The sequence below is a fragment of the Callorhinchus milii genome, unplaced genomic scaffold (genome assembly GCF_018977255.1).
Source record: "Callorhinchus milii isolate IMCB2004 unplaced genomic scaffold, IMCB_Cmil_1.0 Scaffold1, whole genome shotgun sequence".
In the NCBI taxonomy this organism is placed as follows: Eukaryota; Metazoa; Chordata; class Chondrichthyes; order Chimaeriformes; family Callorhinchidae; genus Callorhinchus; species Callorhinchus milii.
In genome coordinates this window covers 126,419,942-126,492,030 of record NW_024704742.1, presented here as the reverse complement: position 1 = coordinate 126,492,030, position 72,089 = coordinate 126,419,942, and the positions used below count along the sequence as shown (strand labels likewise).

At 40.8% G+C, this 72,089-nt stretch overlaps 1 protein-coding gene across 1 annotated transcript; it reads right to left on the bottom strand.

Annotated features, from left to right (window-relative positions):
- Window positions 1–13,938: 13,938 nt before the first annotated feature.
- On the bottom strand, window positions 13,939–63,291 carry LOC103177849 (fibroblast growth factor 10). Its single transcript, XM_007892212.2, has 3 exons — window positions 62,853–63,291; window positions 17,199–17,302; window positions 13,939–15,453 (listed from the first exon to the last, which is right to left on the bottom strand). Exons 1-3 carry the CDS (start codon window positions 63,139–63,141, stop codon window positions 15,235–15,237), a joined length of 612 nt encoding a protein of 203 aa, XP_007890403.1. The 5' UTR covers window positions 63,142–63,291; the 3' UTR covers window positions 13,939–15,234.
- Window positions 63,292–72,089: the final 8,798 nt, after the last annotated feature.

Sequence of the window (72,089 nt, the reverse complement as noted above, 5' to 3'; positions counted from 1 at the left end):
TGTCACTTGGTGCAGAACTGCTAATGCAATCCTTCAAGGGCTAATCTATTAACCACATTGTCCTCTTTGCCCCACAGAGGCCAGGGACAGACCACGCTGAGTGCTGGCAACAAAGGATTCCCGCCAATTCCCGACTGCTTCCTTAATTCTGCAGAGCAATGTTCTGTTCCGAAAGAACGTCCACTGAGTGTGACTGAAACATACTTTTCTTTAGCACGTGGAGCTGGAGATGCAATCATACCAACAGCACAACAGAATTTATGAGACTGCACTTCCCATTATTTTTAATGAGAAGCAGAGCCAATTTAAAGTTATGTTTGTGGGCGTTTGTGACCACTGGAATTGCTCTGGAGTCTACGCAGAGAGAACCATGTCAAACCATTTAGAACCAAATAAAACCACATTTAAAATCTGCACTTTCCGGTTCAAATTCATGAGTTGGAAACATTGTCTTGTTTAAAATAAAAAAGAGAGAGGAGAAAGGAACAATACTGATGTCTCTCTCACATCAGCAACAGAGAGAAACCATTTCGTGCAGTGGGAATCAATGAACAATCCCTCCTCTAATTGGACCAATTCTGCTAGACCGAGGATCCGGGGAAATTTCACACACGCAACCTATTAATTTATCATTCTGTACTCATTTTAATTGATTTTCTGGTTTGTTGGCCACTGGCGAAGGTGCCTCTTTACTGACAGGATGCAAATGTCTGGCCGTAAAAGGTCCCATATAGTGGGGCTGAGGGCAGGGCGAGTGATTTCAGTTAGAAAGAAATCGCCAAATGTCAGAGGGGCACAAGTGTTTCTAGTCAGGAATTCCCAGGAGTTCAATTTAGGTCCTTTGTGGTTCTCTGATGGACACTGTAAAAGTGCCTCTTTGAACATTAGTGCATTACCTTTCATTCTATATGGAGTGTAGAGGATCCCTTTGACTGTCTTAGAAGTGCAATATGCAATACTGTTGCTTTGGCGGAACGGTGCTGATCCTATTGCAGAAGTTGATGTTTTAATAATAATAAAAATAATAATCCTTGCATTTGATAAAGCGCCTTATCAAGTCTTCGAGATATCTCAAAGCGTTTCACAGAATATACCGTAATGTGAATTGACTGTATATTTTGTGGGCGAAATGCCTGCCTGCAGCTGGCAAATTCATTAAATAGTCTTTTAATTCTGAAGCCGTCTTACTGTATGTTTCTGTAAATTTACACAGGTGAAATTTCTCCTCAATTGTGTGTTTGCTTGAGGGAAGATCAGAGATGACTTTGCTCCTGAGCAGTCAATATTTCAATGTACATAGAGCTAATCTTGCCTCTTTATGCTATCTTTCCTTTGTTAAAGTAATGGAAAAGGCCAATTGCATTAGCAGCACCTGAGAGAGAGAGCTCTCGTTCGTAGAAATAAACAGCAGTAATGTTGGGGTGTGGGGATTAGTGAAAAAGCCCTAACTCTTCTCCAGGAAGACTGTTCCCTCAGTTTTGATATATCTTTAAGAGAATTGCCAATGTTTGGCTCCTTATCTTTAACTCTGCATCTGACAAACACCTGCTCCATTGATACAACTCCAAGGAAATTCACTCTTGTGTGGCTAATAGATAGGGTGAAAAGTGCAATGTTTCTTAACTGCCTGGCACAGTTGATAGTCTTGGAAGTCAAAAGGTTGTGGGTTCCAGCCCCATGTCGGCACCTTGAGTTCACAGCCTAGGCTGATATTCCAGTCGAGTCGAGTCGAGTGCTGTTTTTCGGATGAGAATTAAAAATCTAGGTCTGTCTGACTGTTCAGTGGACATTAAAGATCCTAAGGCATTATTCAAAAAGAAAAGGAAATTTCTCAAGGTCCTGATTAGCAGATATGCCCCAGATAAAATTGATCATTCACCTCGTGTCTCCATGTGGGACAACACTGTGCACAAATTAGCTGCCAAGTTTGCCTACAAATACACAATCACAACGCTTCACAATAAGTGTCTTGGTTTTGCAGTATTTGCTCTGCATATTGTTTCTGACCCTGGAGTACAGTGTTTCAGTGCTGCTTCAGATTTAAATTCAGCGTGATTCTGATTAACTCAGTTGGATATCACAGTCATCAACAAGAATTAGGGTTAGGGCCAAAATGTGCGCGTGTGTGTGTGTATGGGGGGGGCGGGGGTGGGGGTGGGGGGGGTGTTATTGGGAGAATAGTAGGATGTTGCTTGACACATTCAACAACACAGTGTGTGTCCCAAATTCCACGTTGTCCTGGTTTGTAAGACCATTTTCTCTTAATAATTTAAGATTGCGCAGCATTGTGAACAATTCTTAATTCATTCCTATTCTGGAAAACAATTGCCTCCAGTCTTAAAAAGAACCGGCTCCCAAGTTAGTCTGAATGTAAGAGTTTTCCAGAATTCTGTGCAATATAATATAATAATAATAATAATAATCCTTGCATTTGATATAGCGCTTTTCACGTCGGGAGGACGTCCCAACGCGCTTCACAGAATATACTGTAAAGTGAATTGACTGTATATTTGTGGGCGAACGCGGCAGCCAATTGCGCACAGCATTGTCCCACAAACAGTCGTAGATTGAAAATGACCAATTTATTATTGTTTTGGTTTTTTGGAGGGATTATTATTAGGCGTGTGGAGTAAGGAAACTTGCCCAAGGTTTCGCCCTGCCTGGAATTGAACTCAGGTCTCTCTCTTGCAAAGCGAGTGCTCTAACCACTGAGCTACAGGACTCCACAATTACATTTTATTACATTTTAATATGAAACAGTTTTACAAGCTAAGACTAGCTGGAATTTCAGGACTCACATCGAATGCAAAACATTATCTGATTACCCATATATATTAAAGAGCTAGTATATATTTGCCAATAACTACAGTCACTACGTATTATGGTGTATAATAATAATTATTATTATGGTATATCCTGTGAAGCGCTTTAAGATATCCTCCTGACATGACATGAAAGGTGACATCGAGTCCTGGATGAGAGACAACTTTCTTCAGCTCAACGTGCGAAAAACCGAGGCCCTTCTGATTGGCTCACGTCAGCGCCTCCGCACCTCAGGCGCCGACACCATCAGCATCCAAGGCTGCACTCTCCACCTCTCAAAGCCAGTCAGGAACCTCGGCGTTTTGTTCGACCCTGAGCTGTCCTTTCTCCCTCACATCCGCACCACAACTGGCACCGCCTTCCATCACCTCCGGAACATCGCCAGACTACGGCACTACCTCACCCCTCACGCTGCTGAAACCCTGGTTCACGCCTTTGTCACCTCAAGGCTGGACAATGGGAACTCTCTCCTCGCCGGCCTTCCCGCCACCTCCCTCCACAAGCTGCAGGTCATTCAGAACTCTGCAGCTCGTGTACTGTCCCGCACCAGGCTTCGCGACCACATCACTCCCACCCTCGCTCGCCTCCACTGGCTCCCCATCCCCCAGAGGATTGATTTCAAGATCCTCATCCTCACCTACAAGGCCATTCATGGCCTTGCTCCCTCCTACCTCTCCAACCTACTATCCCCCTACCTACCTGCCCGTACCCTCCGTTCCTCTGGCTCCGGTCTGCTCCACGTCCCCCGCCCCAACTGCCCTACCATCGGTGGTCGGGCCTTCAGCCTCTCAGCCCCCAGGCTCTGGAACTCCATCCCCCAGTGCCTTCGCCTTGCTTCCTCCCTCTCCTCCTTCAAGGCCGGTCTCAAAACCTTTCTCTTTGACCGAGCCTTCAGCTCCCCTCTCGACTCTCTTCCCCCTCCTCGGTCCCTCCCTTCCCTCCCCTCACCCTGACCATTTCCCCCTCCTCACTCCCTCCCTTCCCTCCCCTCACCCTGACCATTTCCCCCTGCTCGGGTCATGACCCAAATGTGCAGCGCATTGGGACGTCCTCCTGACGTGAAAGGCGCTTTATAAATGGAATCTTGTTGTTGTTGTTATACCAAATGTAAGGTTTATTATTATATGGATGTGAAAATAATCAATTCACAAGATCATAAGATTGAGTTGGACGAGGAAGGACCTGTGACACATTTGATCTCATCATACCCACCCTACTGTCTTCCCATCACAGCATCAATCTGTTTTTTAAATAAGCCCAGTGTCCTGGTCCCAAACATCCTTACTGGTAACCTGTTCCAGTCATACTCTCTGTGTAAAAGAAAACCTATGTCATCTTGTTCTACTGCCTTGCTGCATCTTAAAGTATTGTCTAGTTTTTCAATCTAGTTGACCATTTATCTCATCAATATGCTCATCTGTACAATGGCTTGGGCCTATGTATGCTTTGTTGACCTAAATGCAACACTTTGCATTAATTATGAGCATGAGCAGGGAGAGGGTGTGAGATATGGCTTTCACTTATAGGAGAGAGGAAATCATAGCAAACATGCTAGCTAGAGTAAATAGTTTACAGAATGAGTTTTTATGTATTCTAAGAAATGTACTGCTTAGCGTGCACCCTACAGTACACAGTATGATAGTCTTACATAAGCCACAAGTTATAAATATAAGATTATTGTAAATATTTACCAGAGGATTAACTGTGTTTACCAGAATGTAAAAACGGAAGCTGAGATTTAGGCTGAAAGACTGGAACACTGATATAACACTTTCAATATTGACTATAGGTATTGTGACAAGGTTTATAAATAAATCTACAGATTTGAAATACAAAAGAGATTTTCTCTTTCGTTTTATTCTCAGTCTTCCACTCCTCAGTAAAACAAGTTTGTTTTGTGCTCACTGGCTCTTAATCTAACTTACAAAAGCAAACTGGGCTGGGACATATGGAGAATCTGAGGCATTTGGATGTTATTACACCACAGATAGTCTATTCAGACATGCGAAAAATTACAGAAAGCATACAAAGTTTTCCTGGAATGCCAGACGATTGAGGTGAATTGAAATTGCAAAGACACACGCTTTCTCCCAAACATTGCCAGAGGGCTCCTGCAGTCAGCTGTTTAGAGAACCTGTTAATATTATCATCAGAAAATATTCTGTGTGTGAGCTCGCACAGTTAAGTTTCGAGACAATGGCAAAGCTATTATTAGCAAAAGAAAATATAAATTCTGGTGTATTGAATAATAATATAATAATAATCCTTGCATTTGATATAACGCCTTATCACGTCTTCGAGACACCTCAAAGCGCTTCACAGAATATACTGTTAAGTGAATTGACTGTATATTTTGTTGGCGAAATGTGGAGGCCATACGATACAGGACTCCTTAGAGTTGCTGACCACTAAGGTAATTCATCAGTTTGTGAAGCACAATACGATACAATTCAAATTTACATTTATATAACACCTTTCACGTGAGCACAGATTGAAATTCTACTGAGATGTCAACGATTTTCAGCTTGAGACTCTGCCTTATGACAACAGCCAATGGAGGAAATTTTGCATCTTAAAAATACAGGCTAAACAAATACTATGTTCACAATAAAACTTTATTAAAAACTATAAAACCTGACTCTAATTAAAAGCTAGAGCACAGCGCCTGATTTATGTCATGTTTCTAAGATCTGTTCCTATCTCTGTTCCCCTGTTTAGAGTGTAATGGAACACAGTGCTCCTCACTATAAGTCAGATAATGTAAGTGGTTGAATTCCTTGAGATTGGACAATCCAATTGCCCTGGTGCACTCCTGGTGCAAGTGAACTGAACTATCAGATTGATAGGAAAATTTCCATCTGAAAGAACATAAATAGTGTTTCTAGCAATGTGAGGTTTTGCTTCATCGTGCACCAAGTTGAAGTACATCTGCCACAGCAAAATCCTTTCCTGTGGCAATAATGAGTGACACAATCATACTGCAGAGTGCATTGGGTAACAGGAGTATTTGGGATATAGGAGAAAGGTGGGGTAATAAGCAGAGATCTGCTTTAATCTAATTAAATAGTAGAACAGGGTTAATGATCTACCTCTTCCTATGTTACTCAGCTTTTGCTCATTTTATTTTTGGTTGGTCTGGTGTCTGACACATGCAGAAACCATTCAGTATCCAAACCAAACAGAGTTCAACGCATCCCACTTACACATAGAAATTCCAGAGATATTTATTGAAATGATATGCAGACTCTCTTGCTGTGGGGCTGGGGGGAGACACATTTTGCTTACCTAATTCTGGAAAGTATTAGGCACAGGTTGGTCAGAGCCAAGATTTGGGGACCCCAGAGTGTGCGTTTGGGTACTGCTGGAGTCTAACCAGCTAAAACCTCACAGCTTGCCATTGAGAGCACATGCCTGGCAAGCTTTCCCGCTGCTTGTCCAGCTGCGACCACCCTACCTATAAAGGCTTTGGTTTGCAAGGTTAATGAGAGTTGAGTGTGAAGAGGCACCACCCCCAGTTACTGGTCTGCCCTTCCAAGTCTTGCCAATGAGCCAAGCCAGCCTGCCTGGAGCACTGCGGAACCACTTGACTCAGGAACTGGACTACTGAGACCGCTACATAGAAGGTTGGATCTATTCTGACAGTCCATCACCAAACATGCCACCTTGGAGTCAATTCAGCTCCAAGGAAACCCCACTTACCTCCACTCCCAAGAAGGATAAGTTGGTAGCACTCTGGTCTTAGGGTCAGAAGATTGTGGTTTAAAGATCCCATGATTCTATATGAAAAAAGAATCATCTTGGGCGACTTCAACCTCCACTTTACCCCTTCTTGCTCTATCTCCACTGACTTCTCCTTTACTCTCCTCTCACAACCTCTCCCTCCACATCAAATCTGCCACCCACGTCTATAATCAACCGCTGAATCTGGGAACTACCCGGGCTCTCATCATCTCAGACATCACCATCACCGACAAAGGCATCTCAGACCAAGATCTCTTCTCCCGTAACTCCTCCATTCCCCTCCCCAACACCTAACCCAACTGTATCGCCTACTATGCCTGGAAAAAAGTCTCCCCTCACTCTCTCTCTGCTGCCCTAGAGTTCACTGAATTCCTGCTTTCTGTTAAATATATTTTAAAAATAAATGGCTGTTGAAACTGGGCCATCAATGGGATTTAAAAGGAAATCAAATAAATATCTCAGGAAAAGTAGTATTACAGCTTACGGGGGAAAGAGAAAGGGTTTGGGTTCAGAAAGGAAGGAAAGAAGGAAAGGAGGAAATTAATTTACATTTTTATACTGCCAGAATTTCTTGTAGTGACCAGAATGTAGTGCTTACAGCCACTATCACCCCCACCTTGAAAATACCATCCCTCGACCCATCACAGCTATCCAGCTACCGGCTCATCTCAAATCTCATCTTTCCTATCCAACGTCCTTGAGAGAGCTGTTGCCTCCCAGCTTTGCTCATTCCTCTCCTCCCATTCCCTCCATGAACCCCTCCAATCGGGTTTCCGTGCTGCCCACAGCACAGAAACAGCTTTGGTTAAGGTCATAAATGACATCCTGACCATGTGTGACCAGGGCTCCTTCTACCTCCTCGACCTCTCCACCGCCTTTGACACCGTGGACCACTCAATCCTCCTCCACCGCCTCTCCTCCCACCTCAACCTTCAAGGTTCTGTCCTTGACTGGTTCAGGTCCTACCTTTCACACTGCCTCCACTTCGTCGCGGCAAACGGTTTCTCCTCCAGCCCCCGCACCGTCTCGTGCGGTGTTCCTCAAGGCTCCGTCCTCGGTCCCCTCCTCTTCACCCTCTACATGCTCCCCCTTGGCGACGTCAAGTATGTGGATGACACCCAACGCTACCTTTCTGCCTCCACCCTGATCTCCAGGCCTACTGAGGTCCTGACCGACTGCCTGTTCGACATCAAGTCCTGGACGAGGGACAACTTTCTCCAACTCAACGTTAGCAAGACCGAGGTCTTTCTGATTGGCTCGCGCCAGCGCCTCCGCACCTCAGGCCCTGGCAGCATCAGCCTCCTTGGCTGCACACTCAACCTCACTAAGCCAGTCAGGAACTTGGGTGTCTTGTTTGACCCTGAACTGTCCTTTCTCCCCGGCATCCGTGCCATGACCAGCACTGCCTACCACCACCTCCGCAACATTGCCAGACTCCGCCACTGCCTCACCCCTCAGGCTGCCAAAACCCTCACCCATGAATTCGTCCCTCAAGACTTGATTACGTGAACTCCCTCCTCATCGGCCTTTCCAAACGCTTCCCTTCACAAACTGCAGATCATCCCAAAGTCTGCAGCTCATGTACTCTCACGCATCAGGCTCTGTGACCCCATCACTCCCAACCTCGCCCGACTCCACTGGCTCCCCATCCCCAAGAGGATCAAGTTCAAGATCCTCATCCTCATCTTTAAGGCCAACCATGGCCTTGCCCCCTCCTACATCTCTGACCTGCTGACTCCTTAAACAACCTGCCTGCTCCCTCCGTTCATCAGGCTCCGGGCTACTCCATGTCTCCAGCTCGACCCGCCCTACTATCCGTGGCCGGGCTTTCAGCCTCTCTGCCCCCACACGCTGGAACTCCATCCCATGGTCCCTTCGCCTCGCTTCCTCCCTTGCCTCCTTCAAGGCCGGTCTCAAGACCCTTCTCTTCGATCATGCCTTTGGTCTCCCTCCCACCTCTATGCCTTCCCTCACCCCTACACCACCCCTCCCCCATGCTTGAGCCCCGACAGCTGACTGTTCAGTGCTTTGGGATGTCCTCCCGACGTGAAAGGCGCTCTATAAATACAATTTTTTGTTGTTGTTGTTGTTCATGGTATTTACTCTCAAGTGTAGTGATGTTCTTTTGTAAGCAAAAACATCAGTTATTTGTGCCAGCACGGACAGTCCCAGAAACAGAATTAACTTAGGCTCGACTACGCCAACTCTCTGCTTGTCGGCCTTTCCCAACTCTTCCCTCCACAAGCTGCAGATCATCCAGAGCTCTACAGCTCATGTCCTTTCCCCCACCAGGCTCTGTGACTGCTTCACCCTCTCTCGGCTCCACTGGCTCCCCAATCCCCAGTGGATAGTGTTCAAAATCCTCATCCTCGCCTTCAAGGCTCTCCACGGCCTTGCCCCTTTCTATCTCTGTAACCTGTTAACCCCATATCAACCTCTCCATTCCCTCTGCTCAGCAGGCTCTGGCCTGCTCCAAATCCCCAGCCCGGCCCGCCCCACCATTGGCAGTCAGGCCTTCAGCCTTTCTGCTCCCACCCTTTGGAACTCCATTCCACATTCCCTTCACCTCGCTCCCTCCCTTGCCTCCTTCAAGGTACATCTCAAGACCCTCCTATTCGACCTCGCTTTTGACCACCCTCCTACCCTCGCTGCCCTCCACCCTCCCTGTTCCCCCCACCCCACCGCTCGGGTCCCAATTCCTGACTGTGGAGATCTTGGGAAGTCATCCCGATGTGAAAGTCGCTTTACAAATGTAATTTTGTATTGTATTGTAATTTTAAGAATTGTTAGCTTGTATTAGAGCAGAAAACTCCTGTAAGGGAGCTAGACCCAGCATAGAAACATGGGCTGAATGGCTCCATTCTGTACCGTGAACATTCTATGTGATTCTACTGTACTTCCTTTGTATAAAATTTACCAATGCAGCAAATGAGCAGCTTGCAATGTCGTACCTAAAAGTTGTGCCATAAAGCAAAAGCCTTAATCCAAATGGATTAAAGCAGTGTTAATGATACAAAACAAAGAGGGTATTGCAACAAAACAGGGGAAAAGAGGTGTTAATAATGCAAAACAAAGGGGGGAATTGCAATAAAACAGGCAGACCAGCGAGAGACCCATCTTTAACCCATCATCCCCTGTCCTCTACCCCATTTTTTCCTTTGTCTTCCTTGTCCTGCTTCCCCCCTTCTCTGTTAGTCCTTAAAAGCCTCTCCCTCCCAATATGCCCCAGTTCTGATGAAGGGTCGTGGACCTGAAACGTTGACTCACTTTCCTTTCTCCATAGATGTTGCCTGACCTGCTGAGTGTTCCCAGCGACTTCTGTTTTTATTGCTTAGTTTCTGCGTTACTTAATGTTCTAGTAAAATCCTAACTGACCTAACAGTTGAGATAAGACTAAGCTTTGATAAGATAAAAGGTCACAGACAAGATAATTTCCATAATGCTAAGTAAAATACCACAAGTTAAGTTTGTAGTCAGGTAAAACCCACTTAACATCAGTTTTCTGCACTATAATATTAAAGAGTATTCATTTATGACGACAATTGCTATCCACCAAATCAATGACATTTTGTGTAGAGGACACGTAAATCATGGATAAAATTTCTAACAGCAAAGAAACCTAACTCCAGAGTCCTTAATTTTTTCTAGAAGGGAGATAGGTAGATAGATTTTCCAACAAGATAATTACTAAAAGCTTTGGGTAGGGAGCAGGCAAATGGGATTATGTTTGATGGCTCACATGGAGCGAAACACAAGCACAGGCTTATTGGGTCAAATGGCCCATTTCTGTCCTGTAACATTCTATGAATCTATTGTATTCCAGGTAAAAATAATAGTAAAGAATTTGCCCAAAATATGCCTTCACTACAATATACCTGCCAGTGCCTGCTATATCCCCTTAACTTTAGGCTGAAAAGTTCTTTGCATTGTTCGCTTCTGCAGTTGTTGTGATGATGTTTCCATGTCTTCCCCTTTGATAAACCTACTGGTTCCATTTCTGATCTGGAGTAAATATTCACCCTGTGAAATACAGTTTCCCTTCTCAGCTGGGCGGTGCCTAAAGATTTCTTCATTAATGTCTCTAACAAAGCTTTTGCAAGCTTTTTTTCTGAATAATTTAACTCTGGTTTCTGAGGGTATAAGTGGTAAAAACATTACAATGCAATATAATTGATGCTTATATAACCCCTTCACCTCAGGAGGAAATCTCAAAGCTTGACAATGCTGGCTGGGCACCCAAATTAGCAGTGGGAGCCAGAGGGAGGGGAGGGGAGGGGAAAGATGACCGAAAGGGCAGTCAAAGGGTTAGATTTTTTGTTTAGGTAGCAGTCTTAAATATGCATGAATTGTCCAGTGACACAATCTCCCAACATTCTGTTTAGCGTTTAGTGTTTAATCGCTCTGCCACGCTATTATGTGTGAGGGGCGCTATAAAGATAAAAGTTGTTGTTGATGTTTACATTTTTCATAAAAATAATAAACAAAGACTCAGCGTCCTGTTCTTTTAAATCCATTGTTATGCTGAATAAAATTCACTTAAGATTGACATTTGTTTTCTGGTTAATATAAATGATTAATTTATCTTATTGGTACTGGACTGTTTATTTCCATGTTATATATGCTATTGTCTTAAAGAATCCTATTGGCCTGATGGGTAGGGATTACGACAATTAAAATGATGGTGGGGTGGGGGGGAAGAAAGATAGAAGTGAACTTTAATAACATAAATAACAGTGTTGTGGTCTGGTAGTGTAGTGGTTAAGATACTTTCTTCCTTCTGCTGCAGCTGTTTGGCTCAGAGCCTAGTTGTGGCTGACACTCAAATCTGCCAGCCACATGTCCAATGTGTTCTGTCAATTCTTAGAAAGGCCTCGAAAAAGGACGCCTCATGTTTATCAGTGAGTTCACTTTTTTTGTTCAGCTGCAGAAAATCTTTGTATCTTCGGTGCTACTTGATGCATTATCAATATGGCCCAAGACAGCCTGATTACCATATTAGAGGAGGGAAGCACTGTATATCATACTTCAATCGTTAACAAACACATGAACTGACATGAATGTGTTATATCAAAGCTTTAGGCAGCAATTCTGTAAATCCCAGCATTGTATATATATATCATAGCTTATATAGCAGTTTGAAAATGTGAATATAGAAGTGTTTGAAGATTGACTTGATGAATCCAGACTAGTGTTTTACTGCCTATAGGCCAAACTGATTTAACTTCAACGATGGTATTCTCCAAATCATTTTGTTGAAGAGACAAGATCAGAAAATTTCCAGACTTACCAGACCAATCTACATACTGTGTAGCATAAGTGATGGTTAACAATGGTTTTCCTGAAACATATTCAATGTAGGGTGTGAAGCTGAGAATCAGGGATAATAAAGTCTAACCTGTAGTATTCCTTGGGATTCCTTGCAGTTTAGAATTCCTGCTGGAAGTAGGCTGTGTTGGAGTAAAATTTGCACGGATCGTTGTTGTGTACTTCTGATCTCCATTCGTGTAACATAGATTCTTTATTAAGGAATCCCAATAGTGTTGCTATGTGATACCAATGGGGGTGCCTTGTGGTTTGGCTAGGTTCATCTTATTCTCCATTATAACATTGCTAATTTTCTGCTATTTATTACATGTTCTATTATTCTATGTAGTAATTTGTTTCCCTTGTGAGAAATTGAACGCCACTAATATAGGCTGTAAACACAGCAAGTTGGCAAGTTGTGTTACGTAAGGAATCATAATGTGTGTCAGCCTGGCTCAGTGGTAGCACTCTTGCCTCTGAGTCAGAAGGTTGTAGGTTCAAACCTCAAGTCGGGACTTAACTCGCATAGTCTAAGATGATAATCCAATGCAGTGCTGGGAGGGTGTTTCTTTGTTGGAAGTGCCGTCCTTCAGATGAGACATTAAACATTAGTCCAGTCTGCCTATTTAAGTGGAAGTTAAAAATCGCATTGCACTATTCAAAAAGTGGAGAGATTTTCACCCTGTGTCCTGGTCGACAATTCTCCCAAAATAAAATAAAATGGTCATTCACTTCATCTGTGTTTATGGGACATTGCTGTGTGCAAATTGGCTGCAGTGTTTGCCCACAAATACACAGTTACTCCTCGTTTCAGTAAATCCTGTGAAGGGTCCTGTGAAGTGCTTTGGGACATCCTCCTGATGTGAAAGGTGGTATATCAAATGCAAGGATAATTATTTGTAATGCAAAAACAAGGATTATTTTCTTAGGGAATCACACATATGGAACATGAACTCCAGCAGATATAGTAAAAGAAAAACATTCTTTGCTTGGCTCAGCTTGTAACATGCGGAGGTACTATTCCATACATGTTAGGAAGATTGCTGGTCTGTGCTGAGTTAGCTAGATTTAGTAGCAGCCAAGGGTGCTATGGTTGACCTCAGAGGCTCCAGGCTACAGACGGAAAAATTTGGCCAGAGTTATCACTCTTGATCACAGTAGTAAGTGCACAAGTGTGTATTTCAGTGAAGCCATGTTTAGCCTCTGTTATGTGGCCCCACAATTGAATGGTCCCATCAATGGTTAATGTCCAGGCTCACACATGAAGATTGCCTACATGGTCGAGGTACAGAAGGACTAGTGCTGCCCCTGGGCCTATACCTCAGCATATAACAACACTGCCCGGGGGCCAAACCTGCACCCCGAAAGTCACCCAAGAAGTACAGGGGAAGATCATACAGTGCTTCCTGGAGTGCATTTCATGGGCTCTACTCAATCTCCGGCATGATGTCTCTGGACAGATGCCCTGTCACTCAGCCTTTCTGCACTCACCCATTGCACGGAGCAGGAACCCATGGGAAAATTCATCTTGCCCAAGTGCGACAGTCTATGGCAGGGTGGCCCAACCCTTTGGTTGCTGACGGCTGGATGCTGTATTTGATAAACGTTTGTGGTCTACAAAAGCAATATTCTTGTGTTTCCTTTTCAGAAACATAACCTAACATTTACAGGTTATGGAGGGAGCGGTGGGCCAGATGAAATGGAGGGAGGGGGGAGCCGGATGAAATTAGCCCATGGGCCAGATGTGACCCATGGGCCGACAGTTGGACCACCCTGGCCTATGTGAACCAAGTCTGCAGAGGAGGTCTTCAAGCAGCTGTCTAGTAAACCCTTCTCTGCTATTCTCTCGACGCTTCACTTCACCTTGGTTCTGCTCCACACCCAACACAACCCCTTTCAAAGTTGTGTGGGAACATTCCCATCAGTTCTTTCAGAAGAGGTGAAATAAAAAGGTAGAAAATTAGGGGCAGAAAGAAAAACATTTGTTTTTCCATCGAAAGGGTAAAGATGTGATGTGGCTGTTTGTTTATGTTCAATTATTTTCCAAATAAAATTGCAAAACCTGGTTTAGATATGTTGTCCTGAATGTAAGAGACAATCAACTTTATTAAAGAAACCATGACAGTGATCAGATGATTGTTTTCCACTATGCAACGTAGAAAGCATCGTTTGTACAGCTAAGTAGTGGTTAAACAGATAACAGATTAAACACCTGGAAGTGCTGGCTAGGTATTGCCTAGGATGGCACAAGTTAAATAATCACGGGACACCAGCAATAAAGAGGTTAAACTCTAGAACAAATCTACAGTCTGCCTTGTCAAAAACTCTTCTCTGTACCAAAAATACTATTCCCAACAACGAAAATAAACAGACCATTTTACAATAACAAAAGTACAAAGGGAATGCAGCATCAATATTAATCTTATAGAAATATCTTTAAAAGTATTTAGAACAAAATACAATTTGACTACTACTTGTATTTTCTACTCACACTGCAAGAGAGGCTTAATGCAACTTACAGAGTGTGTTACAATGAGAAAGGGATGTATACTGTTACTATTTTTTGACCTGCTCTATCAAAATGGATCTAATTTTTCAGCAAAATGGGCCGTTTCGTGAATTGTAGAAGATTAATACATTCTACATTTATATTATAGTGAGGAATGAAAGCACTCGGATTCTACGGTTTACTTTCATTCAAGGATCATCACAAAGCTAATTTGAGAACAACTGAGTTAATCTGAGGAATCCGCAGCCTCTGTAAATTAAGCACATATTAGGAGTTGAATTTGGAACTCAACTGGAGAGTAAAATTGTTTCCAACTGAAGACTCATTTTGCTAGAGCAGCTTTAAGTATCTGTGCTTATAGTTTCTTGGCGTCTGTCTATTGTATTGAAGTGTGGTTCACAGAAAACAGTTGTTCTCATGTCTGTCCCAAAGTGCTTCCAGATAAACGTATGCGTGTTTAACTGCTCATTGGATAATCAGGCTTGAATGAGCATAAAGTCTTTGATATGGGTTATTACTCCATAAATAACGTCTTCTCACAAAGATCATACAACATCGGACAACTGTATTGCTTCTCGTGCTTCAGGTTGTATCACAAGACATTTCTGCCTCGCCCAGCAGCGAAATAGCTTCCACCCCAGTTTACTGGCATGAGAACACCCTGTGCCAGTAACAGTTATCTGAATATCAAAGCCTTGTTCAAAGTTTTACAAGCAGATGTCTCTTGAGTTTACTGCCTGAGCTCTGATAATGTTCTTCATTAAGGCTTCAATGTTTCAACAGTATTGCCATGCTTGGGAAGAGTTGGAACAAGGACTTGTTATCTTCATAACTGCGATGCTATGCCTTCGTTGATTCTAGTCTGATATGATAGAGACGTCCTGTCTCACCACTATCGGTAAAAAGTGGGCTGAAGGGTGTTTCCGCCGTGTTTTGTGTCCTCTCCGTGGAGACCCTTTGCCATTCAAAGCCACAAACATTTGCCGTTCATTGTGCTTCCACTTCATGGAAGAGTAGGTATTGTAACCGTTCTCTTCTATTCTCTCTTTAAGTTTGCAGTCAATATTAAACTCTTTCTGTAAAAAGAATAATAAAAGATCATGTTAAAAAATCCTTAATCCCTTAAAAAAATAATAGTTTGGTCACTCTGTCCACGACTGTTTATGGGACACTGCTATGCACAATTGGCTGCCACATTTTGTCCACGAAATATACAATCAATTCATTTTACACTATATTCTGTGAAGCACTTTGAGATGTCGCTAAGACATGATAACTCGCTATATCAAATACAAGGATTATTATTAAAATAAGCTGGTAGATGAAGTATAAGGAGTGATCGACAGCTAGACAGATCATCCGGAGTTTAAGGTTGTTTGTCACTCTACTGTGCCATGTGGTTGATGGAGTATGGCTGATGGCTAGGTTTTTTGTGAAGTTTTAGAGTGGGAGAAAGGAGTCAAATGGATGAGATGACTAGTATGTTAGAGGAATGATTAGATAAACTAGGGCACTTTGGCCTTGACCTTATAGATGCTAAATGTGATTGGAATGTAAACTGAGAACAATATGTTCAGATTCACAAAGACAATGGAACAAGAGGGCACAGGTTTGCAAAGCCTCATGTCTTCTCCATCAATGAACATAATCTCCATTTAATAGGAGTCATAATTTTGAAAAACTCTATTAGATCTCATTTTAACCTTGTCTGTTCCAATGAAAACAGTCAACACNTTTTTTAGTCACTCCTCGTAATTGTAATCTCTCATTCCTTATACTCTATAGTGAATTTCTGCTGTTTCTTTTTCATGACTGGGATGAAGTTTCTATAAATCAATTCCCAAAAGTGGAAGTAACTACAATAATTTTACATTTATATAGGCCCTTTTATATTGTCAAGAATCCAGCCAACGATTGCACAAATCCTTGCTATTGTATTCAAAGTCCCGCAGATAAAACTTAGAATTTTTCAAAATAATCTTGTCTCTCATCTTTTTACAACCATATATCTGTACTCCTATGTCTGCTTGTTCCTCTGCTCCTTTAATAATGCCACCATTTAACATATAATGGATAATTTTATTCAATTAGGTCTATTTGTTTGTTCTCATGCTGCTCAGTCATTGTTGAAGCAACTCTTTGAAGCATGATTCCACAGGGAGGATTCTTATTCATGTGTAATAGAGTAAGACTGTTCTCAAGGATCTGAAACTGTCATTTGAGGAGGACAGGAACTACAAAACTTGTCATCTAAGGTCGCTTCAGGCATGTCAGCTTTGTGGTTCTGGAAAAGGGAAAGTTGCCCAGTGCAGAAAAAAAATCCATCCAAAACATTAGTGTGTCATTTTCAGATCTGCAAGTGCTTGCACTTCCATAGTCTGCAGCAGAACTGTGGAAAAGACTGAATTTGGGATGTTGTTACAATTCTGCTCAATCTTGAAATTTAAGACAAAATGATTTCACGGGCTAAGACTAGATGGAATGTCAGGTCTCTGGTTTTAACTTCAGATTTGTAATACAAGTTTATAAATATTGGTTCTCAGGTCCTGAGATACAACAAAAAGTTTCCTGGACCTTGAATCCACAAGAGGAAAACAGAAAAAAAGTCTGTAAATCCACAATACTTAGTTCAATTATGTTTAATCAATCCAATGAAAGCTAACAGTAATCTGACAGTTTGTATGTTCATGATTTAAAACATCATCTTATTAGTAACAAAGTCAATTGTTGGCTGTTCATAATCTGCAGATAATGAACCCGTTAATCATTATAATACCTCCTTAACTGTTTTACAATTGAAATGATTTTAACAAATACTTACTGAGCCATAGATTTTTCCTTTCTTGTTCATGGCCAAATAATAATTGCTGTTAATTGCCTTAATAGCCACAACCCCAACATCCACTGATGTGATTTTTAATATACCTGAAATGAGACACAAAAATCCAATTATCATCAATAACTACATTTGAGTGTTTTATTATAGTAATAATAATGTTTGCCTGTGATATAGCGCCTTGCATGTCAGGAGGACCTCTCAAAGTGCTTCACAGGGTTGAAGTGAAGTTACTGCGTATTTTGTAGGCGAACGCAGCAGCCAATCTAGCCACAACTTCTCACAAACAGCCATTAAACAAATTACCATTCTTTTTAATCGAAGGGATTGTGGGCCATGACACCTGAATAAACTCCCTTCTCTTTTCGAAATATTGCCATAGGATCTTTAACGTCATTTTAATCAGGCAGACTGGACCTCAGTTTAACTTCTCATGTGAATTATGGCACCTCCAATAATGCACTGCATCCCCAGCACTGCATTGGAGTGTCAATCTGATTATATGAGCTCAAAGTCCCGACTTGGGGTTTGAACCCACAACTTTTGACTCAGAGGTGAGAGACCTGAGGTGGAAATGCATTTACTAGGAGAGTGTGTAATCTTTCTGAATTGTGCTGCCACTGAATGTAAGGTAGTGTTAGAGAATCCAAAATAACAATTTGCTCTTCATGCAAGATAGCATCTTGGAGCGCTGATTCATAAAATTTTACAGCACAGAGGAGGCCATTCAGCCCATCACGTCTGCAACGGTCCTCAGAGCAAGGTGTTCATTCAATTCCACTGCCCTTTCTTGATATAAAGTGACACAGAGCCTATCCCTTCAGCAACAGGACAGAGAATTTGCAGGGTGGATATGAAGGACTGTTATTCCTGCTAAGGGATATGATGGTAGGATGTGGCTCTGGGATTTTGCACAACAAAATGAATTGATTGGTTGTGTCCTAACCGAGACAAGGACTGAAACAAACAATGATAAATGTGGCAACACTTTGATAGTCAAGCAAGCTCTACATTTGGTGTAAGCGAGCAATAGGAACTCCACATGTATCAGTCTAATGGAACCACATGTGCAGAAGAAATCACAGATGTGTTGCGTTTCCTGGACATGTGGAACATATGACACTGATCATCATTACTAACTGCAGTACATTCATGAATATAACCTCTTAAGAGCTTAAATTCCGGTCAACATTACGCTTAGCAGCTATGGTGATGTCAGCTGCTAATTGGATTTCCCCATTATAATCGCAATCATCAAAGTTACTATGCGTAACGCTGACTGGAATGTCAGCCCATTAGTGTCTTTAGCAAGTATTTTGAAACATTATTTTTTATATATTGGCTTTTCAAGTTAATACCAATAATAAATATATGGCAGCATTTTTATATCTTATTCAACTAGTGCATGCAACCATCATATCTATCACTCATTTGGGAGTGGATTGTACTTGCCTTTAATGAGAATAATGGGTTAGTTAGAATTAAGGTAAAATGAAGTGGACCAAAGCACCCAACCCCTCCAAAGACATTCGCAGTGGTAAAGTTTGGACTCACAGCAACGAGGCAGATTTAAAATACAGTACTTACCTTTGCCAACACAGTTTGAAAATATTTATGATTGAATTAGTGTCTTCCAGGCCATATTAGGAAACAAAAGGCCATTATCACTCACTAGTCGTCAATTTGGCAGGAACAGAACATGTATCCGAGTCTTTCTTGCCTCAAAGGGCATTTTATTTAGACTTACGCTCAAGTGAGGGTTATTGGATTCAAATCTTAACTCACACTGATGATTTGCTGACAATTGCTGGCTGTTACAATTAGCACAGTGTAGAGGAAATTGATGGCACAGGTTGATCTAATGGCTTAATATAATCCTGCATAATCACTGTGTTTTGTGACAATCTCAACCCAAAGTCAACACTGGAAATCAGTTCACTTGTTTAAAACCAGTCTCACTGAGATGAATAATGCTAATGGTGTTATCATTCTCCTTACATCACAAATCATTAACTGCAAATACACATTAGTAATGAGATGCACATGTTCACTGACCCAGTGATTCATGCACTTCACTGACACACTGCGACTTTGGCTTTGGAATTGAGAAGCAAATATAGTGTGGCAAGAGCAACATGGTTACAGCAAAATCCTGCCTGCGATTTACATGCTGACATACAATTGGTATTAACTGCATTTGATGTACTCCATGTTCAGCATCTATTGTCCCAGGTTTTGTGAACAGCTGTCATTTTAGAGAAAAAAATCCCTGGTAAAGGGAAATAATTCACTTTTGAGAAGTAGGGATCAAGATAACAAAATAATGGCAGATCTGAAACACAGCTGCAGATATATATTTATTCCTGGTAAAGAGAATATTGATTGAAACGTCATCCCCAGCACCACTGGTACTCGTGCAATGTGTGTCAGAAGACTGTGGGTTCAAGCCTCACTGTGGGGCTTTGAAGAGCAAGCCTTTTAGTCCCATTTCCCCGGCCTTTTCCCAAACCCATGTAATTGATTCATTTTAGATATCTATTTAGTTCCCTTTTGAAAGCTAATATAGATTCTGTCTCAACCACCACTTCCGGCAGGGCATTCCATATCCTAACAGCTTTGTGAGTGAAAAAAATCTTCAAACCTTCCTATTTGCTTATTTGATAGCTGCCTCAAATTGATGCCCTCTAGTCCATGATGTTAAAAGATGCCAATGTTCTATTTGAAAGAGAAGGGAGTTTCTACTGGTGTCCTGGCCAACATTTCCCAAATTAAACTAATCTTGCACTTCCTGGTTGTTGCCAGGACATTTCTGTATGCAAATTGACTGCCTCGTTCACCTAGAAATACACAGTCACTACACCTTACAATAAATCCTGTGAAGTTCTTTGAGACATCCTCCAGTCGTGAAAGGATCATCATATCATGATATGATCCAGGAGCTATCTGTGGCCAGTCCCCTTCACTCGTACTGACTAATGCTTTTAAGAACACTCAGAACATTATCTGAAAGCTGAACAATAGAAATGTTGGTGCTTATGCTTATGCTATAAATGCTTATAAAACACAGCAACCGTGGGGACAATACTGCATTTGTGAACTTTATGAGAACCCGTGTCACAGTGAGGGTGTGTTAGAATTAGGGGATATCTGTGGTACAGGTCTTGCAATAATTGGAAATGGACAAGAAAATATTCAATCCTGTCATAATGTAACCATGATAATGTAAGACTTTGTATCTTGCCCTTCATGCCTGAGAATGGGAATGATTTATTGCCAAAATATTTTGCATTTACAATATTATTTTTAATTCTATTTTGATAGAACACGTGATGTGTAAATAAAAATGATGGGTAAAAACAATTGCAATCCAGATGATATTTATTGATCAATTCCTTTCCTCGTATGCTGTTTTGAATGGTGAAGTCAGAGGATGGGGCCCTTGGTTTGATGTCCAGCTCGGTGATTAGCGCTTTTCCAACTTTACCATTGAGAATGGCTATGATGGTGTTCGTGGTGGTAGTGGTGGTGGGGGGAGGGTGATGGGGGTGTGGTTTGGGCAGTGTTTGGGCTGATTCTGGCCAGCTTGATCTGATAAATATCACGTGGGCAGAAAATTTCAATCGGCGTACATGCTACAAACATTGTAAATGGGATGCAACATTGTAATATAACCATCAGCAGTGACGCTTTTCGCTTGCAAGTTCCGAGGTCAGTCTAACTTGTGGAGACGATGAACAGATCATATGGTGGCTGTGATATATCTTCTGGATACATGCCAGCCAAGAGAATTGCAACCAACTGGGAGTAAATGATAATCTTCAGTCTTAAGTCATGGGAAAAGACATGGAGTAGGTTATAATAGTTTTAGATAATAGTCACTCAAATTATCTTGGGACTCTTGGGACTTACACTTTCACAAGGAAAAGTGCAATGTGCGTTCCATTTGCTTTTCTACAAGCACTGTGCTGAGTTTATTGGGAGTTGTTTTGTTTTATTGCTGACATTTCCATTTCATTGTGCTTGACCACTGATATAACAACTGCCAAGACACTTTTCAATGGGGGTAAAATATTTCTCTTCAATTATTATAATTAAAACAATCCATGAATCTTTGAATCTATGTGTGTATGTCTGTGGAAATTTCAATCGGAATACATACTACAAACATTGTAAATAGGATGCAACATTGTAATATGATTTACATTTTTTGCGTAGAATATGTGTGTATGTATGTATGTATGTATGTATGGATGTATGGATGGATGGATGGATGGATATATGTAGGTATGTGTATTCGGAAGGGGAAGACTATTGACATGAAATCATTTCCTAATTATATGAGAACACTGACCTGAGTTTTCCTCCTTTCAAAAACTTATTGACTGTAATTGAATTCTAAGCAACAAGTCAGTGATGGAGAGTATGCCTATGGGCTTAGAATCTTCTTGAGTAAGTGCAAATCAATAGACCGTTTCTCACCTCCAATCCAATGATGTTTGGAATACAACTACTGTACAGTATATCAATTTAAACTGATTTTATTTTAAATACCATAAAAGTACTCTTAAACCTATGACAGGCACCGGGCAGAGACAGAATCCCTCCCACTTGCAGCTCCACTTTATTAGGAGAAGGCGCCGTCATTTGTTGGATAATTTCTATAACACAATTGTTTTAGCGCAAGGCCATTTTTAGGTAGGATGTGGTGCACGTCGGCACACACTGCGTTCCGAGACGCTATCCTACGTGAAGGGCGCTATATAAATTCAAGTTGTTACTATTGTTGACTGACTTACTTCCTGCACAGCCGGACAGACAGTGCTTAAAGAAATGATTTTATCAGCGACCCGGTGACATGGAAGTGAAATCAGCAGCCATTTTCATTTCACAACCCCTATCATAATATTGGGTCTAATTTTACTGGATCTCATCCTCACATTTGGTAGAGTGCCTTTCACATTGAGTGGACATCTCAAATTGATTGACAGGATTTACCATGAAGTGGAGTGATATACGTTTACTCGATATGGCCTTGGAGCCTGTCTTTAACTTGTTAGAGACTAACAAGTCAATAGACGGCTATGGGCGGACTTCAGGCCCATTCGTTGCTGTTGTGATGAGCTTGTGTGTGGGGGGGCGGGGGGGGAATCGGCTCAAAGGTGTGACCCCTGTGGCCAGCTACTGAAACAGAGTGGAATTATGGTGATAATTCCAGGGTTAACCTGATTTATTCACACATTTCGCCTTCGAAGTTTAGCCACACGCCATGTTCACAGTCTAACCTTGAGACTGAATCCCTGAAAATATAATATCCAGTTCCTGCCCAATTTTCCTTCACCCGTGGAGACAAGCCTTTGATCAATGATCAGTGGGTTGAAAGCTCTGTGTTAGCCCACATTTTCAGTTCTCCCGTATTCTATTTCTGTACAATCATACTCCTTCTGGGCCGGCTGCTTTATTTGGCCATTGAACTTTGTGACAAGGTGTTTTACAAGTTCTTTTATAACCCACGCAGGGGAACCAGTCACAGCCGAGGCAGCTGCTTCCTGCCATAACATGTGTATTGTGTTACTTCTCGCAAGTCATCTGCCTTAAACCTAAACTGGAAATGTTGGGTGGAGGGGGGGGGGGGGGGGGGGGGGGGGGGGGGGAGAGGAGGGGGCTTTTGGGTACTGCATTATAATTAAACTCAACTTTCTGCTTTCTCAATTCAGACAGCAAGACAGTTGCTGTTAGTGTGCAGAATAAATCGTCACCTGAGCTGAGCAAATCAAAGACACTACACTGCTAAAACGAGGGACAAAAATGAGTAAGACACTAGGATAATAATAATAATAATCCTTACATTTGAAATAGCACTTTTCATGTCTTCTAGACATCTCCAAGCGCTTCACAGAATACACTGTAAAGTGAATTGACTGCATATTTGTGGGCGAAACATGGCAACCAATTGCGCACAGCAGTGTCCCACAAACAGTCGTGGATTGAGTGACCAAATTATTTATTTATTCTTCTTGAGGGATTATTATAATGTTGACAATGGTAACATTTGATGCATTTAAGAAGATAGGAGCACACAGAACTGGAAAAAGACTGTTGTGGTCCACCTGACAGATCCCAAAAAGTGTAATGGAAGAAAAGTCATGAAGTAGACTACGCTCTTAATTACCTTCATATATTAAGAGCTCAGTTACATTTATATCCTTCCTTTATACCCTTGCACCAAGAAATGAGGCAATAAAACTTAACCATCCAGATGGTTAGGTCAAGAATGACAATATTTCATTAGGTGCACATGAAATATTCAGGATGAGCGTGCTACTACTTTACTTCCTATTTTGTGCTTCATATCCTCCAAGACAGCACACAGTAATTTGTGGTTCCTCTGGAACCATCTCATTTAAAACACTTTGTTCTTTGACCCACTCTCTCTCTCTCTACGTTGTCTCTTTTTCGCCTTGTCAATGACTATTTCTTCACTCTGACAGCTCCCGCTGGGGCCCCAGCTTCTGGGGCAGGAACCCTTTCTACAATGTTTCTCATTAAAACCACTACCAATGTGAAATATGATTTATAGCAATTTAAAGAAACAAGACTGTGTCAAATCATCACTGGTTTGGTGGCAGAGTGTATAATTTGACTGTTTCAGGTGGTGAGTGAGACTGCGTTGTTGTGTAACTGATTCAATGTAATAATTATCAATTTAAATCTTTTATATAATGTTGCATTTTTCAATAACAACAACAACAACAACTTGGATTTATATAGCGCCCTCCACGCCGGACGGTGTCTCAGAGTGCTTTACAGTAAAGGATCCCGGGACCGAGCCAAGGGGAGCGGGAAGAAGCTGACCAAAGGCGCGGTCGAAGAGAAAGGTCTTCAGCAGAGACATAAAAATGGGAAGGGAGGGAGCTAGACGAAGGGAGTGAGGAAGGCAGTTCCAGAGCCTCGGGGCACAATGGCTGAAGGCACGGCTGCTGAGGGTGGAAATGAGGACGAGGAGGAGGCCAGACCCGGAGGAACGAAGTTAACAGGTACTGTTTTGAGGAGAGAGGTCAGAGAGGTAGGGGGGTGCAGAGGAGTGCAGGGACTTGAATACAAGGGTGAGGATCTTGAAAGCGATCCTCTCTGGGATAGGGAACCAGTGCAGTCTGGCAAGGACTGGGGTGATCGGGGAGCAGAGTTTCATGCGGGTGGCAGAGTTTTGAATGATTTTGGCGTTTTCACCCCAAACGAACAAATATAAACAATTTGATGAATCGCTGTCTTATTTGGGATCCTTATCCGTTATCTATCAAATATATAAGTCACTAGATGCTGATCTATTATTCTTTGGTGACAGTATCATATTTGCCATGGTGATTTATTACCTTATATAAATAGGGATTATTCCTTACTCTCACAGATGAGTATTATTGATACTATCGGTATTATCGATAAATAACTGGTGTTACCCTGGTTCAGTTGATAGCCTTTGAGTCAGAAGATTCAACAACTTTGAGCTCATGCATTGTTGGAGGTGCCATCTCTTTGGATGTAATGTTAAATCATCTGTCTGTTCAGGTGGAATGCCACTGATGTCACTTCATAGAATCATAGAATCATAGAATTATACAGCACAGAAGGAGGCCATTCATCCCATCGTGTCCGTGCTGACTATGAAAAGAGCTATCCAAATCAATCCCTCTCGCCCGCGCTCTTCCCATAGCCCTGCAAACTTGTCCTCCCAAAATAATTATCTACTTCTCTTAAGAATTGTTATCGAATCAGCTTCCACCATCCTTTCAGGCAATGCATTCCAAATCCAAACAACTCACTGGTGAAAAACTTTCTCTTCACCTCCCCTCTGTTTCTTTTAACAACNTTAAATCGGTGTCCTCGGTTTACTGACTCACCCGCCAGTGGGAATAGTTTCTCCTTGTTCACCCTATCAAATCCGCTTATAATTTTGAAAACTTCTATTAAGTCTCCTCTTAACTTTCTCTGCTCCAAGGAGAATAATCCCAGCTTCTCCAGCCTCTCCTGATAACCGAAGTCCCTCATTCCTGGTACCATCCTGGTAAATCTCCTTTGCACCCTCTCCAATGCCTTGATATCCTTCCTAAAGTCTGGTACCCAGAACTGAACCCAGTCTCTCACTGAGGCCTAACCAGTGTTTTATAAAGATTCATCATAACTTCCTGACTTATGTATTCTATGCCCCTATTTATAAAGCCTAGTATCCCATATGCTTTTTTAACAGCTTTATCTACCTGCACTGCCACCTTCAAAGATTTACTTATACAACCCCCCAGGTCTCTCTGTTCCTTCACCCCCTTTAAGATTGTACCATCAGCTTATATCGCCTCTCCTCATTCTTCCTCCCAAAATGCAGCGCTTCGCATTTCTCCCCATTAAACTTCATCTGCCACGTGTCCGCCCATCTTACCATTTTACTATGTCCCCTCGCACACTGCTACTCTCCTCCTCGCCGTTTACTACTTTTCCTAACTTAGTATTATATGCAAACTTGGAAATTGTTACTTCATAATGTAAGTGCAAAGTGGAGGAAGTGACATCACTGATGTTTCCTATGCGTAGCGTACAACAAACATGAAGTGACATCAGTGGTGACCTGACCACCCAGAAGTCAGACATTTTTTAGCGCATAAAGCCAGCTATTCAGCACTGGAAGCCAGGTTTACCGCTCTCCCAGTTCGTGTGGGTCCACAGTAGACCTGTGCTCTGAGTGAAGCTTTGCTCAATAAGACTGTGTTTTATTGGGGTTGCCCTGTATATGTCTTATTCATATATCAATGCTAAGAGGAATATACCTTTCCAAGACAGATTTTGAAACAATTTAAATCCTATTGTGTTTTGCAATTTCAACACCGAATTTGACATAAACATTTGGCACAATGCTAATTTATTCTGTGGATAAAAATACGTGGATTGTTATAATAGATACATAATGACTGTGCTGACTATAATATACAAATGACAGACAGGGCCAATACAGCTTGGTACACAGTAGTTACTAACATTTACTAATAAAACCTTTAACAAAAGACCACACACCATTCTGTATTGTCCAACAAGTGTTAGCAATGCCTCCACGAATAATGTTGAATACTGAGCATTGCTTAAAGCATTCCTTAATTATATTCATACAATCAGTGAAAGCCCTTGAAAGAAATACACATGTCTGAAACAGATAGGATAATCAGGTATTAAACACTCTCTCTGGTCAGATTGTGGGCTAAAATAGCCTAAGTGCTGTCCAAAGTTGTTTACGAAGCTCTGACTTTACAGATTATGTTTTTGTTTTGCTTTGGAGCCATTCATTTATGGGAGTACAAAGAAGAGAGAATAATAGCTGCCTGGGAACAATCTTCAAGGAAGGTCAATTCCTTGAAGGGCTTCAAAAATTGGACAAATAAAGATATGACAGTCACTACCATTATTAGTGTGTCTAAGAAATCATTTATAAAAGCATTTGCTCATAAAGGAAACTGCACTAAGTTTGGTAATTTAGCTTAATATACACAGTTATAAGATCATGAAAGTTCTTGTTTGTGTTTGTAAATTCAAACAACAGAACACCTACACATTGGGTATTCTTGTAGGTCACTAATGTGCTGTATTTGGCAATGGTTTAATCTAATAATACTCCTTGCATTTGATATAGCGCTTTTCACGACTTCTAGACGTCTCAAGGCGCTTCACAGAATATACTGTAAAGTGAATTGACTGCATATTTGTGGGCGAAATGTGGCAGCCAATTCCGCTGAGCAGTGTCCCACAAACAGTTGTGGATTGAAGTGACCAAATTTTTTTTATTTCTTGAGGGATTATCAGGCGTGTAGAATAAGGAAACTTGCCCAAGGTTTTGCCCTGCCGGAAATTGAATCCAGGTCTCTCGCTTGCGAAGTGAGTGCTCTAACCACTGAGCTACAGGACTTCACCTATATATAAATAAAAAATATAATCTATACATAAATTAGGTAAGCTACTGTCAAATCTAAAATAATTATATGTTGCAAAGTGACTTCATAGTAGCTGTTTATTAATTCATATCTTGTTTTGCTGTGTCAGATTTAAAAATGTTGTGAGAGAGAGAGAGATATGGGAGAGCTCTTTCCAAAAGCTTGTGTGTTTCCAAACATATCATATTTCTCCCTATCTTTGGTGATGTAAATTAATAGCTTCCCCCGCCCAACCCTCAGGTTCAAGAACATAAGTGTAAAAGGGAAGGAAGGTGAAATTAGATGACTGAAGATGCTGGGAGATTTTTAAATCCTTTGCGATCAAAGGTAAGCAGTCTCCATGAAACAAAGGGATAGCATGAGAAGTCCGAAGTGCTCAGTGATCACAAGTACAAAACTCATCTCTGACTATTCTGACCTCTTTTACCTCAGCAATGATACATCATTTCTGATGCTCCAGATTGGAAAATCAGATACACTTCACAGTATTAAAAGCACTTGTCCTGGCTTCTTAGTCCTGGCTTCTTAGTCCCGGATGCTTTGATGTGGTTTCCACCCCCCTTGTTGTCTAACTGTGCTAGGAGCTGAAAAGCACATAATACAATTATATTGTAACAAAGATCCAAATACCTTTGAAATCGAACACAAAGCTTTGCTGCTACCTCTGTGACCATGTTTAACAGGGAGCCTGCACAGTGACCAAAAGTACCTTATTAATTTTTTATGAATGGTTCAGCAATTACATTGTTCTCCTTTTCTTATTAACCTGACAGAAAAAAATACACAGGCCGGTGCTTTGTTACTGCAAAATACTTTGAAGAATAGATGAAGGTGAAGCATGAAAGAAGCCACCTGCTTGTGGTTGTGTGCGAAAGAATAAAGGCATTTCGGCAGAGCTGATGGAAAAAAAGTAAAGGATGTGAAAAATAATTTTTTTTGGATCATATCAGTTCAGGGTTTAAAGGGGCACTCTCTTCATGAAACAAATTTGTGCTAAACCTTTTCTCTGTTTAAAAAGGGAATTAAGTGTCACTTTAATCCCGACGGCACATTTTGCATCATTCTGCTTGCAAACACTGTTTGTAGGTGGGATGCATAGAACTCTCAGTTTGGTTTACATATTCTTAAGAATGGTAATAGTTTCCACACGTGTCAGACACCTGGTTGACCAAATAACAACAATAACTTGCATTTTAATAGCGACCCTCACGCAGGGTAGTTTCCCAGAGTGCTTGACAAACAAACTTGTAAACAATTGAAAGACTGACAAATAGATGTTTAATATGGTGGTGACTCCAATTGTCTACCTTGTCTAACTTTGATTTGGAGTTTGTGTTAGGAGACTGCACCTTTATTGCCTACACATGATGCAAAGCATTGGAAAATATTGGGGGAACCTGTCCTTAAAGTTCAATCATGTGGGCCCTTAGGGGTCATGTTGTTTGGACACAGTTCTTCGGGAGAGCGATGAGAAGTATATTTCTGCCTATCTTAAAATAGGACTGGAGATGTACAGTGAACAGACTCATCCTATATCCTTTCCCACCAACTTGATCAAACTGATAATTGGGCAGTAGTTTTGAACAAGTAACGTTCAGGGCTAGTCATGAGATGTTTCATGTTACATACAGTGGGGGTACATTTAACGTTTCCATTTAAAACCATCCCTGTACTATTCAAAGGAAATAACATGGTTCAAATATCAAAGTTCAGTCAAAGAATACAAGGTTTGATTGTGCTCTGGGCAGGGTGGTCACTATCTGATTTTTGTCAGATTTTTACCCTGGGGTGATGGTCAAACAGAAAGTAAAACTAGTTTCCCTGTGAATGGCAAAGAGAATCAGACAATGGGAGAAGATTACCAGTACTTCATTCCCAGTTTAAATTTTTTTGAACAAACATGTCAAGTTATACAGGGTGACCAAAAAGTCATGATACCATTACAATGTCTAATAAGTCTTAAGGAAATAATGATATATATTTATTTAGATAATAGGGTAGATATCACCCTGTATTTGGTCTTAATGTCACACTGTCATTTATTGTTTAAAAATAGAGACATTGCAAAAAAAATTCAGTTGTATTTGAAGGACTGAAATACCTCAAGGTCTCAGCTTTGAAATCATAAGTTTTATAATTTTGAATTTTTTGAATTTTTTCAAAATTCAGGCTTAAAACTCAGAGCTGGCTTTCTGCAGCTCTTTTAAGAACAAAAGGAGAAAAACATATGTAGAAAAACGTCACACTTTCCAAATAACGCATCAGACTCCTAGACAAATGTGGGAAATGCTTTGAGATGTCTTCTTGACATGAAAGGTGCTATATAAATGTAATTGATTTTGTTATTTAGGTCCGATAACCTGATACAACAATAAAAAATTGCATTTATATAGCGCCTTTCATGTCAGGAGGATGTCCAATAGAATAAATAGGTGCATTTGTCCAATAGAATAGATAGGTGCATCTCCTAGCGGGGAGTTGAGGAGAAATTTTTGTTAATACGCAGCGAGTTGTTATGATCTGGAATGCACTGCCTGAAAGGGTGGTGGAAGCAGATTCAATAATTGCTTTCTAAAGGGTGTTGGATATATACTTGAAAAGGAAAAATTTGCAAGACGATAGGGAAAGAGCGGGGGAGCGAGACTGATTGGGTAGATCTTTCAAAGAGCTGGCACAGGCACGATGGGCCGAATGACCTCCTTCTAACAATAAGATTCTTTGATTCTATCACTTGAGGGCGCCCATTCCCTTTTACTGTGCAGGGCACAGCTCGAAATACCATTTCCATTCATCCTATTCCAATGCTGCTGCTGAATGTCATTTGCAGTTTATGATAAATAATAATACATGTCTTGGTATAGCGCCTATCATGTCAGGAGGATGTCTCAAAGCACTTCAAAGGATTCACTGTGTATTTTGAAGGCAAACGCAGTAGCCCATTTGCGTACAACAATGTCCCACAAACAGCCAGAAAGTCAATGAGCTATTTTACCTGGAGGATTGTTGCCCAGGGCACTGGGAGCAACTCCCATCTCCTGATCCCAGGGAAGTGCTATGGGATCTTTAATGTCCACCTGAACAGGCAGATGTGTGACTGGATGTGAGGCTGCAACAAAGTTGATTTAATTTGTTCACATCCGTTTTCTTGGTTTGAACACAAACTGCGTTGCAGTGGAGCAGAAAATTGCGATTTAATATAGTCTTTGGCAAACTGAGCTCTCTGCAACTTTGTGATCTGCCAGTGACCTTCAGTAAATTACAAGAAAAGCATGTGCTAGAGAGGCTGTTGTGTCACCAAAGACATTTCATTTGTTACTCTAAAAAATTCCACACAGATTAGAAACAAAAACAAATGTTGATTTGTTTGGTGGGCTCTTCTTATTCCAGTTTGATAAAAAGAGAAAGATATTTAATTATGGATCTGGTAACCTTTTTCCACCCCACTTCCCACATCATACTTTTTGGCCTTTTCAATCTATAAGCATATATTATAATCCCTTTTAGAATCATAGTGACTCATAGAATGCTTATAGCACAGCAACAGCAACAAAATTACATTTATATAGCGCCTTTCACGTTGGGAGGACCTCCCAACCATTCGGCCCATCGTGTCTGTGCTGATGTAAGCTCCTTTATTGGAACTATTAATTCTAACCATATTCTCCTGCCCTAATCCCATATCCTTAAGTATTTATCCAATTACATTACAAATGCTGTTTGAGATTCCGTTTCATTAAACATCTGTGGCATTGCATTTACTCTGTACGTGACTAAGGCTATACATGACTAAGCTACAAGTCATTTTGCGGAGGTAGTCTATTGTCATTTGAGTATCCATCCTGTATCAATAGCTTATTTCCCTCCAGCAAGGAAAATAATAATAATAATTTATCATTATCCTGTAAGCAAATACTTTCTTCCCTCCAGCAAGGAAAATAGGAAACAGGAATCAATTTGACTGATAGACACTAAACAATTCCATACAGATTTTGAACAAAAAAGTGTTGATTCATTCGATGAGCTTATTCCAGTTTTATCAACAAAGAAACATGATTAATATGGATTTCATGATGCAGTTCCTCCTGCTTTATGGCACATTCAAGCTCAACCCAGAGGCTCAGTTGGTAGCACTCTTACTTCTGAGTCAGAAGTCACTAAAACAACTACTTGCATTTATATAATGCCCTTCACACTTGACGGCATCTCGCATTTGCTTGCATTTATACAGCACGTTTCATGTAAGATAGTGGTAGAAGGTGGAGTGATAGAAGCAGGAAGTTCCAGATGTTAGGGGCATAGTGACTGAAGGCTTGGCCAGTGAAGGTGACCTGGAGGAGATGCATAGAAGACCTGTGTTAGCTGAATGGAGGTACCAAGCAGAGGAGTAAGGTACAAGCAGATCAGAGAGATATGGAGGTGCTAGGATATGAATAAATAAATAAATATTTTGCCCACAAATATAGAGTAGATTCACTTTACAGCATATTCTGTGAAGCGCTTTGTGAAAAGCAGGCACTAAACTGTGCACAATTGGCTGCTGTGTTTTGCCCACAGAATAATAATAATAATAATAATCCTTGCATTTGATAAAGCGCTTTGTGAAAAGCGTTATATCAAATGCAAGGATTATTATTATTATTAAATCTATGTATGAGGGTGAGGACCTTAAAATGGGATACGTTAGGAGGCAGAAAGCCAGTGGAGCTTGGCAAGTATTGGGATGATGGTGTGCTAGGTTATGAGCTCAAACCCTATTGGTGAAACTTTGAGCTCAAAAACTAGACCAATGCTCAAGTGCAGGCCTGGGGGTGGCAGCAGTGTTGGAGATGCTGTCCTTCGGATAAGATATTACACCAAGGTCCGGTCTGCCTGTCAGGTGGTTGTTAAAGATCACATGGCACTATGCAAAAAGTGAAAGGAGTTTCTCCCTGTGTCCTGGCCAACAATCCTCCACATAAAGTTGCTCATTCACTTCATGGATGCTTGCTGTATGCAAATTGGTTTGTGCATTTGCCTACAAATACAGAGTCATTACACTTCACAGTAAAATCCTGTGAAGTGCTTTGAGACATTGCGATGTGGTAATGCACTATAGCAAATGCTAGGATTGTCGCTTTTACTATTTCGTAAAAATATGCGTCATTGTGATTGGCTTGGATCAGATAGTAGCACACTTACTTGGGGGTCAGAAGGTTGTGTGTTCAAGTCCCCAATTGGGAGACTTAAGCTCAGAGTCATTAAAGATCTGAGGACACACTATTCAAAAAGAGAAGAGAGTCGGTCGTAGCTGACAATTCCTCAGATTAGTCATGTTGTTGCTGTTTATGGGAACTTGCTGTGTGCAAAATGGTTGAATTGCTGCACATCTTGAGACCTTTTGATGTTATCAATACCGATAAAGATAAAAAATATCATTCAATCACACCCTGTGCTCTAACCTGCCTGCGGAGCTTTGTGTGACTATGAATGGCAATTACACTCATCTGACATCCCGTAGAGCAATTACATCAGCACCCAAACTGCCCATATGGCCCTTATCAGTATCAGAAAAGCTTTAATGAATGGTGTGCAGAATGAAATCATCTTGAGTTGTTTCTTTTGTCATCTTCAGGTGCAGGCAAGTGATTCAGAGCAAAAGTATGCAGGTAATTTTCGACATAAACCAAATTTGTCCAATAATACAAAATTCCTCTTAACTAGTTTCTTCCTGTGCCACACCCCATTCCCGATGGAGAGGGTGGGCAGATGATCAGGTTTATAGGTTTGAAGTGTTGCAGTGAAGTGATAAAGGTTATCCGCTGGGTTTTCACCTCAGCCACCCCTCAGGTGTGGGGTGACATTCCACCTCAGTATACATTTACTCCATTAATATAATATTTCAGCTCTTCATTAATTTGGTATTTCAGAGCGTCCAGAATTTCACGAATTGTTGAATTCAGTCTGTAGAAACTTACAGAAAATCAGCTTAAATTTGAGGCTGTGTTTAAGAATTTGCCAATTTCAGGATGCTTTAAAACGCTACGTTATTCAGTTCAATCTTGACACTGGTGGAATTTTATTGCTGTGAAGTGTTACTTCTGCTCAAGATCCCCAAACCAATTCCCCTCCAACCCCAACTGCTGCAGCATGTCAATGCAGCTTTTTTTCGTGTCGGTGATTACTGCTCCAAGAAGCCATCCATTTAATCCCTATTCGGTGCTCTTTCCCTGTACCATCAAATACCTTTCCTCTTCATGTGCTTGTCCAATCCTTTTGTAAATGCCCCAATCAACTCTATTCCAATTGGCACCCTAGCAACCATTCACTGTGAAGTGCTGTTAAACGTCTTAATGACATGAACATATGCTGTGTAATGATAAATAATAATAATAATCCTTGCATTTGATAAAACGCTTATCATGTCTTCAAGACATCTCAAAATGCTTCACAGAAAATACTGTAAAGTGAATCGTCTGTATATTTTGTGGGCAAAACACAGCAGCCAATTGTGCACAGTTGTGTCCCACAAACAGTCATGGATTGAGTGAACCAAATTATTATTATTGCCCCGGGAAAAGCGATCCGCCAATCGACTAACAACCAGGCTCCTACTTACTACTAGGTAAACAGAGGCGTGTGGAGTACAAAACTTGCTTAATGTTTCACCCTGCCTGGGAATCAAACCTGTGGAGTCCTGTAGATTAGCGGTTAGAGTTTGCGAGGTGAATGGTCTGACCACTAATCTACAGGACTCCATAATCTTTATATCATGTGTAAATTCACCGACATCAGGTTTTATATCGCTACCTAAATCCCAGGTATTTATAGCAAGGTCTCCCAGGTTTCTGACGGTATAGCTCTGCAGAGAAATCTGAGAATCCCAACCAAATCAAACCTGGGAAAGATTTTGTTTCGTAGTCTCCGTGTAGTTTCCCAATGGAAACAAGGGGAAATATTTATTTGCAATTATTGTTTTCTTTNAAAAAATCACAGAAATTCTGTACACAATTGTGTGTTTTTTATATTGGAAGCTACTTTGCTTTTTTGAAGCTGAAGGCAGAAATGATCCACTTTGTGCAGATGACTAGCCAGCTCCAGTCATCCCTGAATGAACAGGCAGGTTGTTGTAAGAGTGTGTGAATGGCTGATACCTTATCCGGATGTGTATATTGGCAATACTGAGCGAATGTCCTTGTGAAAGGGAACCGGTAATTTAGTCACGGTGAGAATAAAGTGCAGCCAGTGTAAGTGATGGAGACCTGCAGTATGTGTGTGCAGTGCCCAGAACAAGGACTTCTTATAACTGGGTCAGTTTTTTTTTAAAAAGTCGCTTCTGTTGGGATGCATATTATTTATTTGAAGAAATGATCATCATGTTCAAGTAAATTTCAATGCAATGCAATTATACTTTCTCTTAAAAGTAGCATTCAAGTGGTGCCTGGGAACTGACTGAAACCTCAGTGAGGTTTTCCCATCTGAACTTCTGATTGACATGCCTTTTCAATTACTTCACAGTTTGTTCAGTAATAAATAGAGGAGGTTCTCTTTCAAGATGGCATTTTATGTTGACTTTGCATTTACTGGTAATGACGGTGACTAGCACCTTTAATTCCTTTTATTCTCTGCTGGTTTGTGCTCAGGGCTTTTGTTGTGAAGGCAGGGATTTGGGCTGACTTCTCCTGAATAAGCTGTAACCAGTAGTGGCTGCCCTCATTATAAGGGCACTGCACTCTCATGTGTTGATAAAAGATTTAATTAACCCTTGAGCTTCACCTACAACCTCAGGAAGAAAAAGCAATGTTACAGTTATTAATAGATTTCCACACTTTTACTACGTATGTCTTCGTTTTCCATTACAGTCTGATCTACCACTTGTTCCCACTACCTTCATCGCACCATTTTTACCCACCATGCTCTCGCTCACTGGAACTCTCTCTCTCTCTCCCAGGATCCTTCACCTTAATATTAATCTCTCCCAGCCTTTTAAAACCTTTGAAAATGATCTTTTTTTTTGCATTTGATCAATATCTCAATCCTCTCCTTCCACATAATAATAATAATCTTGCATTTGATACAGCACCTTATCATGTCGTTGAGACGTCACAAAGCACTTCACAGAATATATTGTAAAGTGGATTGAATGCGTATTTTGTGGGTGGAATGCGGCTGCCAATTGCGCACAGCAGTGTCCCACAAACAGTCATGGATTCAATGGCCCTTTATAAGCCCCAGTCGTCTCAATGAAGTGATTTAAGACTTAATTCTATATGAAAGTCTTTTTATTTGTTAATGTTGTTACAATTCACTTGATTTGCTTCACAAGAATTTTCTCTACTTTTGCGGTTGTGTCTATTCATTTCTTGCACTTTGTAATGGAAGTTCTGGGATAAGTTGGCAAGCACTGTACTAATAACATAATATAGTCTAAGGTATAACATATAGGAAAGAAATTACACCTGGGTCGAGATTTACTCGATTTACTTAGCACTTCAGTGCAGCCAGAATTTGGAAACTCTTTAGACACAGTCTTATTTTTATGGACATTTTTCTGTGAGTTCTTTGAAAATCTACAGACCACCAGCTTCAAATATTCAAAATTTACCAAATTGTGGACAATTGAAGAATAGCCTTGCTCTCCTCTTTGCCCATCTTCAGATCACATCTTAAGATCTTTATTTTTGTCCGGCCTACAGTCACCTCCCCTCTCTTGGTGGCTCCACTGTTAAGCGCTCTGAGAAACTACTTCCTATGAAGGGCTTTACGTAAATACGAGTTGTTGTTGTTGTTGTAGAGTAAATCTGTTGTTGTTGTAGAGTAAGTCTAAAATATAGCTGGAATACAAAATACATACTCACCACCAGTATGTCCTGTGAAGCGCTTTGAGACATCCTTCCAATGTCAAATGCAAGGATTTTTTTATCATAAGAATCTAATTTTATTTCATGACATACATTCAAGACCAGTACGTCTAATTGAAACAGGAACTCCAGATATTGTGGCTTTATGTTGCTTATAAACTCATTGATGTTCTTTGCAGCCACACTAGGATTTTCCCACAAAGTACACAGGGAATAAAACGCAAACACGTGTTCAAACACTTGCACAGGAAATATTTCATTTTCAGCAAATCAAGACCACAGGCGTTTTTTTTCCAATTAGTTTGAAAGAAAGATTTAGGTTTGCTTTTCAACAGGGATGTTAAACCCCGGCCCTCAAGAAAGAGCAGACCAAACACAAAAAGTGACTATTTCAACTGGATTGTCTTTCAAGTAGCTGGCTTGTCATTGGAAGCTAATTTTATAATCCACTTCCCCTCTGCTTTCATGGCCTATTGGTTTCAATGAATAAGCAACTAATTTAAATTCATATTGGAACACATGCTGTAAGGTTTATTTGCTGACTCAGTATTCAAGTCACCCCAACACACAAACATACATATTACAAATAAAAGCAATTTAAAATCTTTCCCACATTCTTGTCTTACAAAACAGGTGTATTGTGAACATCTTTTTTCAAAGCAATAAACATGTGAGCCTGGTTCAGTTAGTAGCATTCTTGCCTCGGTGTCAGAAGGTCATAGGTTCTAAGCCCCATATTGGGACTTTGAACTCATATAGCCTAGGGTGATGCTCCAATAACATGCTGGAGATGTGCTGCATTGTTAGAGGTACCATCTATTGGATGAGAAGTTAAATCTAACTGACTGTTCAGGAGGATGTTAAGGAGCTCATAGCACTACTCCTAAAAAACAAAAAAACTAATTTGGTAACTCATCCCTCGACTATTTGTGGGACATTGCTGTGTGCAATTGGCTGCCATGTTTCGTCCACAAAATACACAGGCAATCCACTTTATAATATGATAATAATAATCTTTGCACTTGACTTTTCACGTCTTTAGACGTCTCAAAGCGCTTCACAGAATAGACTGTAAAGTGAATTGACTGTATATTTGTGGGCGAAATGCGGCAGCCAAATTGCGCACAGCAGTGTCCCACAAACAGTCGTGGATTGAAGTGACCAATTTAATATTTTTTCTTGAGGGATTATTATTAGGCGTATGAAGTAAGGAAACTTGCCCAAGGTTTTGCCCTGCTGGGAATCGAACCCAGGTCTCTCGCTTGAGAGGTGAGTGCTCTATATATTTATTATATATTCTGTGAAGCTCTTTGAGACATGTGATAAGGCATTATATCAAATGCAATGGTTATTATTAATTATTATTACTCAAAAAGAGTTTCGCTTGGTGTTCTTGCCAACAGTTCCTTTTGGTAGCGTAGGTGTTCTGGAAGGACGAAATCAGATAGGCAGAAAGAACTTTTTCATTCAAACCAATCTTGTGGTTTTTTGAGATAAAATTGGTCATTTACTTCATGTCTGTTTGTAAGACATTATTGTGCCCAAATTAGCTGCCACATTTGCCTACAAAATTCAGCCAGTCTGCTTTACAGGAAATCTGTGAAGCTCTTTGAGACGTCCTCCTTCTATGAAAGTGCTATATCAAATGCAAGGATTATTTATTTATTTATCATTATTTTTATAAATTATTATTTAATTTTGCTCTTACTATATTTTTCCCGATTCCCATACTGGATGAATCTTTCCTCTTTTGATTGATTTAATTGTATGACACGCACATGATTGTAATTGTTTTTATCAAAAAAAAAGTTTTTAAGATAAAGTAATCAGATAAAGAAAGTTTTGTACAATCTGTGTGGTATTACATAAATATAGCAGTGCCAGAGTTATGCACATTGAACTTTGTGCGTATTGGCAGATGTAACAATTGGGTCGAATTTCCAGATAATGTGATATTTTTCACATCAAATGGACCACAAAGTTGACTCTATTCTCTTGTTACTTTGTTTTGGGGTTAGGTCTGTGGTACCTGAACTATAGTTTGAATTTTCTGATTAAGTAGCTGTTATTACAACGCTTTGCCAATAACTAGTGTCCCTTCACCAACATTAGGTCTCAGCTGATTCAGCTTGCAATGCACTTGACTAGGATGGATTTGGTTCAACCTTAAACTTATTCATGCCTGATTATAACATTGTGATGCATTGTAAAAAATATTGCCTGCAAAATACAGTCACTACGTTTTACAGTAAATCCTGTGAAGTACTTTGAGACGTCTCACCAATGTGATGAGGCACTAAAACAAATGCCAGAATTATTATCATTATACTACACCTTAGGAAGCAAAGTCCTTCAGATACGATGCTGACATTTATAATTACAATCCTGGCTGAATGTAATCAAATAGATACCGCGAGCACAAGCTGGTATAAATTCCAATGTGGTATAAAATTAGTAATGAAAGCCCTCACGATTTAATATCACATATGACACTGGAATTGAATCCACAACCTGGATCTAAGTTTCATGTTACTTTTATATTGTAAGTGCGTGACATTGGTATTGTTGGCCGTCAGCCTTTGTGTTCCAGTGGAAATGAAGATATAGGATGATGTCAATTCTAGCTGGCATATACACAGCTCTCACAGGGCACGCAATCCAAATCCAAACCCAGCTCCCAATGTAGACACACAAGCTATGGTTTTGACTGTAATACCAAGAGAGCACAAGGTACATCTCATAAATCAGAAATATGGGGAAGATATGTGAACAGATAATCCTCCAAGTTTCAATCACATCATGGCTGTTTGTGGGACACTGCTATGTGCAAATTGGCTGCCTCGTTTGCCTACAAAATCCACACCCTATAGTAAATTCTGTGAAGTACTTTCAAACATCCGTCTGATGTGAAAGGCGCTATGTCCAACTTAAGGATTATTATTAGTAATAGTATTAAATATCTTTGTTCTGATTTGAAGGCAGTGCCTGGCAATACAGTTTATACAGCAAGCATTTTTTCTAGCCGTGAGAGGCTAATAGCACTACCACTTTGCCGAGGAGCACTTTTTCAACTTCAATGGACCTAAAAAGGCCTCGAGTCTTGCTTCCTGTAATTCTTCAGATGAAGGACATGATTTACAGTTAATAAGCTGCTGTTGATGAAAATCATTCCCCATCTAAAAGCTGTTGGTAAAGTATAGTTCACAGGGTTGAAATTGAACAAAATATACAAACAATCTCAGAATTAAATGCCATCAGCTCCTAAGGGGTTAATTAGCAGGTGTACAGAGCCAAAGTTGTCTAACTGAAAAGGATATATAAAGAAAAATGTAATGCATGAATAGAGTGCATGGTTATATGGTCAAACATCCTAATAGGTCTTGCAAGGCAGAGCATCATAGTAGAAAGCTGTAAAGCAGCTGGAGATTTCATTCAGAATCTGTAATGGATGTAATCCAGTGCTACTGGCTCAGCTACTGCCTGCCCTCAGTCACACCCTCTCCTCCACTGCAACACATGTAATGCATTAACAATTGATCCATTAGTATGCATTCTTGCCTGCTACATAAAAGTTTAGCCCCAGATGGTCTGACCCTGCCTATATTACATTGATAAATCACTGCACGTTGTTACATCAACCTATGTTTGTGTTCATTAGAGTCACCAGTCTTGAGATACTTCTGTTTTGCTGTGAGATACTTCTGTTTTATCCAGTTTATTTAATACTGGTTTGGATCTTTTATTTTTCCTGGGATGTGGCGTCCTGTATTCAGATGCAGTTGAGCTGTTATAAAATATGTTTTCATAACTGTTGACCTGACTGAGATGAAACACAAACTATGAAATTACTTATAGAGGGAACGTACATTTTATAGCACCTTATCAGCCCAAAACACCTTAAAGTACTTCACTGGTGCTGCCAAGTGAAGTGACTGTTTTTGGAAGCTTTACACAAGTTCCTGATAATAGCCCTAAAGTGAACAGTCAATTAATCTGGGCAAGAATACAATCATTTTCAATAGGATTCTGATATGAGCCATGTGATACTGTCCACTTGAACAGCCAAATACACTTCGATTAATATTTCATCTAAAGGGCAGAATCTCTGACAAAGCAGTGCTTCCCCAGTAGTGCACTAGAGTGTCATCTTAGATTATGAACTCAAATCCCACAGTGGTCCTTTAACCACAACCTCTGACCCAATAATGCTACCAACTGAGACAATCTGACACTTACATGCTATGTTTAGTTGGGTGTGGGTGTGAGCACAATATCATACTCCACTGGAAACAACAGGAGAGGAAGGTGTGGTGAGGAAGGTCACCTCTTTCAGTGCATTTAAAAGGCATGTTCTCCATGTCAATTATTTAGTACGGGTACTTGCTTCCATTACGGTAGAATAATAATCCTTACAATCCTTGCATTTAATAGTGTCTTTCATGTCTCAAAGCGTGGCTGAAATACATGATGTTTCATGTAAGTATGTAAGACTTGAGGTGGGGTTTGAAAGCGGGGAGGGAAAGAAGGGGTTGGAATTCGAGGAAGTGGGGCAGAATTCATGAAAGCTCACTTGCCGACATTGGGGCAGATGGGAAATGAAACAATGGATTAATAAGTACAGAGCCATTACAACTATATGTAATATGAGGTGAACGAGATGTCTATTATCTTGAAATTCTATAATTTAAAAAAATAATATTGTAAATAGAGAGAGGCAGCTGAAGGAGACTTGGCTTTATTCTAACCACTGTGTAAGAGTCTATTCCACAAACAAATAGGATCCTCTGTGGTTTTCATTTCAGCTTTTGTATCTAGCTTTCAATTTTATTGCCGCACTGGTGTCATTATATTGGTTTTGCACACTTATTAAGGGAGAGTGTCGCAATTCAAAATCCCTGTTAACCATTGAAGTGGATACAAGCAATTATCATTAACTCCAGGATCATTTAGCTGGTGTCCGCCATTCTGTGTAATTTATATTTCCAATATTTCAGTCTTTTACTATCATGGCAACGGACAAACCGACTTGAAGAAGTTACGGGAGTCGCAGAGCATGAGGAAGCTGAGAGAATGCCTGTAGATTAGGCACACTAATTTATGGCATTTTTGTAATTGTGCATGCACATGTGTGTTCAATGCACATATGAGTGCACTGCACAATGAGAGCTGGGGATGTGCTGCCCTGTTGGAAGCGCCGTGTTTTGGATAAGATGTTAAATCAAGGTCCCATCTGCTTTTCCAGATGTACGTTAAAGATCCTGTAGCACTATTCAAAAAGAGAAGGGAGTTTCTTCCAGCGTCCTGGCCAACAATCCCCCAGAAAAAAATGGTCAATCTCTCCATGGCTGCTTGTGGGATTTTGCAGTTTGCAAATTGGCTGTCTCACTTGCCCACAAAATACACACACTTTACAGAATATCATGTGAAGTGCTTTGAGACGCCTCCACGACATAAGGTGCTATATCAAATGCAAGAATTATTATTATTATATTATTGTGCTATTTAATTCAGCTATTCAGCTATAGTGATGTGGTTGAAGGGAATGGAGTCTACTTTATGGTATTCACAAACAGGATTATTTGTGTCAATTGTAGCTTCTGGTTTGTGGTATTCACTGATAGTGTTTAAGAATCGAAATCTGTAAAAAAATACCCCAGTGAACAAAAGGGCAGGCTGGCGACTGAAGAGAAATCAGATGATTTTTTTGGATTTTTTTGGGGTGGTTTGTCTCTTTAAATTAGGCCACTTGCCCTTCAGTTATTTTCACCAGCCTTTGCTGAAATAGTGAAGGACTGACTCTGCAACACATTATCCTTAATATTAAACACGTGTAAGTCAGGCAGTACTGAAAATAATCCATTTTTTAAATCATGGACAACATTTATTAAAGTTGATACTCTTCTCTGTTTGATCTACATCATTCCAACTTCTTATTCATAAACTATTTCTTCCCACAATGTAACAATTCCTCACCACAATTTATTATGAAATGAAAATGAGACCACATCACTGGAGGAGGATAATTATATTTAAGGCAGGGTGTGTCCCTCTCAGAATTCTTGTCTTGTATATCAGGAAAATGTATTCAAATAGTTAAAGTCTGAAAGTTATGTGATCCATGTTTTAAGATACTAATGTTTGTTATTAGCTGTATTGCATTTCATACATGCCTTCACTGATAGATGTCTCAAAGCGTTCCACAGGATTAACAGTAGCATTAGTGAGTGTGTATTTTGAAAGGGGGAAAATAACATTGGTTTAGTGCCTACAATGTCAAAACATCTCAAATCTTTTTACAGAGTTTTCTATGAAGACTTTGAAGGAAGGAGTAAAAAAATTTAATCTTGCAGGCTTGAAGTCATGTTTGCCAATTTTTCAATATAGGAGTAAAGTACTCTACGCCAACTGAATAAAAGTTATTATAAAACCATATTGTTGGCATCGAAAATCACAAAGTGAAAACTGTAGCATAACAGATTCAATGTGATAATTATCATTTGGAACCTTTTGAAAAACATCATAATTTCTTTCCCAATCTTTCCTGCCCTAACGCTCCATTCCCCTGCCCACTCTATCCCCCCCCAATTTATGTCCCCCCGCTCCATCCCCCTCCACTCCTTCCATCCCCTCCATCCCCCCACCAGTTCTGTTCAAGTCTGCCTCAAGACTTGCATCTTTGACCATGCTTTCAGTTATCTTTCATCTTTCCACCCTTTTCAGCTTACACACCCTCCTCCCTGCCCCCACCCACCACCCCCGCTGCCTCGGGTGCCCAGCCAGTGATGTGAAGAACTTTGAGACATATTGCCATTATATAAATGTAAACTGTATCATTTTATCCCTTCTCTTGCTGCCAGCCATTGGTGTGATGACTGTAGAGTCTGAGTGTCATACATGGGAGTGGGTTGAGCAGGTCTGAAATGCAGCGGGACAGAGGAATCCTTGGGTGCAACCATTAGAGTGAGGCTGTGGGTTCTCAACACAATGCTATCCCCGAAGATCTCTCTGCTTTGTTGCTATTCTCCATCATGGAGATTAATGAAAGTGTGCATCTAAAAACAAAGTGCGAGTTCAATTCATTCATTGTCCTTTAAAGCCACAATCAAATATTGTTTTCAAGAACCAGAAATGCATTCAAATACGACACTGCTATCCAATCCAAAATCCAAGAGCATCATAGAATCATAGAATCATAGAATTGTACAGCACAAAAAGAGGCCATTCGGCCAATCGAGTTTGTGCCGGCTCTTTGAATAGAGCAATTAATGTCAATCCCACTCCCCAGCCCTTTCCCTATAAGCCTGCAAACCCGTGCTCCTCAAATACCCGTCCACCGCATTTTTAAAAGTAGTTATCGAATCGGCCTCCACCAACCTTTAAGGCAATGCGTTCCAGATTCGAACAACTCGCTGCGTGAAAAATGTCTTCTCACCTCCCCTCTGCTTCCTTTAGATACTATTTTGAATCTGTGACCTCGAGTCACCGACACACCCACCAGTGGAAACAGTTTTTCCCTTTCTAACCTATCAAATCCCCTCATGATTTTGAAGACCTCTATTAGGTCTCCTCATAACCTTCTCTGCTCCAATGAGAATAATCCTAGCCTCTCTAGCCTTTCCTCATAATCAAGGTCCCTCATTCCTGGTACCATCCATGTAAATCAAAAGAATGCATCCAACGTGTGGGGGTAGAGGGCTGTTTTGTACCATAACCCTTCTCGAGTCTGATGACAGCCCAGCCAACTGGCTCAGCACAGCAGGTCTCGAAGGGGCAAACTGGTCACTGGGGCAGGGATTCATCCCACTCAGTTCCTGTGAACTCTGTAATCCAAAGCTCTAAGGTTGTCCTAGCTGAACAAGCAGTGGGAAGCTTGCCAGACAATGCTTTCAATAGCAGCCTATGTGGTTCCAGCTTGTTAAACACCAGGCTTTCTCCAATACACTCTGGAGTTTCCTAGTCTTGGCTCTTACTAACCTGCGTAAATTACTCTCTGGAATTAGGTAAACAGGATGTATCTGGGGAGACAGTACACATTTCCATTCAGTGGAGGTGGCATACATAGCTGAAACTCTCATTTAGTTTGATACTCTTATGCATGGTGATGGGTTTCTGCGTATGCCAGACACCCGACTGACCTCAAAGAAAATTCTCTAGGAATAGCTGAAAATAAGCAGTAATTCATAATGGTAATTCAGTGTTATTGAATGCATTGTAATTCCCCACAAATTGCATTCCACTTTTTTTTTACGAGGAAGCATTAAAATTACCGAAAATAGTAATAATCCTTCCATTTGATATAGCGCCTTTATGTTGGGAGGACATCCCAAAGCCTTTCACAGAATACACTGTGAAGTGCAGTTACTTTATGTTTTCTGTGTTTTGTTCAGCTGGAAAAGAAAAGCTTTGTGGCGAACGGTTTTGACATTGCCCATCGTATAGCTTGCTGCAAGTTCAGCAGTCAATATTATACTGGTGCTTTCACTGAAAAAGGCCAGCATATTTCTCTTCGACAGCCACACTAATAATCCCTTTATGGAATAATGACATATCTAATTCTGGTACCCTCTGACATTTGATTGGGAAACAGAGGAAACCACCTAGTCAGTTGTTAATGTTCACAGCTCCACATGAGATCTGCTGAATTCCCATAGCTTCCTTTCAGAGCTCGTGCTTTTAATCCAATTATTTTGAATACATTTCCACTAATAGCTGCCTTTTGGATGTGCGTTGTCTAAAAGCCTGGATTTATTATTGTGGATTTGCCTGCTTTGCATGCAATGGCTATTGAGTGCACATGGAACCATTTGACTTCCCATTTTTACTAGTCTTTGTGCTGCACGTTTTATATCTGATTTTATGAGCATGAATTCACGGAAGAATGGTAAATTTTATGAGGCTGTGAAACTTTCGCATTCTCCGCAGGCCACTGCATCACCCCTCGTTGATGTGTTTGGAGTGTTTCTGAGGCAGCTATTTTAGGAAGGGGGCGAGCGAGAGAGGGGCTGGCGGTGGGTGGGGGGGGGGGGGGGGTGGGGAGAGATGGAATGGGACATGGGGCATTCTGAGCATGCGCTTTCCTTCTGATATTTGCATCCCACCTTTGGAGGAGCCCCTGTGACCTTTGCTCAGCACCTCCTTACGGTGAAACAGGTGAGACTAGCTTGGTGATGCAAAGAGATCATATCGATTCTTTCTCAGCCACAAGGCAGCCTAGGCTTCCGGTGTGCTTGGACCAACGCACATTTTATCATAACTCTTTCAGACAACAGCAGAAAGCTAAACCTGATTGCTTGCCTTTGATACTAAACACAGAAAATTGCTTGCCCCCCACCAGACGTCTAAAATTATACCTTATGAATTTCATTTTAGTCACATAAAATTGGTACCATTCAAGTGCAATTAAAATTGAGGTCCTGTTAGTGTGATTTTGTCATCAAGCCATATTTTCCACACAACATAAGAGGCCCAATACTAGGGCAGTCAAAAAACAAGATTGAAACATTTAATTAAGCAGCCGCTGATGAAAACCAGATGAAATAGAGTGTTATCTGGAAAAGCAAAGGTCACCAATTGGTGCTTTTCCCCTCCTGGATTATGCGTCATTTCAGGGACAATTAACCAAACTTGGGATCAAACACGTAGAATTTTGTTGCCTGGTCAACTGTGCAAAACACTTCACTTCCCAATGGTAAAAGATACGGCGATTCACAATGATCCAACTCTATCACCCATCTATTTTGAGTTCATTTAAATGTTTTTAACCTCCACCCCATTATTAACCTAAGCGTTGTATTTAGAATCTACTTTACCTTGCGTACTTTTGTTTTATTTCTTGCTTCAGCACTTAATATTTCACGGGATATGATTGTCAGAAGCTGTTGAAACTTCATCTGTGTTTTGTAAGGTGTCAGGACGACCTGGCACTCAGGAGTTCAGCTGATCATGCACCATGTGCTGAATGCATTAAGCAAAAGGTGAGATCGTGTGACAGAATTCTTTGGAACGGGTCATCTGTTCTTACAACAATAATCTTTAATAATCCTTACATTTGATACAGTGCCTTTCACGTCAGGAAGACTTCTCAAAGTGCATCACAGGCTATATGTGTATTTCGTCGGTGATCATTGCAGAAAGCTGTCATTTATATTCAAACTCTACCATATTGTCCAGTATTTAGCCATACTTAGTACAGATATATCACAAGACCAACTTGAGGAAGGGCAATCGTGACACCCTTCTGTGTACAACTGTGTAATGAACTGGCTACTACAACAACAACAAATTACATTTCATGCTTTTCACGTCGGGAGGGTGTCCCAAAGCACTGGACAGTCAGAGATTTGGACCTAAGGAGGGGGTTGGGATCGGGAGGGGTGGAGGACAGGCAGGGTATGAGTATGACCAAAGGCGCGATTGAAGAGGAAGGACTTGAGGCTTGCCTTGAAGGAGGCAAGGGAGGGAGCAAGGCAAAGGGACTGTGGGATAGAGTTGCAGAGGGTGGGGAAGATAGGATGAAGGCCCGAAGTTCCTGTAATCTCTGTTCGTTTGGTAATGTGTTTCCAGGTTTTTCTTGATTGAATATTTCTTGATTTATAAACCGAGAAATATTTAATCCNAAAAAAATTATTTTGTTAGCCGACCAAAAAGATTGGCCAACACTGAGCTACAGGATAGCATTGCCTAAGGCACTGAAATGAGGAGCTACTTTTAAGTCTCACTTTTTTGGCGGCTGATAAAATCACTGATCTATTTTATTTGTTTGTAGAATTCATGCTGCGACAGGAGCAATTCCCTCGAACTTCCTGCCGACCAAAGGGTTGGTGCCAAGGTTTCAGCATCTATGCGCAAATACACACGGGCAGAATCCAACCAAAGCAGCAGAGAGATAACTGCAGGAGAATTAGCAGATCTCTCTGACTAAGAGTATCAATGGACTTCTCGTGCCAAACTTTTCTGAGTCCAAACTGAAAAGACAGACGGCTGGGTGAAGGTCATAGAATCACAGAATCATAGAAATTTACAGCGTGGAAGGAAGCAATTGGCCCATCAAGTCTGTATTTTTGTCAGAGCAAGCTGCACCCTCAATCCCATAGCCATGTCCTATCCCTTTACCCCTTCAAGCCTCAAACTTTCAAATACCTATGTTCTCTCTTGAATCGCATTTGTACTCGGCCTCTCTCACCTTGGCAGGGCATTCCATTAGCCAACAACTCTCTGAGTGAAAGCAAATTCTACTAAGATTCTTTCACTCTGATTGTGGCTGTGTTAAATCTATGCCCCATGTCACGTATTTTCTTTACCAGTGGAGATATTTTCTCTCTATTTATTCTGTTAAAAGCCCTCATAAGTTTGTCCCCTCTCAACCTTCTCTGTTCCAATGAAACATCGCCATCTTTTCCAGTCTCTCCTAACTTCTCCCTTCACTTCTAGTGTCATTGAATGTTCTCAACATGCCTGTGTAGCGTAGACATCTACTACCATTGCTTCAGTACTGACTCGTGGAGAGAGTTTGGTTTTTTGGTTGTTTTTATTGATGTGTTTGTTGCTCTAGGAAGTAGTGACAGTGATTTTTATCCTATGCTGCAATATTGAGTTAACATTAATCAGTGCAGAGGTTCCATCTGCCTGGTGCAAAAGCACTGACCTCATGTATGGGGCTCTCTTCATGTTGCAGCTCCGAGCATCAAGTTTCAAATGCTTCATTCGTATCTGACATTTCTTTCATATCTTGTTGAAACATTTGAGACTAGTGAGCAGTGTATTTCCAGGCTGCTAAAGCATGCAATTACAGCTCAGCTGATAAGATGAGTGAGATGTCATCTGATTATACTATTAAGGGATGGCAAACAAGAAGTTTAAAGAATGATAGCTTACTAAATATTACTACCAGAATTCCTTAACCCATAGGACAAGACTCCTATAACAAATGGCTTCTGTCGTCAAGAAACAGCTTGCAACTTGCCGCACTACGCTAGTAATGTTATTTACAACTGCAAATTGTATGCAGAACCTGGGATGTCCTCCTGATGTGAAACATGCTATACAAATGTAATTGTTTGTTGTTGTTGTTCAGACACATTCAGCTGAAGGCAGAGGTAATTGAGTTTGTCATCCAAACACACAACATGTTTGCTTTGATGGACTAAAACAGTCAAAAAGGAATCTCACCTACAACACTGCCATTGGACATTCACCATACTTCCCACAAAATCGTTAAGAGATTTGATGACTGTGATTGTATTTCATTGATATTTTCACACGACCAACTGAATGTGCACTTTGCATTTTAGTCAATTTTAAAAATACTGGTGTGGATCTTCATGGAAAGTTCAATGTTGTTATTTCAACGGAATGTTATGTGTTTAAGTGAAACAAAAACTTCCATCTTTCTGACTTATTTTCTTCTCCTTAAGTCAAAACACCCAACCTCCTCCTCTAGCTAAGTAGAAGGCTTTGCACAATTGAACGTCTCCGATAACCAATGTGAATGGTGCACCATGACCAGCCAGAGGGAAGAATCATTCAAATGGATGAGTTGGACACAAACCTCATCCGAATGAGGCAGGAGTGTTCGAGTGCTGTGCCACCATGGGACTTGGCCAACTGACCTTCTGGTGTGACTCAATGTTCAAACATTGGGCTTTTGGGGCTTTATGTTTTAATTTCTTTTTGGAAGAATATAAAGCAGCAGATGGGATGGTGTTGTCTTGGGAGGAGGGGGTGGGGGTTACTTCTCTCTCCAGGAGACACTAGTTATTGGCCATGTCTGGCCCTCATTAGGTTTTAGTGGATTAGCCTGTTTCCTTTATGGACAGGGAAAAGTAACAAGCTACTACAAGCCTGCTGTGGGATTCTGGCATTTTTAGTGCCTTGTGACATATGATCTGTGAGGACTGGGCCTTCTTCAAAAAGAAAATCCCAGGTCAATATGTGGGATGTCAAAAAGTATGAGGGGCTACAATTTCACACATTAACCTTACCGTGTTAACCTCCACTTGCAATGAATAGAAAGCAGAGAAAGGAACAATGACTTGGGTAAACAGAAGCAAGCATTTCAGACCAGCCACTTTTAAAAAGGTTTAGCGATATTTGCAACATGCGATAAGAATGTTGAGGGTATTGTGAAGAATATTGCAACCTAACTTAACCAGTAAAATCATTCGCAGAACCCAGAAAAAAGAATGTTTGGGGCTTTCTGTAGGTCCGGCAGCTTTCAGATCATTTTGCAAAATGATTAGCAGGAATGAGGTCTAAAGGTTTGGAATGTGAGGAAAATCAATTATGTCACAGATTTTATGAGAATATACAGTATGAAAACAGATGCATTGCACCTCTCATTTCAAAGCACTTCACTTTCTGTTTGTTTGTGCGACCAGGGTTCGGCCAACAGTGGACAAAAAAATATTTGAAACAACTCGACTTAAAATTAAACAGGTGCCCAGCTTAAATTTCAGGAACAGGTTTCCGATGGCTTTGAAATATGTCATCAACTGTAAACCTCTTTCAGCAAATTCTATCTAAAAGAAATAACAATACATTCTGGTTTTAAAATGAGAAGAATGCTTTTATTCTATCGCAGCTCCAGAAGTGAGCTGTCACATTCAGTTCCAGATGGAATAGTAACTTTTTGAAGCAGTTTCCCATGAGGGAGATGCAAAAGCATGAACGAAAAAAAATCTCAATTTATCTACACGTTGATCTAAATTAAATTAAGTTGTGTTAAATTGGCAACTCCCTTCAGAAATTGCAAATGGTGCAATTTTGCAGTGTTTCTTAACAGTATTTCTTAATTAAGAGTCAGTCTCCTTCTGGTAACTTGACAGAATGGTATAGTTTTGTATATTAAATAGATATGAAATGAATTTCATGACACAAGATGCATTGCCCTAGATGCTGAGAAGTTGAAAGCATGTTGACGTGGATGCTAAAGATCCCACTATTTGAAAAGAGAAAGGACTTTCTCTCAGTATCCTGGCCAACAATCCCACAGATAAAAACTGGTCATTCATTTCATGGCTTTTTGGGGAACATTGCTGTTAACAAATTGGACGCTGCATTAATCTACAAAATTCGCCCTCAAATATACGGTCAATGCACTTTACAGTCTATTCTGTGAAGAGCTTTGAGACGTCGAGAAGACGTGAAAAGCGCTATATCAAATGCAAGGATTATTATATTATTATATTATTATAAAATACACAGTGACTACATTTTACAGTAAATGTAATTTTGTTGTTGTTGTAATTCACTTTAAAACATCGAGATAATGTGACAATGTGATAAGGCGCTGTTATCAAATACAATACAAAATTACATTTTGGGATTGGGTGGGTGGAGGGCAGAGATGGTAGGAGGATGCCCGAAGGCACGGTCGAAGAGGAGGATCTTGAGGCGTGCATTGAAGGAGCCAAGGGAGGGAGCGAGGTGAAGGGAATGTGGATGGAGTTCCAGAGGGCGGGGGCAGAAAGGCTGAAGGCCCGACTGCCGATGGTGGGGTGAGCCGGGCGGGGGATCATGGAGCAGGCCGGAGCCTGCTGAGTGGAGGGAGTGGATAGGTTGATAAGGAGTTAGCAGGTCAGAGAGGTAGGAGGGGGCAAGGCCACGGAGGGCCTTGAAGGTGAATACAAGGATTAACAGAATTATTAAAATCAGTGGTAAACCTGCACTTGACATCTGTCATTGATTTTGCACTGACTGTGGTACAAAGTTGGTGGAAATTGCATTATTTTCCTGATTTTCATCAGATAATAGTAATGCGTATTTTTAATCAGGTGCTAGCCTGGTTCAGTTCGTAGACTCTGAATCAGGAGAGTTCGGGTTTGAACCCCACAATGGACACCCCTCAGTGAGACACTCTCACTACAAGTGTGTGCTTTTAGCTTCTTCCTTACCCCTTTCTCATCTTTGATCCACTACAAGTGGTTTCAAAAGCTCGTACCATGTATTAATTCCTTTTGTTTCTCAAGTCTTCACCTTCTGGCATTTTAAAAAAATCTATTTGTATTGATCAACTTTGGTTTTGCAGCAGATTGAAGAACATGTGCAACATTTTGTTTAGCCCAGAAAACGTAGCAAGTTTCAACATTAACTGAAGTATCAAATTGATATCAGTAATAGCTCAAATATCAGTGTTTGTGATCACAGTAAAAGCAGTATCAGTCTCATGCCATTAATCATTTAAGTATCACTGCAGTTAATGGTATTAATTTGGATATCAAATAGATGTTAGTAGCAAGTAATGATGCCTAGCACAAACTTATTTAGATCATTCCTTTTTATGCTTGTCAGCTGTAACTTTTAATGATTTAATAAACTCTCTTGAACAACTCAAAATGGCCTCTAGTCCTTGGTTGGTCATGGTAATATTCTTCAGGGTAATATTATTGTCAATTCCCAAAGGAAACCCGGGTCAAGTGTTCTCAGTGCAGAAGATCAAACAATAAATGTTGCTATGAAAAATCACAGCCCCTCTTACTAGCAAAGAATCAATTTAAATTCAGTTAGTTTGCCACTTGGGTATATATTAATTTTAACAAGAAATCTGAGCTCATCCAAATTTCAGGAGTTAACATTGAGCTAAATCAAGCTAAGCCTCTGTAGCTTCAGTGTCGGTTGGGCAAGAATTAAGTATGAAAGAGACTGGTTTGCGACTTTTCTCGGGGATGGAACACTTCTGTTTTCTGCATCAATATATCAATAAATGTAAGGAGTAAACTACCAGGTCATGGGGAAAGGGCAGGTAAATGGGGCTGAAAGGATTGCTCTTAAAAGAACCAGCACAAACACGATGGGCTGAATGCCCACCTTCTCTGTAGGCTGTAAATTCCTATGGTTCTAATGTCAATAACAAGCACTCCCAGACCAGGCAGTACATTGGTGAGATGCAGAAAATAACTTTGCGCAATAATATGCAGTAGGCAGAACTTTATGGAATCACCCATGTCAGCCTGGTTCAATTGGCAGCACCATCACTTCTGTGTCAAGAGCTGGTTGGATCAAACCTCAACTCAGGGCCTCAGTCACAGTGTAGGCTGGAACTCCAGTACAGTACTGGGGGCGCATTGCATTGCCAGTGGTGCTATCTTTGGGATGAGGCAGATGTGACTAATGTCACATCTGCCAGATGGACAATAAAGATCCTAAGGAAAAAAGTTTCTCCTAGGTATCCAGGCCAACAATCTTCAAGCTAAATTGGTAATTTACCTCTTTGCTGTTTGTAAGTGTTTGCTGGAGGAAATGGATGCTCTTCTTAACTACAAAAGCAGTCACTACATGTGCTAGTAACCACTTCTGACACAGTATAATAAGGCAAGCTCTTTCTTGACTGCACCAAGATGAAACTTTGCATATCTCATTCCAGCCGTCCTCATGGGGTCTCTGAGTTTGCTGCCAAATCACATGTTATTTCGTCCTTTGGTGCCCACAAGTGTCAAACATTGTACAGATGCAAGTGTAGTCGCAGAAAAATAAACTTTGGAATTTAACAGAGTTCAAATTGACTTTTTTTTTTTCAGGTTCATGGTTCTGCCACTAGAGGTTTTGTGCTTGGTTCGTGCAAGTTTCAGATCGTCTTGTGCGATTAGAAAATACTTTAATGAGAGAAGTGGTCGACATGGGTCACGTTTAGCTGAATAGAGAGGGTTCAAACTAAATTGAATCATACATCTGTATCTCAGCCAGATCGCATATCCCTTGCTGGGAAAATACAAAAAAATCTCCTTTTTGTCACAAGCACAAATCACAACATGGTTGCAGTCTCATATAAGGATTAAAGAGAATTCTCTGATAGCAGGTTAGGACAGAGATTAAACTTCATTTTAAATTAAGATCCTTACTTTAAAGTACTGTTCCAATTTAAATATTAAATTCCTGCATTTCAAGTAGAAGCAGACCTACTAGTGACTCTCATCCCTGGGAAAGGGAGGTAAGTTGGTATCCTTCGAACTGAGCTGGCTCCAAGGTGATGTGCCGAATGACAGAATGTCGAAATCGAGTTAACCCTCTGTGGGGTGTTATATTGCAGTTTCCTGAGCCAGCCGAATCCACTCTTTAGCACTGCTGCTGCTGATGTACCAGTTAGCTTGGCTTATTGGCGGGGCTTGAAGGGCCGGACCAGTCACTGGGAGAAGGGATTCTTCCCATTTGGCTGTTAACCCTGCAAGCCCAAGCCCAAGCTGGACAGCAGGGGGAAGCTTACCAGACTGTGCTCTCATTGGCAAGCTAAACGGTTTTAGCTGGTTAAAGTTCAGGAGTATACTGATCCCCTGCTCGGGTCAAAATCCCTGACTATACAGGGATGTGCTCCTGACATGAAAAGTACTATACAAATGTGATTTGTTGCTGTTGTTGTTGTGTGCACCAAAGCTCACTGTGGGGTCACAAGCCTTGCATCTTGCTAACCTATAACAACAACAACAGCTTTCACGTCGGGAGGATATGCCAAGGTGCTGGATGCGTAATGTCTAATATTCTCTGTCCAGAGTATGGAGTGTGCATTCCATTCCAGATACAGGAACATTTCTATGCAGTATAGATACGCATATACTATATGTGGAACTTTCAGTCTGGTTTGAATACTCCTAATATGGTGAATAGGTTTCCACATGTGTCAGACACCGACTGAACCAAACAAAAAGCAGAAATGTTGGAAAACCACAGCAGGTCGATCAGCATCTTAAAGAGTTAGGTAAGCTGGATGACCCTTGATCAGCACTGCTATTTAAAACTGACCGCTTTTACTTCTCAGCCTTACAAATCCATCAGATGTTAATATGTTAATTAGACCCAAATGGCACCAACAGTAAAAAAAAAGCCCATGTCCTGTTGCCCACATTACAATGAAGCTTCCATTCAATTAGTACCATAATTTAGCAGACTGCTCAAGAAAGATGCAATTGAATTGCAATCTAGGCTTTAAAGCTGCATTAGTACTGTCTTGGGAGAACCATATATACTAGCAATTAAGACTTTAACCACACAGAAGACATATCCTCTTCCATTTGTCTTCATTCTAATGGAGCATCAAAGGTAACAGCTGAAGATAAATGCCAGATCAGGGTGAGTGTTTGCATCTTTAACCAGATTTAACCTACTTGAAGATAACAGCAGCATGTTAAAAACCAAGACACTGCTGTTTTTAGAGTGCCAAGGAAACAATAATGTTTATGTGATTACACATACTTTCCTAATTATCCATCTCATTCTCCTATACAGAACTGTAGGCAATTTACTATTTTGGCTGTCACATGACACATACGTGTTGTGATCACACCAACAGAGATTTGGTATCCAAATAGTTAAATCGTACATTGCTGGCCCAGAAAGTTATAGAGGATGAATTAGCTCCTTTCTGTGGACTAATTTTTATTACTGCTGCCTCCTGTGTAATTCTGTTTCCAGTACCTTATATTGGAACATTTATGTTAACGTTTCTAAACTTTAACAAGTGTTAAAACAGTTAGAATTGAGGTCAGGAAGATATCTGCCCCAGAAAGTTATAGAGGATGAATCAATAGCGATGTTTAAAAGAGAAATAGACAAATATTTGGGTAGTAATAATAATAATCCTTGCATTTGATATGGAGCCTTATCACTCGTCGATGCGTCGCAAAGCACTTCACAGGATTGGCTGTAAAGTGGAGTCGTGTATTTTGTGGGCGAAACGCGGCAGCCAATTGCACATAGCAATGTCCCACAAACAGTTATGGAGCGAGTGACCAATCTTTTATTTGGGGAATTTGTCGGCCAGGACACCGGGAGAAACTCTCTTCTCTTTTCGAATAGTGCCATGGGATCTTTATTAAACTATTAAATGGTATGGTGAAAGGGCAGGGAATTAGGTCTAAAAAATCTGCCAAGGTCTAATAAACTGAAAAAATGTGTTCCTATTAAATGTCTTTTGCAGTTTTAAAGTACACGTATTTCAAATTAATTTGGGATAAGATGATTTTAAATGCTCTGAGACTAAGTATTCACAGAACCAAAGAGTATTGTTCTCGCGGGTACTCTCTGTTCCAGTGATCTAGGCACTCAAAAGGTTAACTCCTGAGCACAGACAAAACAATGATGAGCTGTAGGTGCACCTGCCCTTTTTTGAAGCGCGCAGTGTGTGTATGCAGTGGTGGAGATTGCTTGGAAACAAACACAGGTAGTCAACGATAACATGTTTGAGTGCTGTACAAATTCACTTAATTATATCCTGAATTTCTGTTCCGTGTGTAAAAAAAATAGGCACCAGTGCAACAGGCGTATACAAATACAGCTTTAGACCAGTGGGAGCGGATGGCTCCGTTTGGGCTGAATCAAGCTGAGCCAAGTCTATAAAATGCAAAGTGGTTCTGAAAACAGAAAATCACTCCCTCTATTCTGCAAATTTTCTTTTTTTATTGGGAGAAATAAACGTCAAACTTCAAGCCAGTCTGAACTTGGTTGGATTGAACTGGTCAGATTTCGATAGACAACTTGACTTCCCTGCTCATTCTCATAGTTTGCCAATGGAAAAGCAGCATGAGATTCCTATATTTTCCCCAAAGAAACTTTGACTCCAGCCACCAGCAGCTATGAACACACTCGAGTCCTGAAATTTCACCTCGTCTTAGCCCATCTTAAAAATTTGCCTTACAAATTACGATTAAGCAGAATCCTGAAACATTCTTAACTTCGAAGCCGGTTTCCCTCAGTTCTTGGAAATTTACACAAATCTACGTGATCTTAAATTTTAAGACAAAATGAGTCTCACGGGATAAGATATTTTGAGCCTCTGACTGGTGAAACCCTTGAGCACCTTGAATGCATACACAACAACACATGCATGTGGGTTTTACTGAAGCAGGCTCCAATGGGAACCACAACTTCCTTAGTTATGGTTCCCATGAGTGTCACACAATGAACTTTCAAGGGACCATTTTTTAATCTTAATCTTACTGAAGAAGCAGCCATGCAGAGCTCTGATGGCATCTGATGGTTAACACCAATAGATTATAGAACGGGAGGTACAAATCAGGCCACATAGCTCCATTCCAAGAAGCAATGCAGTTTTGCTTCCAGCAGTATAAATGGGACATAACTGCATTGAAGAATAACAATTCAGCACAACCCAGTAAAATAATCACTGAACACATACTGAACATGATGTGAGTTGCAGTCAGTTTGGTTAACTGGAAAATTGGGACAAGTGCTGTTTAAATAAACAGTTTCTGACTATAATGCAAAATTAGACAGAAAGCAAAAATATTTATTTTAAAGGCACAATATTAGCAACTGATACAATCAATGGCTTAGAAATAATTATAGATATCTGGACAGCTCCATGCACAAGTAGAAATGCAGTTACTCATAATCAGACAAGCAGTCTATGCAACTTGCTAAAGACTATGCCATAACTTAATGTGCAATGCAGAAAATTCCTTACATAGTCAGATACATTAACAATGAACATTTCTTTTCGGTCAGCCAGATGTCTGATACACTTGGCAACTCATCACCATACTTAAAGGTATTCAAACCTGAGTGAGTTCCACATCTGTATGCTACCTACACATGGAACTATTTCTGGAAATGGAATCATACTCTCTTCCTGGAGCAATGCACCCTGCTTACCTAATTCCAAAGAGTATTGGGTGCAAATTAGCGAGTGCCAAGATTTGGGGAACCCAAAGTATGTGTCAGGGTACTTTGGGAGTTTAATCAGCACTGATAAAACCACCTTATCCATTAAGGCATTGGCTTTCTTAATTAATAGGAGATGAGTGGGAAGAATCCTCGCCCCTAATAAATATGGTACAGAAGTGGTCAAAAAGGAGTAGTTGGAAAATACAGAATATCCTGACTACTTAAACACTTTGGCTTCCCATATGCATCCTGCTTTCATTGTAATGCTTGGCTCATTTTTTTTCCTGCTGCATGATGTAATCCTCGAAAGGCTTCACACAACAATAATTTGCATTTATATAGCACCTTTAATGTAGAATAACATCTCAGAGCACTGTACAGTGGTGGGTTCTCTGTCTGGAATGGAATACAGACTCTCTCAGGAGGGTACCAGGGTGCGCTTACCTAATTCTGGAGAGTATTAAGCACAGGCATGAGAGAAGGCATAGTAATTGCATCAATGATTTAGTACATTACACAACATTAAACCTCTATATGTTACATAATAAGAGTGCAACAGAAGGCTGTTAGCACAACTTTTACATTTTGGGTCACATTTGAAAGATAAGAATAGCATTGGATCCATTGAATTATGTTTGAGCATTGTAGCACAAGCCCATCTATCTGTTATTGTAAATAAACAACAATCCATAAAGGTGCAAGTCATTAAAAAAAGGAAAGTGATAAAGGGAGGAGAATGGAGAAGTGATGAGGTAAGAGTGTAAAATCCAACATCTTCGACAGGCACTAAAATATATAGTTCTCTGCATATTTATCAATCTTAGATATATATTTGTATTGCTGGGCTATAAAATGTGTTGCTAAGATTGGCAGGAGATCTTACAACCTGTGGTAAAAAATAATAATAATAATTTAGTCACTCAATCCAAGGCTATTTGTGGGACATCGGTGGGTACAATTGGCTGCTGGGTTTCGCCCACAAAATATTCAGTCACTTCACTTTACAGTATATTCTGTGAAGCACTTCGAGATGTCTCGAAGACATGATAAGGTGCTATATCAAATGCAAAGATTATTATTATTCTAACATTTTGCAACTCCGTAATTGAGAATGACAATGACAATTGGGACGAAGCCAGCGTTTCTTTGAAAAAGGATTCGTAATAGATCATATCAAGGTGGTAATCTGTACTCCAGGAGTGAAAAAATGAAAACATGTTGAAGAATGGTGCATCTTTAGTATCTGATCAGTGCTGTTTTGACTTGCGCCAAAACAATTATAAAGCCATTTCTGATGTTTTAAGCTGGTATGTGTTAGACACTATTTGGATGTCTTATGTCATTATCTTTTGAAAGATTTACTGGATTTTGAGCTTATAATGGATATGTAAGAAATATTGAACAAAGCAGATGACTTGTGCGGTAAGGCTTTTAATTTGATAGTTTGTATTATGTTGCCAATCAGAACTAGAACTAGAATTTTATTTATAATACTGTAATTTTAAATTAATCTATAATAATACAAATAATAATCCTTACATGCGTATAGCACTTTTCACATTAGATGAACATCTCAAAACGCTTCACAGGATATGCTATGAAGTGGAGTGACTTTGTGTTTTGTGGGCGAATATATATATTTACCTACAAAATATTCAGTCACTGCGTTTCGTAGTAAAAATCTTGCCTTATATCAAATGCAAGGATTATTTATTATTATATAAAAACTATCAAATTAAAGAATAAGGTTAAACTACTTCTTATCATACAATAACTCAAAGACAATAATGTTCTTGGGGAACAATCCCTATTATCATTTTGGTGATTGAGAAAATATGTGGAGAAACACGAGTGGTTTAAACTGTTGCCTGAAACCAAATTGAGATTACTTCCAAGGCATCACTCTTATGTATTCGTCACTTGTTGCAATGTATACTGTGAAATTGTTTAGAGTGAAGATTTACATTATTTTCATTGCCACAAGTTAGAGATACAGCCACTGAGGACACAGTGTGTCATTGACGTGTCCTGAGATATCCATGTTGCCGAATATATTACAAAATCTGTTAAGAAGCATCATTTGACCCAGTATGGCTAAAATTTTTGATTATACTGTGTATTCCTTTATGTCATAATTTATTGCCCATTATTAGGAGATAATTTCTGTTGCTAGATTGTCTGTCAAACCCGAATGCAATTGAATCTAATCTGCCAATGTTCTCCTCTCTCTTCCTCCTCTCTTGAAGGCAGCTTTGACTGCTTTTCCTTCTGCTTGTCTATGATCCATGGATACCAGTCACTATCAGATACCTCACCCAATTGGTCACTATTCATGTGTGAATGCTGTCAGGTTATTCTACCATGGAAGTCACCCCCATTTTTCCCCCGCAACCCCATTCAGCTCCCAGCCCCCCTTAGTTTGAATGCCAGACAGCCATGTGCCCGTTTGGAGACGTCCTCCTCATGTGAAAGGCACTATGTAAATGTAAACCGTATTGAACTGTATTACACTTGAATCCGAACCCATTCTCACAAGAGCATCTTTCAACAGTGATCTCTGAATAGCGATCAAGAATGAGTCCCTAGTTGAATTTCCTCTCCCTACCACATGAGTTCTGAGGCCAATGGTAGCACCCTAAATGAGATTAGCCAACTCAGCATTGACCAAGATTGGAGCCTGCAACCTGTGGTCTGCATGGCTTTGTGTTGCACCAGTCAGTAACTTTCCCCTCCAGACTATCAGAGGAGGTGGGAGGAATCTCAATCGTGTTCTCCAATTGAACACACATTAACATTATAATATATTAAACTGGACTAAACTGTTGCATGTTTTGGGGGAGAAAAAGTAGATGAAACATGTCATTCAAGGTCTGAGAAGTGATAACAGGGTCATAAGTTAAGAACCATAATAAGGGAACAATTTGAAGGGATGGCTACCCTCAGGCACAACAACATTTTGTTCCTCTGTAATTACACAGCATTAAGACAACATCTTAATGGCACTGAACACTTATGTAAAACAAGGTCAATTGACTGTTCTTGCCATAATTATACCAATAGCCTGATGGCTTCACATCATTCTTTTGCCTTGTTGGCCCTCGGTTATTTGTTGTAATGGGGGTATCCTCTGGTGGTCGATTGAAATCGCTGCAACTCAAAAGAATTGATACCAGTTCCAGACAGATCTTACCCTCTGCACTGTGTGAATTCATGGAAAGGGATCTTTGCGGTCTGTGCGATAGGAGACCCTGGGGCAGGAGGGGGTGGGCGGGCACAGATTTAAGAATTCTCGGATTCAATCAGGATGTGTATTATTACCACTGACAGTTACCTGAGAGTGACACTTTATTATTACTAACTCAGGTACCAGCCACTGCTGCCTACAAAAAGTGCACTCTGTACAGATCACTTTCAAGGCAAAGCATTCTGCCAGATAAGATATGAGGAAGGTGGATAATGGAGAAGTTAATTGGGGCAAGGATAATGAAGGTTCCACACTAAAGGTTATATGAAATGAGTTTTACTTTCTACGTTGTCACAAATGTTTTTGAAATGAAAAATTCAATTAGATATGGTTATTCTATTCAGAATTACTTTTCATTTCATGTTGTCCTCTGAACTCCTTTGATCCTAATCCTTGCCCAGATATGAAGCCATATAATTTCTGAACACCTCACTATTACTTGACAGCAATCTCGAGAAGGAAGATTCAGCAATTCAGTAAGATCAATGATCCTTGAAGAACAGGAGTATATTAACTAGAGTTAGAAACAGAAACTGTAGTTTGAAAGATAATTGCATAGACATTTAGATTCCGTTGTTTTTCTTAACTTTAATATGAAAGATACCCATTAACTAGAACATTCAGGAGAACAGCATCAATTTAAACACTAATATTGCTCAAATACCTCTGTGGCCAAAGAAACAGAGGTCATGGTCAGGAAACTACAAGCCCAAAGTGATTTAAGGGGAAACTTCATCAGGCTCAAGAGTACAGTTGCAAATTAATGGTGCAAACTGGCAATTGTGAAAGAACCTATTGAATAATAGTAATAATCCTTGCATTTGCATTTGATATAGTGCCTTATCATATTGTCAAAATGTCTCAAAGCACTCTACAGAATGTACTGTAAAGTGGACTGACTGACCGTATATTTTGTGGGTGAAATTGATAAGTAAATGGGCAGGCAATGATGAGGGAGGGAAGTTGAAGGAATCATACCTGCTGTTGGGGAAGGATGGCAATGGAAGAGCCTATACAGCACATGATCCCAAGCATTAATGATCTCAGAAACTATCGAGATGGGCTTAATGGCTGTTTTGCATTGCATAGTTTTAGTATGTTTTTATTGCTTAATAACAGCAATAGTATCAAGTTTTCATGACCTTGAAAGTTACTGTTTTTTTAAGATTTTAAGTCTAACTCATTGTTACAAAATAAATGGACAGATTGCTAGTCTGATAAAGCCAGATCCAATGAAATTATTTTTAAAAAAATGTGTACATAGATTGAACGTAGTTTCAAAGATTCAGCTTCATTACAGAGTCATTTATCCTTCACTCCTTTATTATACAATACTGACTGAATATTTGAGGGATTCCAAGACACAGACACACATGCTTGTACAGTGCATGCTGCCAATAGGTCACTGATGCAACGACAACAGACATGAGAAGTGCAGTGCACTTTGGACAACAGGAAACAATACATTTGAGGTAGACAGGAGCCAAAAAGACCACAGTTAATCTTATCTGGTCTCATGGTAAATATTACTTTGTAAAGGAGGTGAAACAAATTGAAACATTGAGACTGATAATGTCAGACACCATTGAATAGAAATTCCAATTGCATCTAGATTTGGCGGCATTTCAGAGTGGACTGAATTTGGACTGATGCATTTTGCTTGTGGATATACAGTGGACGATTGGTGTTGGATGGTTTGAAAGCGCCACGGAAGGGCATGACAAGAACTCATAAAAATTAGAATACATCAAAATCTTAAATACAGACTTTAATTGTGAACAAAACGCAAAATACTGCAGATGCTGGAAATCTATGTTTCAATTGTCAAGTCGGTTTTCTCGAAGTTCTTTTAAGAAGTACAAAAACCGGCTGGCTTCAAAATCAATACCGAAGTCAACAATTTATCAGATTCTGTAAAATATGACATGTTATGTTCATAGAGTAAATCTAGACCCAGGGGCAGATGTGGAGTTGGTAGGAAACTCTTTTGTGTAACTAACCCTACTTTTTCTCAAAACAGCAATTTTTGTTTTAGGAATAAAAATCAAAGCAACGCTGCTTTAAACAGAAACCTCACCCAGAAGGGCAAAAAAAAAACCCACACACAACACTCAGGGAATTTATCCTCCAACTCACCTGGGAATGGACTGAATTTGGACTGATACATTTTGCTTCTGGATACACAGTGGACGGATGGGTGTTTGATGGTTTGAAAGCGTAGGGTATGACAAGAAGTCATAAAAATTACAGAATACCACGAAGTACCACATATGTTGCTGACAATACGGACGTGGAACGGTATCAAGTTACCAGCGAGAAGCCATGGGAGAAGATAAATAGCTGTAGCAGTGCCTGGACATTCCCTCTTAAACTGCAATCACTCAAAGCAACATGCAGCAAAACAGAAATGAGAAACAGGACGGGGGCTTTTAACTCGTAAAAGAATACCCAAAGCCTTTTAACCCTTATGCTTAACGATTTTAAGGACACTGGATGATTAATTTGCTTTCCCCCCCCTTCTTTTCCCAAGATTTGAGCAGCAAGAGCCTAGAAACAAACCCCTTGAACGGTATGAAAATTGCTGCACCTTTAAATCGAAGTGCAATGACCAAACCAAAATGCAAAATGTTATTCAGCAATAATCTCAAACATCATGCAAAAACCCACTCACCGCTGAGAGCCAACTATAATGCACTTTTTTTAAAAAAAAACCCACCAGCCTCCTCCTGCCTGGAGCACAGAGGGAGAAGTCGGGGATTTAGGGAAAATACATTTTGTGTATTCTCTTTTAAAAAAAAATAAGGAGAGAGAATAATAGAAGTTGTCAGTGTCCATTTGCACGTGTTTTTTTTAAAAAAAAATGCAAAACAAAATAACTTATTTGGTAGCATTTGGAAAGAAACGTTCAGGGGTTTCACATATATGCATATATATATATATATGTGACACACGTATATATGCATTATATATACACAGTACTTACTGAAGGGGCAGTTTTCCTTCTTTGTTCCCCCGACCTTGCCGTTGCTATCGATCTTGAGAAAGTATTTGGTGAAAGAGAAGAGTTTCCTCCACCGCACATCCCCTTCCAGGTACTTGTAGCTGCGCACATGCCTTCCGAGGCTGGACGAGGAGCCCGTGATATTGGGAGACAACATATCTCTGCTGATGTCATTGCAGCCAACAGACGAGGAACAGATGAGGAAAAGGAGGAAGACAGAAGCCAGGTGTGACAGGGCTGAGGCACTCTTTGTCAGTATCCATTTCCACATTGTACTGAAGCTCTTGGCACTGGAAAAAGTCTCATAAAAAGAAACATACTGGAATGCCGAGGACAATTATGAGGCAGGTTGAGAGTTTGGTGCTGGTCTTCTCCGTTTGACCTCTGTTATCCTTTGAATGAAGTTCATCAATACCCATAGCTCAGGTGATAAATCATCTCCACTGTTGGGGGGGGGGTGGGGGAGGGGGGGGGAGGGGGGGGGTGAGGCTCACCGATTTCGGACGATGTGTCGAACTCCTGTCCTCCTCAGGTATTGCTTCAGTGTGTTCTCTGTATCTCTGTGGTCTCTCTCTCTCACACACACACACACACACACACACACGGTTCGTGGTGTTTCTCTGCTGATTCCGCCTTCAGGAGAGGCAGCAGATACTGTAATATAAGTGGCTCCACAAAGGTACTCCTCAGTCCTCACTGTGTGTGTGTGTGTGTCTGGGTCCCAGAGCGGGATCTTGTTCAAGACCACGGGCTGCTTTAGTGGCTTTGAAGTGGGGAGGAGGTTGTTTTTTTTGGGGGGGGGGAGGGAGGGGAGGGTGGGAGGGTGGTGGGGGGGGGTTGGGTCTCTTGCAGAAAACAGGTCCCCCCCAAATAAAAAGGCTGGTGAAGAATGTCAGTGATCACCAACCACACCGAGGGGTGGGATGTGGTCGGTCAGGTCAGTCAGTAACGCCTGTTATGGATCAGGCGGCGGTGGACATCTGAAAACCATAGAGTGGAAGAAAAATCCCTTCTGAGCAACCGGTGCGGAGATGACTGACTGTGTGCCTTCTGGTGCTCTCGGTCCTGTTAATTGTCCTGACTCACTGCTCCCCTTTGCTGTGAAAGCCGACGACCACCAGCACGGACTGTGGAGTCACGCTTTACTAATCTCACTCTCTTCCGGGCTGAGCCCAACTCCCTCTAGGGAGCCCCTTTGGACTTGCTTTTCCAGCCTGGGCTTTACTCTCTCTCTCTCTCTCTTCTCTTCTCTCTCTCTCTCTCTCTCCCTCTCTCTTCTCTCTCTCTCTTCTCTCCTTCTCTCCCACTCGCTCCCTCTTGGCAGTGAGGTGGTGGAGAGCCACCTGGAGGAGTTCGCTGCTTTCTGAATGTTCCTGCACACGCGATGGGGCAGACGAGTCAGCAGCAGGAGCCCTGCAAACCAGATTACAGACTGGTCAGGAAGAGCACACAGTCAGTCAGTCAGTCAGACACACACACACACACACACACACACAGACAGACAGACAGAGTCAGTTCCTTTTTAACCTTTGTCAGCTCTGAAGGAGCTCCTACTGTATTTAATGAATCATCCCGACTATTTGCTTCCGCACAAGAAACAAAAGTGTTCACACTTCTCGCCCCCATCTTCCTTCCCCCCCTCCCACCACCACCTCCCCACCTCCCCACCACACCACACCCCTGTTTTTTTTTAAACTATATAAGGTTTTTCCGTCTGTTTAAGAGCTTTTGTGTGTGTGTGTGTGTGCTGGCAGGATAAAAGAAACCTCTGCAAACACTTTGTAATTGTTCACATGAGTTAACCCTCTGAATTATATTTCTTTCCTTCGAAGCCCATGCACCCAATTGGTATTATTTCGCCCGCAACAGTCAATTCACTTCACAGGATATTCTGAGACGTCCCAAAGACGCAATAAGGCACTATGTCAAATGCAAGGATCATTGTTGCTATTTCAAAGCCGCCATCGTATAAAAAAGCGCCAGTCTGCTTCTCTGCTGCTTAAACTTTAAAGCACGTAGAATACGGCATTTTTTTCTGATGTGCTTTGTGATGTCTGCATTGCACAACTTGACGTATTTATGAGTCGTTCAAAATGAGACTTCTCCCTCCCTCGCCACCCGCCCCAACCCCCCCCCCCCCCCCCCCCCACCACCACCCCCATATTGTCTTTCAGTCTCATTCCAAGCCAGAGCATTAGTGTGTCAAATACTGTCCTATCCTGGTATTATTGTGACTTGTTGGATGAACTTGAGAAAGCCTGAGAAAGGTTCCGCAGGAAAGATGCACTATGTAACAGAATTCAATCACTCCCAATAGATTCAACTCACTAACATAAATGTATGAATGCAGATAATATCTCTGTAATGAGCCCAAATCATACCCAGTTACTTCAAAGGACTGAAATTCTACCTCTCTCTTAGTGGCAACAATCAGACCTTAATAGACTCCCATTATTAATTGTTTCTATGTCCCACTATTTGAGGGGGGAAAGACTGTGGTCAATGCAAAGTTTCAAGGTTGAAGGCTGAGTTTTAAATGTACTTTTTTTTCGAAAGAATGCTATAATTACTTTTGCAAGATGAGATGAACTGTTAAATAACCACCGTGACATGTTTTGTGCCATTTGATTGGCGTGCCCCAGTTTATTCAGTCAGATAATAAAGCCATATCCTCATACTCCTCCACTTCAGTATGAAATACTTTTAATAAGAAAGCAGTCTATGATCTGAGTCACTGATCTTTCATTGTAGTGTGGGGCGATTGAATAGGAAAGGTGGTTTCAATTCACTGCAGAGGTGGCTGCACACCTTATAGTGAGAAAGACAGTCATAGGAGATGGGAGAAAACTCCAGCATGGAAGCCTCCAAATTTGTTACTCTGATATCAGAGATCAGACAATAACATTCTTCATTAAAATGCACTGATTGAAATTAACCCTCTGCAAATCATCAGACCTTTCTTATTTTGGTCAGGTGGGTGCCTGACACATGTGGAAACAACAACAACAGATTACATTTGTATTGCGCCCTTCACGTCAGGGGAATGTCCTAAGGCCCTGGGCAGTCAGGGATCCGGACCCGAGCTGGTGTTGGGATCAGGAAAGGTGGACGGCAGGGAGGGTAGGGGTAGGAGAATGACCGAAGGCAAGGTCGAAGAGGAAGGCATCATCATGCTTAACAGTATTCGAACCAAACTGAAAATTCCATGCATCCCACCTATACACCTTTCTTACCTCAATGATTGAATGAGATTAAATATTTCTTCCCAGTGCTGTCTGTCTATCTCTTAGATCCACAAAACATTACTTTAAAATTCCCTCAACTGCTGTGCATGTTCCTTTTAAGATTAAAATCAACCTAATGTGATGCTAACAGCAAAGGTATTCTCCAGAGGTGTATCAAAGTGCTAATCAAGATTTAGTGTAATGTGCAGTGACTGTGTACTTTGTAGGCAAATGCAGCAGCCAATTTGCACACAGCAAAGTCCCACAAATAGCCTTGAAGTGAATGCCTACTTTTATCTGAGGGTTATTGGCCAGGACCCCTGAGCAAATAGCACTATAAAATCTTTAACAGGCAAATGGGGCCTCGGTTTAATGTCTCATCTGAAGTACGGCACCTCCAACATTGCAGCACTCTGCTATCACTGTATTGGAGTGTCAGCCTAGACAATATGAGTTCAAAGTCCCCAAGTGAGGTTTGAACCCATAATTTTCTGACTCAGAGACAAAAGTACTACCAACTGAACCAGAATGATATGTGATAGCCCCAATATGGAACCCTTAATACCCACCTGAACAGAGTTGTAACCTTCTACAACTCCAAAATAAAATTACAGTTGAAATAGTACATTCATAATAAATGGTTCTCTGTGAGCAAAGTGGAGAGTAATTTTAATTTTACAATTTTATATTTATATAACACCCCTCATACCATCATCAACAAGAACAACAATTTGCATTTATATAGCGCCCCACACGCAGAGTAGCAACCCAGGACACTTGACAGTGGCGGAGCATGACTTTGAGCCAGGGGGAAGGGTGAGGTGACCATAAGCATGGTTGAAGAGGAAGGTAAACAGGCGCAATCTGAAGTTGGGGATGGAGGGGGCAAAGTGGAGGGATTGAGGGAGAGTGGTCCAGAGTTTTAGGAAGTAGTAGCTAAAGCACAGCCATCGGTGGTGGAGTGGAGGGCACAAGGCACATACAGGAGGCGAGAGCCAGTCGAGCGAAGGTGATGGGTAGTGAATTGGGGAATAGGTAGGTCTGAGTGGTAAGGAGGTGCCAGGGGATGAAGGGATTTGAAGACGAGTGTGAAGATCTTGAAATATCGGGAGGACATCACAGAAATGACTGGGAGCCTGAACTGGGGATGAGGACAGCTGAGCAAGGAAGGGGCGAGATGACCAAAAGAGTGGTCGAAAACAAAGATCTTAAGACATGCTTTAAAAGTGAGGAGGGAGGGGTTGAGGTGGAGGGTCTCCAGGATGGAGTTTCAAAGAACAGTGCACAGTAATACAATATCAGTGTGCAGTACACTGATACAGCAGCCTTCCCTTCCCTTTGTGAGCATTTCACAATGGTCTAGGGTAGTGCACATGTGGTCTCACATACTACAGAGGTTTGCTTTTGATGTGTGCCACACCTCAGAGCATCTCAAAGCACCTGGGTCCCTGCATGAATGCAGTTTAAAGTGTAAGATCTGAATGTATGTAAATATATAGAGCAAAGGCTCTATTTCTGACAGTGGGGTGGAAGGGGCAAGGGGTGATCTAATTGAGGTGTTTGAAATGATAAAGGGATTAGATAAGGTAGATACAGACAAATTATTTCCTCTGGTGGGGGAATCCAGAACAAGAGGGCATAGTCTTAAAATTAGAGCTGAGGAGTGAAATCGCGAAGCACTCAGCTCCCATTATCCCTGCAAGCCTAAGCCCTAATGGGTAGGGTGGTCCTATCTTTGACAAGCAGTGAGAAAGCTTACCAGGCACGAACTCTCAATGGCAAGCAATGTAGTTGCAGCTAGTTAGTCTCCAGCAATAACCCACTGCACATTTTGGGGTCCCCAAGCCTCGACTTTTGCCAACCTGCACCTAATATTATCTGGAATTAAGTAAGCAGGATGTGTCCCTCGAGGGAGAGAGTACACATTGCATTCCAATAAACATCTCTGAAATGTCCATGTACAGGTGGTATGTATGGAACTCTCAGTTTGGTTTGGATATTCTTAATATTGGTAACCTTGATATTCATGGTGATGGGTTTCTGCATGTGTCAGATACATGGCAGACCCCTGAAAAATACACATGAGGAGGATGTCCTGAAGCATATGATGAATAGGCATGGGAGTTGGGCGTGGGAGCCAAGTTGGGGGGTGGTGCATCACGGTGGAGTACTGAAAAAATATTTTTGTTAGAAACAGAAAAGAAACACAAAGGCAATTTATTTATTTGCTCCATAATTGAGTTTGTGATACTGCGCTATAAATCTTCTCCTTGAACTGGAAATTAAGCCGGCTTCAGATGGCTGGATAGCAAATGCACTCACCTGTTTCTCTCAGCTATTAATTTAAGCTAATAGATATTTACTGTTTTGGTACACATTTGAAGGTGAATTCTTTGAATTGTTTAATAATTTACAAAAATATTATGGACTGTCTTTTATGTTCACCTCATGATTGTTTGTGGGACTTTACTGTGTGCAAAATGATTGCGGGGTTTGCCTAAACTACACTCGATTGTAATTGCTGTAAGACACTGTGAAATGATAGGACATGATAAGGTATTATAAAAATGCAAGTTCTTTCTACATTCTGCATAAAATAAGTTCTGCACAAACTGCTCTGTGTCAACCCTTATTAAAAACAAATTGTGTTAGATACCCTCATCTACCCCTCCTGTATGTTTTATAATAATAATAATCCTTGCATTTGATATAGCACTTTTCACGTCTTCTAGACATCTCAAAGGGCTTCACAGAATATGCTGTAAAGTGAATTAACTGTATATTTATGGGCGAAACATGGCAGCCAATTGTGCACAGATTGTGCTATGTATTTAGCTGGGAGTATTGCTCCTTTAACACCAAGAGACCCTCTTTACAATCTAAAGTGTCGGGTTGTATTTGGGATCTCACTGCTAAATTGCTTTAAAAAAGTACAGATTTATGACACATAACATTTCTATCAACTTCGATTTGGTTACCTCCACCCCCACCCCCCACTTACCTTGTTTTGCATCCAATCCTGCCTGTGTGAAGTGCTCCAAGCTGGTGTTCCATGCTATAGTGATGCAAGTTGTCATGAAAGGTAAAATAAATTCTTGCATCTTTTTTGAGCCGAGGCTGAGCTGATGCTATGCAAATATAAAACTCATTCAATTACTGAATTTTAGTTATTATTTTGATCCAATTGTTGGGCATTGTATAGGGGGTTGATTTTGTGACAGCCTGTCTCATTTGGTAGCACTCTTGCCTCTGAGTCAGAAGTTTGTGGGTTCAAATCCCGTATCAGAATTTGGAACTCATACCATCTAGGCTGACACTTGAATGCGCTGGTGGTGGGGGGTGGGGGGGGTGGGAGTGCTGCATTGTTGGAGGTGCGGTCCTTAGGCTTAGACAGATGTCTTAAAAAATCCCATGGTACTATTTGAAAAGAGAAGAGAATTTTTCTCATGGTGTCCTGGCCAACAATCCCTCAAAGTGAAATAGATCATTCATTTCATGGCCTCTTATGGTACATTGCTGTGCACCAATTGGCTGCACCGTTAGCCCACAAAAACGCAGTCATTTTACATATGTCCTGTGAAGCCCTTCAAGATGTCCTCCTGATTTGAAAGGTGCTATATCAACTACAAGTAATATTAATTATAATTTATATTTGGTGCCTTAGTATCACGTGGATATATGCAATATATTCAGTGTCCCAAACAGAGATTTGTGGCACATAGCTAATTGTAAAAAAAAAGATATTTTGCTTCCAATCATTTTTAAAATGTATTTTGTATGTTTGCGTTTTTTAGTATTTCCTTGATTTCCAACAAATGCCATGACTGGACAGATAGAGAAGCTGGAGAGACAGACATTTGTTATCTGTATCCATGGGGGAGGTGAGGGGAGGAGATTCAATGGTGTTTGTGATGGCGATCACATCACATGCCACATTTCCTCCCTCCCCTCTCATCAGTGCAAACAAGGCCATCTCAGCCTCTTTTTTCTGTCTCTCCTTTCACTTGGCCAATGCTGGGTTCCTCACTCTGGTATCCTGGTTGAGATTTGGAATTCAATGCATGGGAAATTATGGACAGAACTTGAGCCATTTTACTCTAAGCCTTTGGATCATTGTCACAGCATTTTAAGCCACTATTCAGCTGGTAGTTTTGTGCATAAAAGGGACATTCTATTTTCTCCTCATTTGAGATAATAATGATAATAATAACCCTTGCATTTGATATAGCGCCTTATCATGTCTTCAAGATGTCTCAGAGTGCTTCACAGAATATACTGTAAAATGAATTGACTATATAATTTGTGGGCGAAACGCAGTCGTGGATTGAGTGACCAATTGTTTTGCTCTCTCACTATACCACACACCGTTCCCACAAGCAGCCAGCTCCAACCAAGCAAATGGCAGAATTATTCTGGGTCTGTATCTGTTTGATCTTCCCTTAGGCTTTCTCCTCTACCTCCCCACATAGTGAGTTCCTGAGATTAGTCAGGCTGCCTGGGGAGGCAGTGAGAATAGAGAAAGTGCTTTCCTACAGGAAGGAAGCTGATTAACATCAGAGTACAATTCAGCCCAAATTACTTCCCTGGCCTTCCTAATGGTCACTGAAAGAGTTGTTCTGGGCAGAAGCCCCAGACCAGGACACCTACCTGCCCTCTTGGTTGGGGAACTGTGTGCTATGTGAGGGGTAGATAGTGAGGAGAGAAATATAGAACAATAAATAAAAGAGTCACACTGAACCTAATCATTCCTGCTTTTGCAGCTCAATAAAATGGAACCTTGGGTGCAGTACAGTCTAGGATACACATTAACAAATAATCTTTATATTATATGGTTCCACTTTAAATGTAATGTGGTTTGATTAGTGTCGGGGCTATTACTGCCTATAAAACACAGTCCAAACTGTGCAAATAAATCTGTACTCTTTATTACTGATTTTGAAACCAAAATGAACACATTATTTAGCTTCTTTTTAAAAGCAGAGTTAGGGTTAACAAGGGTTAAATGTATATTTCATATTACAATAATAATAATCCTTGAATTTGATATTGCGCTTTTCACGTTTTCTAGACGTCTCAAAGCGCTTCACAGAAAATGTAGCAGCCAATTGTGCATAGCAACGTCCCACAAACAGTCGTGGATTGAAAATGACCAATTTATTATTGTTTTGTTTTAAAATTTTGTTTTGTTTTATAATCCCAACAGACAGGCAATGTCAAAAGTTTATCGTCCTCCATATTAATGCCTCCTTTTCTCTGAATTCTGTTGTTTTCAGATATAAACAACACATTGGATTTAAATAGCGCCTTTCACGTCGGGAGGACATCCCAATGTGCTGGACAGTCAAGGGTTTACACCCGAACTGGTCGTTGGAATCAAGAGGGGTGGAAGGATGACCAAAGGCATTGTCGAAGAGGAAGGTCTTGAAGAAGTGCCTTGAGGAGTCAAGGGAGGGGGCGAGGTGAAGGGATTCCAGGATGAAGTTGCAGAGGGTTGGGTCAGAAAGGTTGATGGCACGATGCCGATGGTGGGGCAAGCAGGGGACATGAAGCCCACTGAGCAGTGGGAGAGGGCATATCGGTAAGATTTTAACAGGTTGCAGAGTTAGGGAGGAGCAAGACTGTGGAGAGCTTTTAAAGTAAGGATGAGTGTCTTAAACTCTATAGTTGAATTAATCAACAACAAACGACAACAAATTACATTTGTATAGCGCCTTTCACATCGGAAGGACATCCCAAAGCGCTGAATCAGAGCATTGTGTTGAATGGAAGAGCACTCGCTTCGCAAGGTCTTGGGTTCGATTCCGAGGAGGGTGAAATGTTGGACAAGTTTCCTTACTCCACAAGCCTCTATTCACTCAGCCATAAATAGAAACCTGGTTGTTAAATGGTTGGTGGGTTGCTTTTCGGGGGATAATAATCCCTTCAAAAAAGTAAATAATTAAACAAAAAATACTAATAATTTGGTCACTTAAGCCACGATTGTTTATGGGACACT

Excerpts from the sequence above, each read along its gene's own strand:
- LOC103177849 (XM_007892212.2), bottom strand. The coding sequence starts at position 63,141 with ATGTGGAAATGGATACTGACAAAGAGTGCCTCAGCCCTGTCACACCTG. Across the intron at positions 17,303-62,852 it reads GAAGGAAAACTGCCCCTTCA|GTATATTAAAAATCACATCA; the intron begins GTAAGTACTGTG and ends GTCTCATTTCAG. Across the intron at positions 15,454-17,198 it reads AAGGAAAAATCTATGGCTCA|AAAGAGTTTAATATTGACTG; the intron begins GTAAGTATTTGT and ends TTCTTTTTACAG.